The sequence below is a fragment of the Cetorhinus maximus genome, chromosome 6 (genome assembly GCF_964194155.1).
Source record: "Cetorhinus maximus chromosome 6, sCetMax3.hap1.1, whole genome shotgun sequence".
Taxonomy (NCBI): Eukaryota; Metazoa; Chordata; class Chondrichthyes; order Lamniformes; family Cetorhinidae; genus Cetorhinus; species Cetorhinus maximus.
The window spans coordinates 22507956-22579744 of record NC_135884.1 but is presented as its reverse complement, the minus strand read 5'-3'; the positions used below and the strand labels follow the sequence as shown (position 1 = coordinate 22579744).

The 71789-nt window shown below is 43.3% G+C and overlaps 1 protein-coding gene across 1 annotated transcript; it reads left to right on the top strand.

Annotated features, from left to right (window-relative positions):
• Positions 1-24844: 24844 nt before the first annotated feature.
• LOC144681633 (uncharacterized) lies at positions 24845-59220 on the top strand. Its single transcript, XM_078543407.1, has 5 exons — positions 24845-25047; positions 34959-35025; positions 45406-45521; positions 54500-54685; positions 55740-59220. The coding sequence occupies exons 1-5, from the start codon at positions 24990-24992 to the stop codon at positions 55832-55834; spliced, it is 522 nt and encodes a 173-aa protein (XP_078399533.1). The 5' UTR covers positions 24845-24989; the 3' UTR covers positions 55835-59220.
• Positions 59221-71789: the final 12569 nt, after the last annotated feature.

Below are 71789 nucleotides of genomic sequence, written 5' to 3'. Positions count from 1 at the left end.
AGTCTGAGGATGAGAACACACAGGGAAATGCTGAGGGGGTAGACGCTGACTCGGGCATACTCCAGGGAGGCAGGGACACCCAGGATGCTTTAATCCAATGAATCTTCAGCTAGCACACCACATATGGACCTCCAGGACAAGCCTGGGCTGCAGGCTCCATACTCAATACCAGAGTGCAAAATCTGCCTGGTTAGGAACATTAACTAAGGGCCTTGTCAATAAAGCTGAATGTCCCACAAATCACTCATAACATTATTGGAAACCATCCAATTGCAGAACAAAAGAGGCACCCTCAGCCATGGTGACAGGTCTGAATTTAATATTACAACCAAAGGAACTTAAGAAAACAAAATGACAAAGGTGTTAAAAATCACACCAACTCATAAAGACCTCATTGTGGTCCAACACAAAAGCGCCAGTGATAAGCCTGTGGTGTGCTTAAGGTGCCTTATGTTTACGTTTTCTGGTGCTACGTCTTGGTGCTGACCCCTCGCTGGGAATGGCATCTGAGACAGCCTGCTGACTCTGCTGTCCTGTTGGCATCGATGACCTTGGCGATCGTCTTCTGGCCCGTGGAGCCTGTGCTGGCCCCACCTGGGAAGGAGCTGCCAGTTCCACAGCTGGCATCTCCCCAGTCGTCGCAGCCTCACTGGATGCAATGGTCACTGGGAGAGGGGCGGAGGAGCTGCCATCCTCATCTGGAGCGCTCTGAGTGGAGCCCGCAGAGATGACAGGCAGCTGCTGTGAATGGATGGGCACCGAGCTGGGAAACTTGGTGCTCAGACCATCTCCCACACTGGCACTGACCAGCTGAGGTCAATGCCGATGTGAGGGCTTGCTGGTCCGAGCGCATCCCCAGGAAGCCCTGATTGGACTCTCCACGAGAGTCTCTCCATGGAGGACGCATGGTGCTTGGCCATGAGGCTTATTGCTTCGGCGATAGTCTGCGTGGACTCCTCCATCACGGACACCAAGCCAAGCATAGCCTCATGTATCTCCAACAGATGCTCTCGCACATCCGGCCGCATTTGCTGTGTTTGCTGCATCGTGGACGACTCCAGAGGCACATCATCAGGCACCGACTGAGCATGTGCCTGGTCCCCTGCAGTCCTCCGGCTGCTGGCGCCATGGGCACTCTCTGTCTCTGCCAGCTCCTCCAGCGACTGTGAAGTGCCCTCACTTCTGTGCCCCGGAACACTAGCTGATGTTCTAATTCACACCGAGGTGCTAGTTTCTGTGCTGGTGCCTGCCTGGCAGAGATGCTAGTGAGACTTCAGGGCCCTCAGGTGTGAGAGGGGGCCTCTGCTGCTCCCCCTCCTGGCCCTGCTCTGCTGATGCTGAAAGGAAGAACAAGGACATTGGATTAGTTAACGTGGAGACAATGTCCACGGCGCCTCTCCAAATCTGGGGCCTCCTGCTCGAAGCGGCTGAGAATCGCTAACTGTGCTGGCCCTCCGCCAGTCCTCACCCGCTCAGTGGCATTATGTGCATTCTTCTCCTGAAAAGGAGAGAAGAGCATTGATTAGTGCTACTTGTACCTGGACTCTCTTCACGGACGGTCCACCCCAACCAGAGTGGGACAACCAGTGCCTCCTCACCCTGCTGCTGCCCAACACTCACACAAAGATGCCAGGCCTGTCCCATCCGCAAACCCCTTTGGCAAAATGCTGCCTACATCACATTAGGCACCACATGGTCTAACCTTCCATAGTAAGGAGGTACAAGCACGTGGAGCGCAGAGGGCAGCAGAGCAATCGGTGCCATGCCACCTTGAAGCTCCCCTCCCAGCATGTCATCACCCTGACTTTGTCATCACCCTGACTTTGTCATCACCCTGACTTTGTCATCACCCTGACTTTGTCATCACCCTGACTTTGTCATCACCCTGACTTTGTCATCACCCTGACTTTGTCATCACCCTGACTTTGTCATCACCCTGACTTTGTCATCACCCTGACTTTGACATGTCCTGGAGTTCCAGCACTGCGCCTAGGTGCAGCTCCTCCAGGTTGCCCCCAAGACAGTAATGTTAGTCTCAGTGTACCACTTGCTGCAGGGACAGAACCCATCTCTTCACCACCCTCTCAGGGTGACCTCGGCATGGGCAATACCTGCTGGCCCACCCAGCGAAGGACACATGTTGTCAATGATTCAATGGAGTCGCTACACTCAGACTTGGGAGGGAGGGGAGTGGTGCCAGGGGGGAAAGCCTACCTGATCAATGCCAACCTGGTACTCACCCTTCCTGAGTGCAACAGGTCATAAACAGGTCATTGAAACGCTTGCGGCACTGGATCCAGGTGCGCCGCACCACGCCGCAGGAACTCACCACCTCCGCCACCTCCTCTCAGGCACGTTTGGTCATGTAGGGGTGTCTCCTCCTCCCATCCCTGGGAACGAGGGCCTCCCACCATGCTGCTACCTCCTCGAGGAGGGCAGCAAGGCAATCGTCGGAGAAATGAGGGGCACAGTGCCCCTCTGCCCTACCTCCTGCCTGGCCTGTCCACCAGCAGCGCTCTGGGGAGCCCTTCCATTGGCCATGATTCACAGCCTTTGAAAAGCTGCAGCAGCTTTTTAAAACAGGCTGCCGGGCCGCCATTGGACCCGGCAGTCATTGCAGTCCCGCCGCCGCCGCCGCCGCCCGCCCACTCTCGCTGTCCTTGGGAGCCGCGATTCATGCTGGGCAGGGCACATGTAAATTGGCCCTCACCCGCTCCCGCTCCACCCGCCCGCCCAACAGGCAGAAAATTCTGCCCAAGGTACAGATCAGCTATGATCTAATTAAATGGTGGGAGAATCTTAACGGTCTGAATGCCTGACTTCTGCTTCCAGTGTTCTTCAAGTACAAACTGATACCTGATGTTTGTGGCTGATGTCCAAAACCCCAGTGAAATGTTCAACTCCAGCGGAAGCAGCTCTCAGGCAGAGAGGACAGAGAGAAGATAGAGGGCACACCCTGACCCCTCTAGCTTTTCTCTCACCAATGCACCCCCACCCCCTACCTATGCACACACACACACACACACACACGCGTCCAGAGACCCAGGCTAATGCTCTGGGAACATGGGTTCAAATCCCACCACGGCAGCTGGGGCCCTTAACTGCCCTCTGAACCCGCATGACAAGTCATTCAGTTCAATGGCAATTCGGGATGGGCAAAAAATGCTGGCCTTGCCAGCGATGCCCACATCCCCTGAAAGAATAAATAAAAAAGCAAACTTGCATGTAACCAAAAGCTGGGTAGATGTCAAAGCCAACCCCATTGTTGCCATGGTGAGCTTACAATAAAAGTCTGTCAAATAGTGACAGTGAAATTGCCAACAGTATCTGCTGGCAATGAACCAGCAATAGCTGTATGAGGCCTTCAGTGTAGTGTAGGTATCTGCAACAGCCAGGCATTGTTACTCTGCATTGTACCATAACCTTGAAAAGACAATTTAAAGATAATAAAACAATTTGAAATAAAAAGCAGTGGAACAATTCCTTGACATAGCTTCACCTATGGAATGATGCATAAAACAGCAAATATAAATGAGACATAAAGTAGCAGATAGAGTCAACAATAAATTACACTTCAGTCACACATTTAAGTCTTTCTAAACTTCAGGAAACTAAACTGTTAAACCTGTTGATGCTGTCTATTTTTTGGGTTGCAGATTGTGTTTAAGTTAAAGTATTGTTAACCACTGGAGGGCTCCCTCATCACCCTTGTTATAAATTCCTTGGGCTTTCACTGTTGTTGCCAGCAGCTAAATTTCCTGTCAGGTCATGAATAGGATTCTAATATTTAGACGCCTGTGATGATAAGTTTGGTTATTGTTGGAATCGTATCTCTCAAGACTGAAGTTTTCTTTTACAAAATGGAAGGACGTGGCATGATCTGGACATGTGGATGCTAACCTTGTTTTTTTTTGAAAAGAAGGCCATAAGTTCATCTTGGAACTGTGAACAAGCAGGCCGCTTCCAAGAAATCACCTGACCTATATGGTACTTGAGAAGGAGTTGCTTGTTTGTTTTGAACTGCAAAGAACTTTAATTAATGAAAAGTTGGAAGACAAGAAGGTAATCACATGGCAGAGACAAACCTTAAGTTTGAACCTGTGGTGTTGTTTTCAATTTTGTTGGGGAACAAGCTGAGGAAAGAAGGCTACCCTAGCTGGCTCCCTCTCTCTACCTTGCCTAAAATTGTGTGTGGCTATCAACCTGTAGCCAGATAACCCTCATCTGAGTGTAACTAGTCTGCATTTGGTGAGAACTTCTAGATATCCACCAGGACCAGGTCGAGACCCTGCGAACTTTATCCTTCATTTTGTAATACCCATCCTCCAAAGCCCATTCTCTGCAGAGAGACTCTTTCTGTTTGTCCTTTGTTTGTCTGTATATGTGTCTGTGTGCGCGCTGGGGGGGCGCGGTGGGAGTTCTTTAGGAAGAGATGGATAGTTATACTTCCCGATTACAATTGTATGTTAACCAGTGCTTTCAACTTGTTAAAAGAAGTTTTGTTTAAAATAAATTAATCATTCTGAGTTTTTTGAAAGAAGCCTGGTCAGAATCTCTTTTCTTCTGAGTATTATAAGAATAGGTACACAATTGGCCATTTCAGTGAGAAAGTTAAACATTTAAATTAATGGTATAGCCTGTGGAGTAATGGTGCTTGATACTTTGAGGGTAATTTTAAATCCCCCACGATGATTGGGTGAAGGTTGTGTCAGAGACGGCAGTTGCTTTTGATAAAATGGAGAACCTGACTCCAGCCTTCCTCGAATGTGTCTAACTCCAGTTTAACCATTGCGGATTTAGAGGTCATCCGAGTAGCCCACACTGCAGAAATGGCGTTTAATGAGGCTGCGTGTTTCAGATTTTTGTCAGCAAATTGGATTTAATAGTTGCTGTTTGGCTTTCCCAGCACCCAAGAAACCCAGTAGCTGAAGGGAGCTGGGATTCAGTAGGTTAGTGCTTTTCCAGCACTGCTTGGGGGCCAGGAGGAGCAGGAGTGCTTCTCCCTGCTCCTCAAACAAACTGGCAGGGAACTCTCACCCCCTGTGATCGCTTGCCCCCTCTGTGGTCCGAGTCCCATAACAATCACTTCTGGCCCTGAGATCAGAGCCTACCCTGTGTTTCCAGTCCCTGCAATAATAACTTCCCACCCCTTGGTCTGAGCCCATCCCACACTCCAAGCCCATCCTGCGATCTGACCGCCTCTGATCTTTTTGATTGATGGGGACCAGCCCAGGATCCTTCAGCGGCTGCCTTCCTCCTTAGGCTTTTTAATCTGGCAGCTGGCCTCCGTCTCAATCCAACCAGCTGCTGGGCTGGAAATGCAGTAGAAAACTTATAGCGAGGTCCTGCCAAATTTAACATTCCTTGCATTCCTGGGTTTCCCGGCCGCTGTCAGCTATCCCACCTTCTAGTAAGTACTAGGGCTTTTGTATCTGTGGTGTTCCAGGAATAAGTAAAGTTCCTCCTGTGCTGGGAATTGGGAGATTTAGAATCATAGAAACACACAGTAAAGAAGGAGGCCATTCGACATGCAGTGACTGTGCCAGTTCTTTGAAAAAGCTGTTGAATTTGTCCCATTCCCCATTCTCTCCCCAGGACCCTGCAAAATTTCTCATTTCAAATATGTCATAGAAACACAGAAATCCAGGGCACAGAAGGAGACCATTTTCCCCATCATGTCAGTGCTAGCTGGAGAAGAACCTTGCAGGCTAATCCCACTTTCTGGTTCTTGGTCCATAACCCTGTAGGTTACAGCACTTCAAGGGCACATCCAAGATTTCTTTAAATGCGGTGAGGGTTTTTGCCTCCACCACCCTTTCAGGCAGTGAGTTCCGGATCCCCACCACCCTCTGGGTGAAAACTAGGTCAACTCCCTTCAAATCCTTCTCCCAGTTATTTTAAATCTATGTTCCCTGGTTATTGACCTCCCTGTTCAGGGAAATAGGTCCCCCCACTACCCATTCTATCTAGGCCATTCATAATTTTGTACACCTCAATTAAATCTCCCTTCAGTTTTCTCTGTTCCAAAGAAAATAACCCCAGCCTATCCAATTTTTCATCACAGCTAAAATTCTCCAGGTCTGGCAACATCCTGCGAAATCTCTTCTATGCAAACATACAAACATACAAAATAGGAGCAGAAGTAGACCATTCGGCCCATCGAGCCTGGTCTGCCATTCAATCAGATCATGGCTGATCTGTTTGCATTACATAAGAACATAAGAAATAGGAGCAGGAGTAGGCCATTTGGCCCTTTAAGCCTGCCCCGCCATTCAATAAGATTTTGGCTGATCTGCCCCAGACCTCAACCCCTCTTTCGTGCCAGGTCATAATAACCCCCAACTCCCCGATATTTCAAAAATCTATCTACCTCCTCTTTAAATACTTTCAGTGATCTAGCCTCCACATTCCAGGCATTCACTACCCTCTGAGAGAAGAAATTCCTTCGCATCTCAGTTTTAAATGAGTGCCCCCTTATTCTGTAACTATGTCCCCTAGTTCGAGATTCCCCCACTAGCAGAAACATCTTCTCAACATCTACCCTGTCAAGCCCCCTCAGAATCTTGTATATTTCAATAAGATCACCCCTCATTCTTCTAAATTCTAATGAAGAAAGGCATAACCTGTTTAGCCGTTCTTGATAAGTCAACCCCTTCATCCCAGGAATCAGTCTCGTGAATCTCTTTTGAACTGCCTCCAATGCCAGTATATCCTTTCTTAAATATGGGGACCAAAACTGTACACAGTACTCCAGGTACGGCCTCACCAACACCCTGTACAATTGTAACAAGACTTCCTTGTTTTTAAACTCCAATTCCCTAGCAACACAGACCAAAATTCCATTTGCCTTCTTAATTACTGGCTGCACCTGCATGCTAACTTATTGTGTTTCATGCAGAAAAACACTCAGTCCCCTCTGTGCTGCACTTTTTTGGAGTCTCTCTCCATTTAAATAATAGCCTGCCTTTTGATTCTTCCTACAAACGTGCATGAGCTCACACTTTCCTACATTAAACTCCATCTGCCAAGTTTTGGCCCATTCACTCAACCTATCTATATCCCCCTTGCAGATTCCTTATGTCCTCATCACAACATGTCCTCCCACCTATTTTGTATCATCAGCAAATTTGGATACATTACACTCTGCCCCCTCCTCCAAGTCATTAATATAGATAGTAAATAACTGAGGCCCTAGGACTGATCCTCATGACACTCCACTAGTTATGTCTTTCCAACCTGAAAAATACCCATTAATCCCAACTCTCTGTCTTGTGTGTGTTAGCCAATCCTCAACCATGCTAATACATTACCCCCAATACTGTGAGCTCCTATCTTGTGCAATAACCTTTAATGTGGTACCTTACCGAATGCCTTCTGGAAATCTAAATGCATTACATCTACACCTTTATCAACCCTGTTTCTTATATCCTCAAAGAACTCTAGCAAATTTGTCAAACATGATTTTCCTTTCATAAAACCATGTTGACTCTGTTTGATTGTGTTAAACTTTTCTAAATGTCCTGCTATTTCTTACTTAATAATGGACTCTTACATTTACCCAACAATAGATGTTAGGCTGACTGGCCTATAGTTTCCTGCTTTGTGTCTCCCTTCCTTTTTGAACAGGGGCATCACATTAATGGTTTTCCAATCCGCTGGGACCATCCTGGAATCCAATAAGTTCTGGAATATTTCGACCAATGCCTCCACTATCTCTGCAGTCACTTCCTTTAAAACCCTTAGATGCAGGCCATCAAGTCTTGGAGACTTGTCTGCCTTTAGTCCCATTAGTTTGTCAAATACTTTGCCCCTTGTGATAGAGACTGTCACAAGATCTTTCCTCCCATTAGCTCCTTGCTTATCTGATATCTTTGGGATGTTTATGGACACTATAAACGTGAAGACCGATACAAAATTGTGGTTTAAATTGTCTGCCATTTTCCTGTTCCCCGATATCAATTCTCCAGTCACATCTTGCAAGGGTTCCATGCTCACTTTAGCTGCTCTCTTTTTATATACCTGTAGAAGCTCTTGCTCTTTGTTTTTATATTTCTTGTCAATTTACTTTCATAATCAATTTTCTCCCTCTTTAGTAGCTTTTTAGTCATCCGCTGCTGGTCCCTAAAAAAATCCCAAAGTTTTCGCCACTTTGTATGCCTTAGTTTTTGATTGGATACTCTCCTTGACCACCTTTGTTAACCATGGGTGGTTCATCCTTCTCATTGAATCCTTCTTTTTGATCGGGATAAATTTTTGCTGAGCGTTATGAAATATCTGCTTAAATGTCTGCCACTGCTCATCCACTGACCTTCCCCTTAGTCTATTTTCCCAGACTGCTTTAGACTACTCTTTCTTCATACCTCTGTAATTGCCTTTATTTAAGTTGAGACCTGAGTTGCTCACCCTCAAGCTGAATTTAAAATTCTACCATGTTGTGATTGCTATCCCCTAAAGAATCCTTAACTACGAGATCTCTTATTGATCCTACCTCATTGCACATTACTAGATCTAAAATAGCCTGTTCTCAGGAAGGTTCTACAATGTATTGCTCTAAGAAACAATTCCTGATGCACTCTACAAATTTGTCTTCCATGTTACCCCTGCCAATCTGATTTGTCCAGTCAATATGCAGATTAAAATACCCAGGACAATTGTAGCACCCTTTTTACATGCCTCCATTATTTCCCGGTTTATACCTTGTCCTACAGTGAGGCAACTCTTTGGGGGCCTAGACACAACTTCTACCCATGACTCTTTTCCCTTGCTTTTCTTTATTTCCACCCAAACTGATTCCACATCACTATCTATTGTACCTATATCAATACTCACAACCACACTGATATCTTCCTTTATTAACAAAGCTCCCTCATCTCCTTTTCCTTCTTGCCTATTTTTCCAGAATGTCGAATACCCTTGAATATTGAGTTCCCAGTCTTGGTCACCCTGCAACAACATCTCTGTAATAGCAATCAAGTCATATTCATTTATTTCTATTTGTGCCGACGACTCGTCTATCTTGTTACAAATGCTACATGCATTCAGATAAAGAGCCTTAAGCTTTGACTTTTACCATTATTGCTCATTCTGGTTCTGATTTCTACTGAACTCTTCTGCTTATATTTACTGCCCCTTCCGGTCATGCTTTGATAATCGTTTGCCTCTTCACTACCCTGCGCATCTGCTCTCTCATTTTTTTTTTTGATTTTTTAAAACTTCTCTTCAATTGAACCCATTCCCCGACTGTCCATGCTAATATGTTACCCCCTACACCATTACTAATTCCACATTCCCATCTACCCCCGATAACCTTTGATTCCCTTGCCTAACAAGAATCTATCTACCTCCGTCTTAAAAATATTCAATGACCCCCACCTCCACTGTCTTCGGAGGCAGAGTTCCAAAGTCGCACAACCCTCTGAGAGAAAAAAATTCTCCTCATTTCTGTCCTAAAAGGGCACACCCTAATTTTAAAACAGTGCCCATTAGTTTGGGACACCCCCACAAGAGGAAACATCATTTCCACGTCCATCTTGTCAATACCATTCAGGATCTTATGTACCTCAATCAAGTCGCCCCCTCGCTCTTCTAAACTCCAGTGGGAAAAAGCCCACCTGTCCAACCTTTCCTCATAAGGCAACCTGCTCACTCCAGGTATCAATCTAGCAAACCTCTTCTGAACCTCCTCCAATGCAGTTACATCCTTCCTTAAATAAGGAGACCAAAACTGTACACAGTATTCGAGATGTGGTCTCATCAATGTTCTCTATAACTGTAGCATAACATCCTTACTTTTATGTTCAATTCCTCTCACAATAAAGGATAGCATTCCATTAGCCTTCTTAATTACTTGTTATACCTGCATATTAACTTTTTGTGACTCATGCACGAGAACACCTAGATCCCTCCGTACCTTGAAATTCTGAAGTTGTTCTCCATTTAAGTAATACTCTGCATTTTTATTCTTCCTGCCAAAATGAACAACTTCACATTTTCCCACATTGTACTCCATATGCCAGATTTTTGCCCACTCATTCAACCTATCTATATCTGTCTGCAACTTCCTTATGTCCTCTTCACAACATACTTTCCTACCTATCTTTGTGTCATCTGCAAATTTAACTACCATGTCTTCACCCCCCTCATCTAAGTCATTGATATAAATTGTAAAAAGTTGAGCGCCCCAGCACAGGCCCCTGCAGGACTCCACTCATCACATCCTGCCAATCAGAAAATAACCCATTTTTGCTACTTTCTGTTTTCTCCCAGCCAGCCCATCTTTTATCCATGCTAATATGTTACCCCCTACACCATGAGCTTTTATTTTCTGCAATAACCTTTGACGTGGCACCTTAGCGAATGCCGTCTGGAAATCCAAGTACAGACCATAAGACTGTAAAATGTAGGAGCAGAAGGAGGCCATTTGGCCCATCGACTCTGCCCCACCATTCAATGAGATCAAGGCTGATCTGATAATCCTCAACTTCACTTTCCTGCCTTTTCCCATAACCCTTCATTCCCTCACTGATTAAAAATCTGTCCATTTCAGCCTTGAATATACTTAACAACCCAGTCTCTACAGCCCTCTGCGATAAATAATTCCACAGATTCACCACCTCTGAGAGAAGAAATTCTTCCTCATCTCTGTCTTAAGTGGGCAACCCCTTACTCTGAGATTATGCCCTCTGGTCCTAGACTCTCCTACAAGGGGAAACAACCTCTCAGCATCTACCCTGTCAAGCCCCCTAAGAATCTTATATGTTCCAATAAGGTCGTCTCTCATTCTTCTAAATTCCAATGAGTAAAGGCCCAACCTACTCAACCTCTCCTCATAAGAAAACCCCTCCATACCCAGGGTCAACCTAGTGAACCTTCTCTGGACTGCCTCCAATGCCAGTATATCTTTCAAAAATAAAAATAGCTGGAAAATCTCAGCAGGTCTGACAGCATCTGCGGAGAGGAAGACAGTTAACGTTTCAAGTCCGTATGACTCTTCATCAGAACCGAGGAAAAATAGAAATGAGGTGAAATATAATATAAGTTGGTCTAATCATTTATATTTTTTAAATATATTTTTCTTTGCCCACCTATTTCCATTATTTTAAAATGTATTCCCATCCATTGTTTCATCTCCACCTTTTAGCCTATTTCGATCCCTTACCCCCACCCCATCCCCACTAGGGCTATCTGTCACTTGCTCATCCTGCTTTCTACCCTTAATGTCACCATTAGCACATTTCTTAGCTAATATCACCACCATCAACACCCCTTCGTCCTTTTGTCTATGACATCTTTGGCAATCTCTTCTTTGCCTCCACCTATCACTGGCCCTCTATTCAGCTCCAACTTTCCCACCCTCCTCAACCAGCTTATATTTCACCTCATTTCTAATTTTCCTCAGTCCTGATGAAGAGTCATACGGACTCGAAACGTTAACTGTATTCCTCTCCGCAGATGCTGTTAGACCTGCTGAGTTTTTCCAGCTATTTTTATTTTTGTTTCAGATTTCCAGCATCCGCAGTATTTTGCTTTTATCCCAGTATATCTTTCCTTAGATAAGGGGATCAAAATTGTTCACAGTAATCTAGGTGTGATCTAACTCGTGCCTTGTATAGTTTTAGCAAGACTTCCCTATTTTTATATTCCATTCCCTTTGAAATAAAGGCCAACATTCCATTTGCCTTCCCTATTACCTGCTGAACTACAGGCTCTCCTTTATCCATGGTGCAAGTTACTCCTTCAAAGAGCTCCAATAAACTGTTTAAAGATAATTTCCCTTTCACAAAACCATGCTGATTCTTCCCAATTACCTTGAGTTTTTCTAAGTGCTCAGCTATATCCTCCTTAATGATCAATTCTAGCACCTTCCCCATGACAGACGTCAGGCTAACTGGCCTATAGTTTCTTGTTTTCTGCCTCCCTTCCATCTTGAGTAGAGGAGTTATATTTGCTACTTTCCAGTCTGATGGAACCTTTCCAAAACCTAGCGATTTTTGGAAAATTAATTAACATCAATGCGCCTATGAACTCATTAGCCACCTTTTTAAAGATCCAAGGATGAAGTCTATCAGGACCCGGAGACTTGTCAGCCTGCAGCTCCAAACCTTTGGTCAGTAAGGCTTCGCTAGTAATTGTAATTTCATCAAGTTCCACTCTCCCTTCTACCTCTTAATTTACAGCTATTACTGGAATGTGTTTTGTATCCTCCGTCATAAAGACAGAAGCAAAATATTTGTTCATTTCATCTACCATTTCCTTAGTATCTACTATTAACTCCCCATTCTCACTCTCTAGAGGACTGACACTCTTTTCCTTTTTAAACACCCAAAAAAGATATTGCTATCCATTTTTACATTTCTAACTAGCTTCCTCTCACAATCTCATTTCTTTCTCCTGATTAACCTTTTAATCATTCTCTGCCGTTCTTTATGTTCTGACCAATCATCTGACCTGCCTCTCATCCTTAAGTTTGATGCTTTCCTTGACTTCTTCAGTTAACCAGGGATGGTGACTCCTCCCCTTAGAATATTTCTTTATAGAAGAAATATTCTTATTCTGAATATTCTGAAATGTCTCCTTAAATGTCTCCCACTGCTCCTCTATTGATCTATCCTCTAGCCTAGTATTTCAGTTCACTTCAGCTAGCTCAGCTCTCTAGCCCACAGAGTTGCCCTCATTTAAGTTTAAAATACTAGTCTTAGACCCATACTTTTCTCTTTCAAACTGGATGTAAAATTCAATCATATTGTGGTTGTTGCACCTAGATGTACCTGCACTCTGAGATCATTAATTGATCCTGTCACATTACACAATACCAAGTCTAATATAACCTGCTCTCTCATTGGTTCCAGAACGTGCTGCTCTAAGAAACTGTCTCGAAAACTTCTATGAACTCTTCATCCAGGCTACTACTGCCAATTTGGTTTTTCCAGTTTATATGTAGATTAAAATCACCCATTATTGCTGTCCCTTTATCACAAGAACTCAATATTTCTTCTTGTATACTTTGTCCTACATTGTGGTTACTGTTAGGGGGCCTGTAGACGACTCCCACTAGTGACTTCTTTTCCCTAATATTCCTCATCTCCAACCAAACCGATTCTACATCCTGATCTCCTGAACCAAGGTCAAATCTAATTATTGCACAAATGCCATCTTTGATTAACAGTGCTACCCCTCCACCTTTACCTAGCTTCCTATTCTTTTTGAATGTCATATACCCCTCAATATTCAAGACCCAATCCTTCTCATTCTGCAAGCACATCTCTGTAATGACTATTATATCATATTTATTCACTTCATTGTGCGCTATAATTCATTTACTTTATTATGAATGCTACGCGCATTTAGATACAGAGCCTTTAGTTTTGCCCTTTTGTTATCTTTGTAACATGTAGTCTTGACAGTTGGTGTATTCTTCGGTTTCTGTCTTTTCCTTCCTGCTATTCTCTGACCCTTATTTCCCATATTACTATTTTTCTCTCCTGCTTTGACTTTACCCCATGATTTGCAACATCTGCCCAAGCTTGATTCCCCACCCTGCCCCCCCTTGCTTAGTTTAAAGCCCTCTTTAGCTCCCTAGTTAAGTGTCTCACAAGAACGCTGGTCCCCGCAAGGTTCAGGTTTCTGCTGTCCTAACGGTACAGCCTCCCCCTTTCCCCAATAATGATAACAGTGCCCCATGAACTGAAACCCACTTCTCCCACTCCAGTCTTTGAGCCACGCATTCGTCTCTCTAATCTTATTTACCATATGCCAATTTGCACGTCGCTCAGGAAATAATCCAGAGATCATTATCTTTGAGGTCCTGCTTCTTAGTTTGATGCCTAACTCCTCATACTGGCAATGCAGGACCTCTTTCCTTGTTCTACCTATGTCATTGGTACCTTCATGGGCCACAATAACAGGATCATCCCCCTCCTACTCCAAGTTCCTCTCCAGCCTTGAGCAGATGTCCCGAACCCTGGTACCAGGCAGGCAACATGGCTGCCTGGATGTTCAATCTCTGCTGCAGAGAACAGTGTTAATCCCCCTCACTCCACTGTCCCCTACTATCACTACATTCCTATTTGCTCCCTCCACTTGAATGGCTTCCTGTACCATGGTGCCATGGCCAACCTGCTCATCCACCTTGCAGACATCACTTTTGTCCACACAAGTTTTGAGCACCTCAAACTTGATTGACAATTGAAACCTCTGAGGCTCTTCCACTCCTGGTCCCTTTACCTGCTTCAGTCATGGTCATATCCTCCTGTCCCTCACTCTGATCAAAACAGATGACCCTATTCTAAGAGGTATGACCAACTTCCGGAACAAAGTATCCAGGTATTCCTCCTCCTCCCTTATGTTGTGCAGTATCTGCAGTTCATCTTCCAGATCAATAATCCTGACCTGAAATTCCTCTAGCATATGTCCTGGTTCACCTTGGCGTCTAAGAGCTCCCACATCCCACAGCTGCAACATAACACCTGTCCTGCCATAATTGTGTATGTTATTTAGTTGCTTTCTTAATTAATGTAGAATAATTCCTATGTATGCTGTAAGTTACTGTCCTTACTCATTGCTAGTAACACCCACAAATAAAACTTAAGGTTTTATGATTCTTCATTGCACTGGTATGTGTTTTGGGTATTTGTTTTAATTATTTTATTTAACACTTAATTTAACTATCTTATTTTATATTTATTTTAATTTTATTTTAGCTTTAGTTCTTTTTATTTATAGAACTACCTTAACCCTCGTGTCCTAAGCTGGCAATTAACACCTTTACACCAAGCACTTGTGGGCCAATTAACTTACTAGCTTCCAGTGCTGTCACAGTTGGCTTTTTAAACTCAGTTTCTTCAGCAACCGAGATGCCGCTCCCGACACCCGACGGCCCCTGCTCAGCTTCCAGGTATGAAAGGCCACGTTCCAATACCCGGGCTCTATCTATGCCGTTCCTGACTCCCGACTGCCTCTGCTCAGCTCCCAGGAAGGAAAAGCCGTACTCCAATGCCTGGGCTTTATTTATGCCGCTCCAAACTCCTGACTACCTCTGTTCAGCTCCCAGGTAGGAAAGCAGTGATGGACTAGATGTGATTCTGCGATTGGACAACATTTGCTGAATAATCCTCAGTGTGCGAAGAATTATGTTGATAACCAATTTAAGATTGTCAGTCAGATCTCGAAGTGTGGTGCAGTTGCATGTACTGGAAGCTACATAGAATAATGCACAGGACCCTGTTCTTTGCAGACAGAAAGAACATGTACATACGTCGTGCCTGTTTCAGCTAAACAAAATAGGTGACAGTCATTCGCTGACTCATTCCTCAGGGTGGCGCATTGACCAGTCAGGGTCAATCTGCCTGGTTTAAATTTCAAACAATGCTTGGCAGTTAACTGTCAGCCACCATTTGTGGTGCATTCTCCATGGCAATGCCACTTGCCAACCAATGAACACTCTCTTCACATACAGTATAAATTGTTGTCTTCCCCTTATATTGGTATTCTTGTGAGTGTCCTGATGAGTGCAAGATGAAAAGCTTAGACATGTCTCTTTTTTCAGCAACATTCAAGTTCTGTACTACCAAAGGATCAACTATTCTTTTCAAGGTTATAAAGTTCTTTTGCATTCATTAGATTGGATGTGCCTATTAATGCAGGAATTCTTGCTACTATCAAACAAGAAGAATTTAGTTAAAATGTGGAAACTGCCATCATTTGCATGCAACCACAATAGACTATTAATATAATTTTGCAGTGTCATTCCATCAGAGGAAGCAAGAACAATTTGCAAAGTTTCAGGACAGCAGTCGGGAAAAACTTACTGGGAAAGCAAGTTCGTTACTGGAAAAGACCTGAGGGGGAGATATGGTTACAAAAGGGGCTAAAAGATCTGGAGGAAAATCAGTCATTCAACAGTCAGATAAACTAACGTGCCAGTTTATCAGCATTTCACAAGAGGAATTAATATTTTTTTAACCGAGATTAAGGATTATCAGCCAAGACAATCGTTTGGGGAGAAAGGATTAAAAGGCATTTGTTTGAAAAAGGTTAATAGCTCACTTCAAATAACCATTAATGCAATATGTTACTGGTAAAGTGCTTGAAGATTTTGAAATTACAAGTGAATCAACGTCTAACAGAGGAAAGGACAAGTTAATTCTTGTGTATGACTCAGCTGCAAGGCAACAAAAGCAGAAATTGCTGGGAATACTTAGTAGCCAGGCAGCATCTGTGGAGAGAGAGGGAGAAACAGTTAACATTTCAGGCCGATGACATCATCAGATCAGCTCTGAGATTTTGGGTTGAGAACATTGAGTGGAGGGGGAGGGGGAGGGAGTGGGGAGCTGTTCCAGATAAGGGTAGCTGCACCGATCAGACATTATGTGAATGTATATGCACTGGGGATTGTACTTGGTGGGTGATATATATGGTTTCAGTTCACAAATTGTCGTTCTGTGCCTGGGATCCCCGTAACTACTTTTAGTTTTAAAATCTATCGCATTGCAGATTATCTTAAAATTACAGCAAGTTCCAATATTTGAAAATGTGCCAGTTGGAATGTTAAAAATCAGGGGGGATGAGGTGTCTCCCCGACTCCTCTCCAGAAATTAATTCTTGTACCTTCATTAATCATATTCCCTGTTCTAAATAAGAAGCTCTCGATCCATCAATGTTTTAAACTGTGTTTTTGAGCATTTTTGGTTTTTCACTCTGCAAGAACCTGACAGGATTTTGTGGGGAATCCCATCAACTTACGCCTTGACAATCTTGCATCCCATTTTATTTTTCCAGACCACATCTTAGCTCAGAAATAGTACCTGTGCCACTAGACATGATGTTTAATAGCTCAGGTTGCTCCAGTAAAGATAACCTGCAGCAAATTGTGCAGTCCGGGTAAGTTCATTAAAAGGGGTGGGTAGCCACACCTTTTACAGCACTGCTGGGCACCTATGAACCAGAAACAATGGGGTATTCATCTGGGGTGAGAGAGTGTCATGTCAGTCTGGTCGTGGTGTTCCACGTGATCCCATTTGCCTTCTATCTGCTCTACCATTATTGTGATGCTTCTCCTAATGGCAGTCAAACTTTCTGAGACCAGATGCCATTGGGAAATGGCATTGTAGCTTCTACTTCTAGCCCTATGTACCGCAAGTATTCCTGCATCAATTCATGATGGAGGGAGGGCAGGTGGATAAAGTTCACCCCCATTGGAATTTTGAAAGATAACAAGTAGCAAAGAGGAGGAATCAGATTCCTTCCCAAATTCCTCCTGTCATCCCTTGCCCACACTGAATGTCCAAAATTGTCCAGAAATTCAAGGCTCAGGTCTTCATGCATCATAAGCACTAAAACCAGGGTTTTTTGCCATCTTTGGTTTGGGGATTGAATCAGCTTCTTTGAAGCTGTTGTTAGTTTTGCATGCATGAAACAGGAAAGGCAGGAGAGGAGGGATTTAACAGTCAGCATTATGCACCACAGTGCACATTTATATATGCTGAATAATTATTATTCTAAAGGTTGCACCACAATATAAATTATTACATAAAAAGTGGAAGAGGCATCATAGGATTGCTCGTGAAGAAGACGGACAAGTGTAGGATGAGTTTCTACTTGATCTGAAAATAGGCGAGTTTGAAGAGTGAAATGAACACCCGTGAATCTTAAAGCCTGTACCATTTATCATTGATTCGGAATCCAGAGAAGAAATGCATCATTGATGTCCATTGCTTCCATCATACTCCAGGGCTGAAAAAGGAAAGCCCAAAGCACTGCATCCAATAGTTATCGTAATGTTTGGATTTCTGCTATAATTTCAGACAACGTGATGCACATTGCCTTCCTCACACATCTGTAGCAACTCTGTGGCTGCTGGTGATGTCACCCCACTTCCCAGTGTTAATGCCCGCACATAAAAATGTAAGATGGCGGCAGGCAGAAGAAAAATATGGCCCATCGTAAAACAAAATCTCGGATTCTCTCTTTCAGTTGTTCTCGAGAGTAATGATGTGGAATTGCTATTGAAGTCTTCAGGTGTTTGTGATTGGTCCCTCTCTTCATTGTTCATTCACTGAAGACCATTTTTAATCATAAAACCCAAATAAAGGAAATCAGAAGATGGAGAAAGCAATTCAAATATACCAAACATTGGGTGATTCCCACCTTAATTTTAGGGGCCATTTTAACCGTAACCACATTTACCTGTACTGACATCATACTGTGACTGTTGCAAAACACCCCATATTTTTATATTGGCAAGTACCAAATTGTACAGATCAACATCTGCGAGCATGCAATTAGGCCAGAAGCTGCTAAGAACGCATGTTATTAGAATTACAATTAACACCATACACCATTATTAAATACTCAGAAATACAGGAATTTGGGGAGTTATTGAGATATGTCATGAGTTCCAATAACCTGCAAATTACTGGAGGATTTGTGCCACTCTGCCATTAGTCTCACCAAATCATTGGGCCCAGTAACTCTTTGGTTTCAAAAAGGAGCAAAATCTGTTTACACAGTTTCCCCAATCCCAAATTCCCTCATACCTTACCATCCCTTACCACGATTCCCCCATTGAGTCCTGAGTGACTCAATACACAATATTGTAATGGAGTGGGGTAGGGGTCAGTGACTGGTTATGGTAACTATGGTTTTATGCAATGTGTAGCATATCTTTAAGAAAGATGTTATAAAGGAAGATCACATGATCTTGTGTAATTAACAGAGGAGTAGTGCGGGCTACCTCTGTAGTCAGTAGTATGTTGTTAGTAGTCAGAAGTATGGAGATAGGGTTTGATGTGAAAGCACACAAGTGTAGCTGCTGAGTACCTTTGTGAATAAACAGAATGTGTTCCACCTAAGAAGTGTCTGCTGATCTACTCTATCTATACTACCAACGCGGCCTTCCCACAAAAAGTGTGCAATTGGGATTCACAAGTCCCAGCAAACTGGCGACGAGGATCAAGCAAGGAAAAAATGAGGACCAAGCAAGGAAAAAGCAAGGATAAAGGAAGAAAAAAGCCAGGATAAATCAAGGGTAAAGCAAAGTTACAGCAAACTGGCATCAAGAGAAAAATAGGTTAAGGAAAGAAACCAAGGAAAACAAAATCAGACTGCACCTCTCACAGTACTTGTAGGTAGAATTTCCGTCCAAATCGTTGAAACAATCCCCTCACAGAATGTCGCAATTCAGAAGAATTGATCCTTTCGATCCAGCCACGGATGACTGGTCTCATTATATCGAACCACTGTGTTCTATTTCCAAGCGAACGGCATTGTGGGGGAGGGAAGAGGCGGGTGATCCTCTTACCTACACGTGGGAATAAAGCCTGCAGCTTGATTCGACGTTTGATGGCACATAGTGCCCCAGATTCAAAAAAATTTGATGAATTGGTGCACCTCATGAAGGCTCATTACCAGCCAAAGCAGTCGGTAATGAAGCAATGGTTCAAGTTCAATTCAAGAAATGGAGCTCCGGGGGAGACAGTTGCTTGTTATGTGGAAAGTTTGAAATGGTTAACAGAACATTACGCGTTTGGTACATCTTTAAACAATGTGCTCAAATATCATTTAGTGTGCGGTGTGAATAAGGACACAATTCAGAAGAGATTGCTGTCCAAAACAAATTTGGATTTTAAGAAGGCGCTAGAGATAGCACCGGCCATGGAAAGTGCCATAAGGGATTCAAAAGCGACAAAGGAAGTGCAAAATGGCGCCATCCTCCATGTTGGGAGAGAAGCCCCAGCCAAAAAGGGTGCAAAAATGCATGACTCTGCGGAGAACTGGGAAACAGCCACCACTAGCAGAAAAATAAAAAGAAACGACAACAGCAAAAATAAGGAATAATTGCAGCAGAGGTGGAAACAAGCAACCTTATAACAATTGGCAGTTTAAAAAAATTGAATGTTTTTATTGTCATCCAAATGGACACGCAGGGAAAGAATCAGGCAGACTTTCAAACAAAAGAAAAAAACCCATGAGATCTACAATATAGAAGAGCCTGAAGCAACAAATTCAGATATTTATTCATTATTTAATTTGAAGATTGGAAAGACAGAACCAATATATGTAACAGTGAAGGTAAATGGCAGACCTATTAGAATGGAAGTGGACACAGGAGCTTCCACTACAGTAATTGGTGAACACACCTTCAAATATCTCAATTATGGTGAACATAAATTAAATTTGGAAGAAACTGATGCCAAATTAAAAACATACACCTGGGGAAGACATCTAAGTCAAAGGCATAAGCAGGGTAACTGTCCATCACGGAAGCCAATCAGTTAGACTACCGGTGTTGGTATTGAAAGGCGGTGGACCAAGCCTCCTAGGACGAAATTGGCTAAGGGAAATCAAACTTGATTGGCCACTGAGATTCCAAAAGGAAGCTGGAAACATTACCGTTTTGGAAAAGGAGTGTGTAAGGACTCAACAACCTGAAGAGAAGCAGGATGTTTCAAGTCAAAACATGGTAGAACAGCTAAAGGAACTCGAAAAGACCCTGCTCAATGACAGAGTTCGAGTCGAGGTGAGCAACCTTCGAAAGGGAAAAAGAAAACTTGCTGAAAGACCTACGCACATTACAAGATTCCCTCAGGTCTAAGTTTGTACCACTGGAAAAGTATGAAAAGAAACAGAAAGAATGCAACACTTCTCTGAGTAAACTGAAGGATGAGTTGTCTGGGAAGATACAATGATGTTCAATCATCCAGGAGGCAGCAAACAAATACAAAAAAGAGTTGGAAGAGCTAAAGAATCAGCTAAATGAAACCAGAAAGGCTTTAGAGGCAAAAGTCGCTGAATTTTCTAAGAAGCAGACAGGTGATGAAATTCTGGGAGACTCAACCACTGAGTTCACTCAAACCGAGCTTACATCTGAGAGTAGTCTAGCCAATACTGAAGTCGTAAAGAAGGTCAAGATCAAGGTCAGTGCTAAGAAGAAGAAGGCAAGTTCCAAGCGAGGGAGGTAATCTATTTGGGTCACTGGGTAGATTCACAGGGCCTGCACCCTGTTGAGGAAAAAGTAAGAGCCATACCAGAGGTACCTGCGCAAAAGAACACCTCCGAGCTCAAATCGTTCTTAGGAATGATCAATTATTATGGGCGGTTCTTACCCAATTTGTCTACAGAACTGGCGCCCCTGCATTATCTACTCAAGAAGAACCAACATTGGTCTTGGGAGGCACCCCAGGAAGAAGCTTTCATTAAGGTGAAACAATTGTTTCCCTTGTCCAATCTGTTAGTAAATTATGACCAGAGGAAAGAATTGGTGTTTACATGTGACGCATCCCCCTAAGGAGTGGGAGCAGTGCTCTCCCGTCAGATGGACGATGGCACAAAATGACCTATAGGATATGTGTCAAGAACGCTCACCACAGCAGAAAAAGGATACTCACAACTAGAAAAAGAAGGCCTGTCATTCATCTTTGGTGTCAAGAAATTTCACCAGTACGTACATGGCTGTCATTTTACTATTGTTTCTGACCACAAGCCATTGCTAGGATTGTTCAGCGAGGACAAGTCTATACCACTCATAGCCTCAACAAGAATACAACAATGGGCCCTGATCCTGGCAGCATATGAGAATACTTTTGTACATAGGCCTGGAAGTCAAATTGCAAACGTTGATGCACTGAGTCGTTTGCTTTTACAAGAAAATGATTAGGATTTCCCAGTTCAACAAGAACTTGTGTTATTGTTAAACATCTTAGATTAATTGCTAGTATGTGCTTGACAGATCAGAGACCAGGCAAGTCGGGACCCAGTCCTAAATCAAGTACGAGAGCCAAGTGCTTCATGGTTGGTCAATAAAGCCTGTATCTGACAAAATGAAACCGTGCTCCAACAGAGGACATGAAATAATCAGCCAGGATGGTATCTTATTGTGGGGAGCATGAGTGATAGTTCCTCAATAGGGAAGAAAGCTATTGTTAACTGAATTACACAGTGCACATCCAGGAATATCCTGAATGAAGACCATTGCACGCAGCTATCTATGGTGGCCTGGGATGGATGGAGAAATAGACAGCTTAGTGAAGAATTGTGTGCAGTGTGAGTAATTGCAAAAGTTACCTTAAACAGCTTCGTTACACCTATGGGAATGGCCTGGTAGACCTGGGATGCAGTTACACATTGACTACATTGGATCTTTCCTGGGAACAATGTTTCTGCTCATTGTCAATGCCCATTCAAAATGGTTGTATGTATATGAGGTGAAGTCACCAATATCGGCTGCTACAATGGAGAAACTACGGCAGAGTTTTGTCATTCAAGGACTGCCAGAAGTAGTCATTTCTGAAAATGGCACGGCATTTATGAGTGCTGAGATTCAATGGTTTATCAGCCTCAATGGTATCACTCATGTGAAAACTGTGCTGTATCACCCTTCCTCAAATGGACTGGCTGAAAGGGTGGATCAAACATTCAAGACAGGCATGAAAAAGCTAACTGGTGAATCCTTGGCAACCAACCTAGCACGCTTTCTTTTTCATTATAGGACTACCCCTCACATAACAACAGATGTTACACCTGTGGAATTATTGATGAAACTCAGGATGCGATTGAACTTAATAATGCCAAAGTTAGAGGGGAAAGCCAGACAACTAGACACAACTGGCATAGTCGTGAGAGGAAATTTATTATGGGAGAGCCGGTATACGTAAAGAACTTTGGGGAAGGTTCAAAGTGGTTACCGGGTGAAATAAATGAAGTGACTGAACCTCTATCTTACCATGTGAAGGTGGAAGACCAAGTCATACGGAGACACATGGATCATCTAAGGAAGAGAGAAACAAATCACCAAGAAATGATTACATTAGTGTTCACGACTGGGTCAACGTTTCCTGTCGAGAGAACTCAGCCTAGTACAGATGTGCCTGATGTGTCTGTTGTACCTGCAAGAGTTGAGGAAACAGACTTGCAGGTGCCTGCCAAATAGCCTGATGTTCATACAGCTCCAGAAAAGGAAGTTCCTGACAAAGTATCTGAAGTTGTAGAGCTGAGATGTTCTACACGCATTAAGGAAACCCCAGAAAGACAAAGTTTGTAAATTATTTAACTGCGTAAATAATTTGCTATTGTGAGAAAATTGTACTTGCAAATGTAAAATGTGTTTCTGAGTAAAGGGGGAAGGATGTGGTAATTATGGTTTATGTAATGTGTAATATATCTTTAAGAAGGATGTTATAAAGGAAGATCACACGATCCTGTGTAATCAATAGAGGAGTAGCGCGGGCTACTTCTGTAGTCAGTAGCCTGTGGTTAGTAGTCAGAAACATGGAGATAAGGTTTGATGTGAATGGGCATAAGTGTAGCTGCTGAGTACCTTTGTAAGTAAACAGAATGTGTTCCACCTACAAAGTGTCTGCTGATTTACTCTATCTATACTACCAACTCAGCCATCCCACAACAAGCGTACAATTGGGATTCACAAGTCCCAACACTGGAGTTCCCAATTTCTTACTTTTATACTTGCAGAACACTTGGAGTAAGTGAAAATTAAATGGCACAGCTGCTGCACAGATTAAGAAAATGAGAATTATAAGAACGTAGGAACATAAGAAATAGGAGCAAGTGTAGACCGTACGGCCCCTTGAGCCTGCTCCGCCATTCAATATGATCATGGCTGATCTTGGCTTCAACTCCACTTTCCTGCCTGCTCCCCAGCCCTTGATTCCCTGAGAAACTAAAAATCTGTCTATTTCAGCTTTAAATATTTTCAATGATGGAGCATTCACATCCTTCCTGGGTAGAGAATTCCAAAGATTCACAACCCTTATGAGTGAAGAAATGTCTCCTTATTTTAGTCCTAAATTATCGGCCCTGTATCCTGAAACTGTGTGCCCTTGTTCTGGACTCCTCAGCCAGGGGAAACAACCTTTCAGTATCTACTCCTGTCAAGCCCTTAATAATATTGAATATTTCAACAAGATCACCATTACAGCATAACTCTTTTGGCTTCAAAAGTGCTTAACAAAAGCAATGTTCGTTTGGTAATACAAAACTTGAGCATTGCTGAAAAAAGACACATTGTCAAAGCTTTTCATCTTGCATTCATCAGGACAATTTGCAAGTATACCAAATTACAAAGGGAACAACAATTTACACTGCATGAGAAGAGAGTGCTGATTGGTTGGCAAGTGGACTCTGATTGGTAGAGGCATTGCCATGGAGAATGCACCAGTTAACTGATAACTGACAGTTACCTGCCAAGCTTTGTTTAAATTCAAACCATGAAGGTTGGTTCTGATTGGTCAGTTATCAGTTGGAGTGAAAGGGATAACTCACTGCCCAAGCCATGAGGGACCCTTCTGTATGTTGTAGATTGTGTGTTGAATGTAATCATAATCGCTCTGCACTGCTAATCCAATAGCTTTGGCTTTGAACAATGCTGGTAAGGTGACCCTAGCAACTTCAGAGAAGAATAACAAGTGTACGATGACACTTAACACTCAGAGGACTCCCTGGGACTCTTGTAAGGGGCCTTAGAGTACAATTCATCACTAGGTTCTTCTGTTTTGAGCCCTGCTACTTGCTTTGATAATGACTTGGTAAACTGCTGTTATCACAATCACAAATTTTGTAAGAGTTCCCCAGAACTATTCATTTAATAGTGCTTCAATTAAAGCTTTACCAATTATTCCCGCTCTAGTCCTAGTGTCAGTTCAGACCCTGGGGTAAAAGAATCTCTACTCCCATTCCAGCAGAGGGAACAAAAGCTGTTTTATGATTGCTATTATCATCATTAAACATTGGAGGGCACTGCACTGGGTTTTCAACATAATTTTGTAGTAAGACTTCAAATTGTAACACTGCCAAGCTACTCAGAGCAGTGCACACTGCTCACAGTTACTTCCTCTTTCTACTCTTTTGTATAGAGTGCAGAGACACATTTAATTTGTGATCTGAAGCACATGTTTTACACAGAAAAAGGAGAGTGATTTGATCGGTCATTTAGGAATTAGATACAGTAAATCTTGGAAGAGAAAACATCTTGAATCGTGATGGAGAAGTTTGGCTTTGCATGTTTGCTGGTGGTTTGCACAACAATTCTGCCCGCTGGTAAGTTTGGAAATAAGTTTGATATATTTTTACATGTTAACCCTTAAGGGATTAGTTGGAGCATTTATGGATAGGAAAATGAATACAAATGGTGGAATCTTAAATAAAACCAGAAAGTATACAGCAAATTGATCAGCATATGTGATGAGAAAAAAATGTGTTAATATTTTGGGAGTAAATCTGTTGTAAAAGTCATAGCATTTCTTTTGCAAAGTGTACTGGATCTATGTTAAGAGTTCATACAAACCAGTCAGCAATTGCTCTGGAGCGAGTTCAATAAAGTTTACAAGAAAATGAAACCAATTTTACTGTAATTTTCTAAATAAATGTTGCAACTGAGAATCAAATTGGATGATACCAGGTCGTAACTTGACGCTACTTCAGTTACTGAATTCATCTGTAAATTCTGCATTGGTTTGTTGTCAAGAAGGTATAAATATTTTGCAAATAATGTTGCTTTTCATTTTCTGGAGTATTGGATTCCAAATGTTGTGCAAGGTAGTTGGCATTATTGGTTCACTGCTGGTCAAAATCTCTTCTGCTTTGCAAATGCCTGCTTTTTTGATATGCTTGCAGTTTGTACAGAAATCATTTAGCTTTGACCACATAAATTCTGCACTAAAGGGGAAGGGTTGAAAGCTTTAGCCTCATCACACTCAAACACAAAACGACCTTTTCAAGTACCAGTCTGCATATGTTACATCAAACTGATTTGCATTATCCACACTTGGTTAGAAGTAAAGCTACAGGAATGTTCCCACTTTTCTTAGCCCAGAATATGGATAGAATTGGCCATTTTACTTGCTCTTACTTCAGTTAAGTGTTAGTTATATAAATTAGAATATGTCTTAATTTTTTTTATTTGTTCATGGGATGTCAGTGTCACTGGCCATCACTTATTGCCTATCCCTAATTGCTCTTGTTCAGAGTGCATTTAAGAATCAACCACATTGCTCTGGGTCTGCTGTCACATGTAGGCCAGAACAGGTAAGGACAGCAGATTTCCTTCCCTAAAGAACATTAGTGAACCAGATGGGTTATTCATCTTTTAATTCCAGATTTTTATTGAATTCAAATTTCACCATCTGACATGGCAGGATTCAAACCCCAATCCCCAGAGCATTACCTTGAGGTCTCTGGATTACTAGTCCAGCAACAATACCGCTACGCTATTGCCCCAATCAGATCAAGCATTCAGTAATGTTCCATTCTCTTTAAACTCAAATTTCAATTTGGTAGCCTGGCACTTTTAAACATTAGTAAATTTAGTAAAATTTATATATTGCATCAAGCTACACTCCTGGGGCTAGAAATTTGGCTATGTAGCCCCCATTTCTCAGGCACTACATGGCCTGCTCAGTCCCCAGAGTGGCAGGCAGGAAGCATACCAGCCTATCTGACTGGAAGTGCGCCATATTGCATAAAAACTGGTTTTCCAAACCAGTGTGAGTCCCCTTGTATATGCAAATAAGGGCGCCTCCTGAGGTCCCTAGCTGCTGAAAGATTGGTTTTGCCGAAGGGAACCAGTACCATATTACGCTCGTGGAATGTCACACTATAGTATTCCTGCAATGAAAAAAAAGGTGGAGCTGGAAGGAACATGAGTGCTTCTTCTCCTGGTCCAGCTTAAACCACCCTATCTTTCACTGCTTCCAGCCTTCTCTGGCCCCAGGATTCTCTTCCCCTTGGCCCTCTGGCTGTGATCCCGGATCTCCTTCACCATCCTGTCCTAAGATCCCTTGATCCTCCATTCCCAAGATCACTGACCCAGACTCTCAATCTCTGTTAGCCATAAGATGCACTCACCCTCTACCTCCAAGCTCCCAGATCCTGACGCCCAATTTCCCTCCCTCCCAAGATGGTGATATAACATCCAAAAGGAAAATTGAGGCCCAAATTCCTTTTGTTTTTCTCTACTTGCTAAGATCAACTGCTTATCATACAGCCACAGACTTTGTAAATGCCAGTAAAGATTTTGGTTTCCTTTGTAATATGCACAACTAAAAGCTTGCACTTCAACTTTCCTGATGCGATCAGAAACACTTTGCATTCTAATTTTGGTTACTTGTATGCAGAGTCACATGCACACATAATCTTTGTTTCAAAAATGGTAGTAAAAACCGTGTAAGTACTTACCACAAGTTGCCTTTGGTATTTGAATCAGCTTTGTGGCTGGTAAACATTTCCAAAATGAATGACTAGCAATTCACTGGGGAAATCATGAAATCTCAAAACTAAACTTGTATTCAAAAGAGCTTCAGAATTTAACATCTGATTGCTGACTTATTTAATCCAATACCCTGAACTTGTAATTGTGTGAAACTCACTGGGATTTTCAATGGTAACCTTTAGAGCAAAAGAGTGGGCTACCTACAGGCAAGGTAGAAGTAACCCAACAATGTGTCTTAATTCAACCACTTATGCATCTTCCGCATCAGTTCTTTTATTTCCTCTTTTCATGGAATGTGGGCATCACTGGCATTTATTCCTAATCACCCTTGAACTGTGTGGTTTTGCTAGGCCTCATTTCAGAGGGCAGTTGAGAGTCAACCATATTACTGTGGGTCTGGAGTCACATGCAGGCCAGACAAGGATTGCAGCCATTAGTTTTTACCACAATCAATGATAGTTTCATAGTCACCATTACTGAGACTAGCTTTCAACCCCAGATTTATTCATTGAATTTAAATTCCACCAGCTGCCATGGTGGGATTTGAACCCACCATTAATCTGGGCCTCTAGGATTGCTAATCTAGTGATATTACCCCTATGCCAACATCTCCACACAGATCTACCAACACATCAGTTATACTCATGACTCCTGCATCAATTTTAAATGGTACCTTGGCCAACCCTGTGCTGTTCGGAATCGGGATCACAGCTGGTCAGGTGGCCTACGAACATTTTTTGCAGTCCGGTACATTCTTATGTTCCTACAGCTAACAGGAAGAGAAAGGTTTGTCATGTCTTGGGCTCATTTCAAATCCAATTCCCAGAAGAGAAAGAAGAATATGTTCAAACCTGCCCACCAAAATCCCCATAGCTATTTATTCCAAAAAGAACCATTGAATCACAATGCAGAGTATTGTGTTTCCAATCCGCCTGGAAAGTTATGCAGGTTGTAGGTGCTGTGTGATTAATGAATCAGATATGCTGTTATATATAAAAAGAGGAAGCTCAAGTGACACCTGGCAGTGTCATGAGCAGAATTACTTGTTACATGTTTTTTTGTTTTGTTAATGTTATTTCATTCTCCCCCCCTCCTTTCATGCAAATCTTCCCCATAACATGACAGCATTGCCCACCCAGGCAACCCACAAGTTCCCTAGCTCTACCAATGCAGTTCATGAGCTGACCACTCAGGTGACTGCTACAATGGGTGTATTTTTCACCTCTGTGCTGGGAAACATCTCCATTTGGCAAATCCTGTTGATAGGAAACTTATGCAGAGAGTCAGATCCTTTCCCTCCATTGCACAGACCATCGGAGCATGAAAACAATGTGTTTCCCAACTTAACCTCTCAAAGATTATTCTTTTTTTTTCAAATAATGCTTCACAGACGGGCTGAAGGATTCAGACCATAAGAATGACATCAATGAAATCTGGTACTCCCTATATTCACTATTTACAGTAATATCATAAAATGTTTCTAAAAGTTTCCATTGACTTCAGCCCCCATTGTATGCTCCGAACTTACTGCATCTCTCTCGCCACCACTGCCTGATGCTAAATCAGGTTAACCACAGCTTATGCACCTGTTTCCTATCTTTATTGCAGCATTTGTTTACTTTCACTTCTCATAAGTTGCCTGTCTGCAATTCTATCCCAGTCCATCCAACACTGAAACCCTCATGAAGGGCCACCTCCAAACTCTGTTACTCCAGTGTCCTCCTTGCTTTCTTCTCAACCTATGCCCTCTGTGGCCTAGAAATTACACTGGTCTAACTGTATTCAGGAAAACCATGTTGACTTGCAGTCTTAAAGGGACCATTACAGGCTGCAGCCAGCAAGTTACATGTTTACTATATACTTACCTGAACTTGGAGTCAGGAGGACAAGAATGCTCCACGTAACCCCACAATTGAACAAAGTGGGCTGCTGCTGCCCATCGCAGCCCCTGCCCTTGATCATGACCTTGATACCCCCAGATCTCCACAACAACCCCTGATCTCAACCATCAGCCTCTCTGATCACCACCATGTCCAGTCTCCCTGATAATTTTGACCCATCACGTCCCATTTCCTGATCTCCCTCTTTTCTGGCCCCCACTTCAGAACGTACCTGAGGGCCATCTCTGGAATTGCAGCAGCCTGATCTTTAATTCCTCTTCTCAAGCGAGCTGCCGGGAGTTGCTGATTGGGTGTCCTCAGCTCACCAGCTTGATGATAATGAGGCCCATGGTCCAACATTACATGTGCCTTGGACCTATTCATTCAGGCACAGGGATGATTTCCTGTGCTGCCTACCAGTCCGTATTGGGCACGCTCAATCTCAAATTTCCAGACCTATGTGTTTTTGTTCAGCTGAAACCCTGCTACCTATATCTTATCCCAATCCAAGTACAACTCATCCAGCTCCGCTGTCCTCACTTTAGATATATTGGCTCCAGATCCTCCAATGCTTCAAATTTAAAATTCTCATCCTTGTGTTTAATTGTATTCATGCTTTGGTCCTTACTATCTGTTACGAACATACGAAATAGGAGCAGAAGTAGGCCATTCGCTCCCTCCACCATTCAATAAGACCATGGCTGGAATTTTCTGTCCCCATTGGCATCGGGCAGCATGGCAGGCGTGAGCGGACGATATGGCGGGAAGGCCAAAAATCGGTTTCACGATGTCATGAAACCAGTTTGTGATCGTCCACTCCACCCGTCAATGGCGGGCTGTGCTTCTTGCCACCGGACGTCGGGAACATCATTTTAATACATCTGCATATAATTATAATACCTGCCCGCCAGAATCATCCCCCCCAAGCTGGATCATCTGGGGTTACGCCGACGTGTTTCACAACTGTACATAAGTGACGTGCACCTGGCAAGCTGTACTTTGCTTGGGCCTATGAGGATTGTTTTCCTACCTTGCTTCAGGCGGCACTCACAGTCATCAGCGCCAGGCTTCGCAGGCAGCACCACATCACTTTTACAGGGGCTCATGGGCAAGTCTCTACCTACCAGACCAGCTATAAGGCTTTTCAACAGCTACAGGGCTAGGGCTTGTTTGGGGAAGGGGGAGAAGTGGCCTCAGACAAGAGAAGAGGCTTCAGGGTGAGGGTTGTACTGCGAAAGGAGGGTATCCCAGGGTGTGTGTGGGTGCAAGTGGCCTCAAGATGGTGCAGGCTGAGGAAGCAGTCTCCAGAGGAGATGGAGGCCAGATGGAGAAGTGAGGGTGTGCGTGAGAGACTGAGTGGTGATCTCCCTTAAGCTGGCAGTGAGTGAGATGCCAATGAATGTATGATCGCCTTGTGAGTGTGTAAGTTTAGAGTGATGAGATGGCTGCCTTATCTTGGCAGCACAGATGAGATTGTTCATCCTCTTTCTGCACTAGATGGCCAACCTCTTCTGTGCAGCATTGGCACTGATCACCACTGCCACCACCCCCTAGGCCGAAGTGATGAGATAGCTGGACCTCCTGCGGCCAGAGCAGGAGCGGAGGACATCACGGCAGGCCTCCAAAGAACACTTCAGTGAGGGGTCACTGATCTTTTCTTGGCTTTCAGGGCCATGTCTTCACTGGGGCAGTCCTGGGCTGCAAACATTGAGAACTGTGTGTGTGGCTGCAGTTTAGATATGGCACCCGGAGTGAGGAAACGGTATGGTAATGGAGTGGTGGGCGATTCAGAGGCCACCCATCAGCAATGCAGCATGTCTCTTGTGGCTGCATAAATACATAAATGAGGTGGGAAGCGAATGATACGACGTGAAAAGCCACCATTGCGGCCGACGGGTAAAATGTCCTTTTTCCCGTCCGCTACTGCATTAATCGCAAATCTGGGACAAATCTGCCCCATGGCTGATCTACTTGTGTTTCAAATTTCACATTCCCATCTACCCCCGATAACCTTTGATTCCCTTGCCTAACAAGAATCTATCTACCTTTGCCTTAAAAATATTCAATGACCCCCAACTCTGCTGCCTCCTGAGGCAGAGTTCCAAAGTCTCACAACCCTCTAAGAGAAAACATTTCTCCTTATCTCTGTCCTAAAAGGACACCCCTTAATTTTAAAACAGTGCCCCCAAGTCCTGGACTCACCCACAACAGCGAACATCCTTTCCACGTCCACCTTGTCAAGGCCGTTCAGGATCTTATACACATCGATCAAGTCACCCGTCACTTTTCTAAACTCCAGCGGAAACAAGCCCAGCCTGTCGTCATGAGACAACCTGCTCATCCCTGATATGAATCTAGTAAACCTCCTCTGAACCGCCTCCAACACATTTACATCCTTCCTTAAATAAGGAGACCAAAACTGCACATAGTATTCAAGATGTGGTCTTAACAATGCCCTGTATAACTGTAGCATAACATCCTTACTTTTATGTTCAATTCCTCTGTCGTAAAGGATTAGCCTTCTTGATTATGTGCTCTACCTGCAGACTAACCTTTTGTGACTCATGCACCAGAACACCTAGATCCCCCTGCACCACGGAATTCTGCAGTCATTCTCGTTTAGGTGATACTCTGCTTTTTTATTCTTCCTGCCAAATTAAACAACTTCAAATTTTTCCACATCATACTCCATCTGCCAGGTTTTTGCCCACTCACTCAACCTATCTATATCCATCTGCAGACTCCATATGTCTTCTTCCCAATGTACTTTCCTACCTATCTTTGTGCCATCTGCCAATTTAGCAACCATGCCTTCGCTCCCCCCATCTAAGTCATTGATGTAAATTGTAGAAAGTTGAGGCCCCAGTACAGACCCTTGCAGGACTCCACTTGTCACATCCTGCCAGTCAGACAAAGACCCATTTATGCATACTCTCTGTTTTCTGCCAGGCAGCCAACCTTCTATCCAGGCTAATATGTTAGCTCCTAAACCATGAGCTTTTACTTTCCGCAATAACCTTTGATGTGGCACCTTATCAAATGTCATCTGGAAATCCAAGTGCAGCACATCTACAGACTCCCCTTTATCCACAGCACATGTTACTCCTTCAAAGAACTCTGATAAATTGGTTAAACATGATTTCCCTTTCACAGAACCATGCTGACTCTTCCTGATTACCGTGACCAGAATTTTATGTCCCATGGGCGGACGTGCGCCCGACCCAAGCGGGCGTGAGATCGTGTGTGTTGATGTTGGCCGAGTGTCCCAACGTCATCGCACACTCGCGCAATATTTCGCTTGGTGGGACCGCGCAAAACTTGGAAGAGCGCCCACCGACAATTAAGCGGGCGATTAAGCTCATTTACGGCCCAATTGTAAGCGATTTCTCGTGGCCTGTCCAACCTTATGGTTGGCAGACAATCGGCCAAGCGGAGTTTACATTCTTGATGAAACCTCATCCACGGGCAGGATGAAATCTCCGTTAAGATTTTTAATAAAAAGAAACATCTGAGGACTGTTTTTTTAATGAGTTCTGCTTTCACGTTCTTGATTGTGCTCCATGGACATTTTTTGCAGCGTTTTTGTGCTTCCTTTTATTATTTGGAATTCTGTAGCTCCCTGAGGCAGCTGTCTGCCTTCAGGGAGCTCAGTGGAAGCGCTCACCAACACCCGCGGTGACATCAGTGCCCACCCTCTTCCCGCCCCCACCCACAGTGCTGACCCTTTCTCAGGCCGTTAATTGGCCAGCCAGCGTGAAATTGTGGTCGGAGAGCTGTTTCCAGTCCACTCCTAGCTGCCAATCGCGCATGCCTGACGAGCGCAAAATTCAGGTCCTTGAGTTTTTCTAAGTGTCCAGATATAACCTCTCTATTACCTCCTGCAATGCTATAACCAATCCCCTGAATTGACCATTATTCTTCCTCTCGCCTCTTTTGTGGTCACCTCACTTTGGCCCATCATTGGCAGATATCTCTTTGATCAAGATTTTGGTCACCACTCCTCTCTATATTTTCCTTTGGTTCAACATCCCTTTATCTTCTCACTCACCTATAAAGGACCTCGGGGATATTTTTTACGTCAACAGCGTTCTCTACATGTGTGTTTTTGTTGCCAGCATCCTAACTTACAATGTCCAGTTCACCCATCTGTGCTTGCTGGCCATGTTAGCTCTCAGTCCCTCAAATTTAAAATTCTGACTCTTGTGTTCAAGCCCCCTCCCCCCATAGCCTTGCTCCACCCAATCCCTGTAAACTCCTCCCTTCTACAGCCCTCCTAGATATCCGCACTTCTCCATTTCTGGTCTTTTGTACCTCACTGACTTCCTTCTTGGTGGCAGTGCCTTCAGCTGCCTAGGCCCTAAGCCCTGGAATTACCTCCCTAATCCTCTCTACCTCTTATTCCTCATTTAAAAAACTCTCTTCATAGAACGATAGAATAGTACAGAATGAGGCCTTTCAGCCCATCTAGCCTGTGCCTTTAAACCAAGTTTTTGCTCAGGTCCATGTCTCCTTCTATGGCTTGGAATCAATTTTTGATTATACTCCAATGAAGTGCTTTGGGACATTTTACTACATTCAAGGTGCTATATAAATGTAAGTTGTTGATTTTGTTGCTGCTGTAGTTGTTGCTGTTGTGTTTACATAACACCTTGTCCTGTTTGCCAGGACCTCCTGAAGCAATTAACAACCAGTGCATTAGTGTTTTTTAAAATGCTGCCACTATTTTTTTTATGGGTATTACAATAAGAGCCAAGAAACAACATTAAGATGAATGACTGGTAAACCTGACTTTTAGTGTTTGCTGAGGTGTAAAGGTTGACCAGGAGAAGTAGGAATAGTAATGTCGGCAATGTGCAGCCAACTTGCACACAGCGAGGGCAGCACCTCCAATCATTCAGCATTCCCTCAGTGCTGCATCAACCTGTCTGCTGAAATTATGTGTTCATTCTAGATGATGTTCTCAAAATGAGGCCCAGGATATATTAACTCTGGGGCCTTAATTAAGTTCCCCCCAGCCGACTTCTCACCCACTCCGGACAGGAAGTGGTGGAAAATCGTGCGCCCGGAAGCTACACACTGACAGGAGGTTTGAAGTGCCAGAATTGGCTGCTGGATGTGTCCCACACGATTGGTGGAAGACGATTGTGGCAGGGGAGGTATAAACTTTCAAGGTGCGACCAGGAGGGACAGAAATGCTTTTCCCAGCCCACAAGGAAATAGAAAGAAAAATGCAAAAATTATTTTTGGGGGGGGCCTTTTATAACCCTGAGCCACTTTCTTGCTGGGTTGGCCTGATGAGAAATCATTTCTGCTTCCCACTTAGACCTCTAAGTAAAAACTTGCTGTCGGATCCCACTGAGGCCTGTTGGAGCCTGACGTGGAAATGATAAAAAGGGGACCCCGCTGGTTTAGGGCAGGTATCCTCCCTGCCGGCTGAGTTGAGTAGGTGAAAGGACGGAAGGGCAGACCCTGGCAGCTCAAGGCAGTTAGGTGACCTGAGCAATTCAATTGCTAATTTCCACTGGGAGCATAAGATTAAAATCACCCCCATAAACCAATGACAAAAAGAGAATCGAGGGTTCAAGTTTATCATTAGCTTCAGCCATTCAGCAAACGGGCTATAACTTGGCATTTTCTTGTGGTGATAAAAACCTACCTTCCTGTGCATCATTGCCCTATAATTACACCTACATAACAGATTTCCTCTATGAAATTTTGCTCGAAGTATCTGTAATGAGTAAGTTGCAGCTTGTATTCATTGTATTGTACCACTAAGAGGTGTTTGCATTATACTTGTGGCTGTCATTTGAGCACATTTGTTTATAATAAGATCTTTATTCAACATCATTTTTCTTTGTTAGTTGCAGCTTTAAACATAGAATGCGATTTTGGTCTAAGTGGAGTGTCCTGCAGAGAGAACAACACCACGTAAGTAATTAATAACAATTGCTTGTCAGGAAAGATTTAAATCATCTTTTGGCTGTTTGAATATTCCTCATGTTATTATGCCAGAGAATTGGATAAAATCTAAAAAAAAACTGAGGTAAGGAAATAGGTAATTAAATTAATGAGATAAAATTATTAACAAAAAATGCGTTTAATCAGCAAATCATATTAAATGAAGTTAATAAATTAGGACATGAAACTCATCGATTAATAAGTAGTAATAATTAATAAACATGCAGACTTCAGGAATGAAGAGTAACTTTGGAGAGATTGGAGCCTAACACCCATGTACACACAGGGCTGGATTTTACACCAGCCCCCAGCTTCACCAGGTGCGTTTTTGACAGGGGGGGTGGGAGTTATTTTTAAAAACGGCCTTCTGAATCTCACCTGCCTGCCCACACCAACCATTTATAGTGTTGGCAACATATTATTTGGGTCAATGTGGCTGTTAACAAGCTCAATTGCCTGTAAATTATTGTTTTAATAATGGTGGTTATTCAGAAACATACAGGGTTAAGTAAAGCAGAAAAAGAAAGCTTACGACAGTCACAAAAAGCTTAACACTGTAGAAAGCCTAGAAGAGTATAGTAAATACAGCGGTGAAATAGAAAAGGAAATTAGGAAAGCAAAGAGAGGGTACGAAAAAATATTGGCAGGTAAAATCAAAGAAAACCCAAAGATGAATGGCCTCTTTCTGTGCTGTATCTTTTCTAGGGTTCTATGGTCTATATTTCAAAGTCAAGATGGTGAGTGGTTTAGAGGGGAATTTCCAGATGGTCATGTTCCCATGCATCTGCTGTCCTTGTCATTCTAGATCAGGGGTGGGGAACTTTATTCTTATCATGGGTCATACACATGTAGACACATCAGTCACAGACAACACACCCATAAAAATCAACTTTATGTATTTTTTCAGAGAGAATACAGAAACGTTTAATTCACCCACCATTTTAATGCGATGGCTGCATTTGAACATTAAATTGTTAAATATTATTATAGTAATTTAGCTGACACTTTTATCCAAAGCAAATTCAGAACAATGATGATAAATGCTATTTTGAAGGCGCTACAGTCTTGGATTGTTTCTGAGGCTGCTGAAGGAATTCAGGGAGGAGATAGCAGATGTTCTGAGGATGATTTTTCAATCTTCACTAGATACAGGGGAGGTACCGGAGGACTGGGGAAATGCAAACATAGTTCCATTGTTTAAAAAGGGATCAAAGGAAATGCCAAACAATTATAGGCCAGTTAGTCTTACATCGGTGGTGAGCAAATTAGTAGAATCAATCCTGAGAGATAAGATTAACTGTCATGTGGAAAGGCATGGACTTTGAAAGGCATGAAAGGATGGTCAGCATGGATTTGTTAAAGGAAGTTCTTGCCTCACAAATTTGATTGAATTCTTTGAGGAAGTGACAAGAAGAGTTGATGAAGGTAGTGCAGTGGATGTTGTGTACATGGATTTTAGCAAGGCATTTGACAAGGTCCCACATGGAAGATTGGTCAGGAAAGTAAAAGCCCATGGGATTCAGGGTAATATGGCAAACTGGATAAAAGGTTGGCTTTGTAACAGGAAACAAAGGGTAATGGGCGATGGATGCCCTTGCGAATGGAAAGTTGTCTCAAGTGGTGTCCCACAGGGCTCGGTGTTGGGACCCTTGCTGTTTGTGTTACATATTAACAATTTGGACGTGAACATTGGGAGCACGATTGGGAAATTTGCAGATGACACAAAGATTGGCCGAGTAGTGGATAGTGTAAAGGGTAGCCATAATCTCCAAAATGATATAGATGGGTTGGTGGAGTGGGCGGTAAAGTGGCAGATGGATTTTAACATAGAGAAGTGTGAGGCCATACATTTAGGCAGGTCAAACAGTTACAGGGATTACAAAATAAATGGGAATATACTAAGAGGGGTAGATGAAGTGAGAGATCTTGGCATACAAGTACACAGGTCCCTGAAGGCAGCAGTTCAAGTAGACAAGGTTGTAAAGAAGGCATATGGAATGCTCTCCTTCATTGGCAGAGGTATAGAATATAAAAGTAAGGATAGAATGTTGGAATTGTATAAAACACTGGTGAGGCCACAACTGGAGTACTGTGTGCAGTTCTGGTCACCACATCACAGGAAGGACATAATAGCTCTGGAGAGAGTGCAGAGGAGGTTTACAAGAATGTTGCCAGGGTTAGAAAAGTGTAGCTACAAGGAGAGATTGGATAGGTTGGGGTTATTTTCCTTAGAACAAAGAAGTCTGAGAGATGACTTGATTGAGGTGTACAAAATTATGAGGGGAATAGATAGAGTGGACAGGATAAAATTGTTTCCCTTGGTGGAGAATTCTAGAACCAGGGGACATAGATTCAAGATAAGTGGCAGCAAGTGTAGGGGGGATCATGAGGGAGAACTTTTTTACGCAGAGGGTAGTGTGTGTCTGGAATTCGCTGCCGAAGCTGGTGGTAGGGGTAGAAACTCTAAACTCTTTTAAAATGTACCTGGATCTGCACCTTAAGTGCTGTAAGCTGCAGGGCTTTGGGCCGGGTGCAGGAAGGTGGGATTAGAAAGGGCACCTGGGTGTCCTCGGGCTGGCATGGACAAGATGGGCCGAATGGCCTCCTTCTGTGCTGTAACTTTTCTATGGTTCTATGGTTCTACAGTCATAGGTCTATATTTTTAGAAACCTTGCTGCAGGCCAGATGAAATTGAGCAATGGACCGGATCCAGCCCACGAGCCGTGAGTTCCCCATCCCTGTTCCAGATGGTAGTGGTCGTGGGTTTGGAAGGTGCTGCCTAAGGAGCTTTGGTGAATTCCTGCTATGCATCTTGTAGATGGTATACACTACTGTCACTGTGCGTCGGTGGTGAAGGGAGTAAATATTTGTGGATGGGGTCCCAAACAAGTGAGCTGCTTTGCCCTGGACAGTGTCGAGCTTCTTGAGTGTTGATGGAGCTGCACTCATCCAGGCAAATGGAGAGTATTCTATCACACTTGTGCCTTGCAGATGGTGAACAGGCTTTGGGGAGTCAGGAGGTGAGTTAGTCAATGCAGAATTCATCAAACCGTAGAACTATAGAAAAGTTATAACACAGAAAGCGGCCATCCAGCCCATCATGTCTGTGCCAGCCGAAAAATAAAAAATAAAAAAAACAGTTGTCCATTTTAATCCCACCTTCCAGCACCCGGTCCATAGCCTTGCAAGTTACACTGCTTTAGGTGCAGATCCAAGTACCTTTTAAATGAGTTCAGGGTTTCTGCCTCCACCACCAAACAAGGCAATGAAGTCCAAACATCCACCACCCTCTAGGTGAAGAAGTTTTTCCTCATGTCTCCTCTAATCCTTCTACCAATCACCTTAAATCTGTGCCCCCTGGTAATTGACTTCTCTGCTAGGGGAAACAGGGCATCCCTGTCAACTGTATCTATGCCCCTCATAATTTTGTACACCTCAACCAGATCACCCCTTAGCCTCTTCTGTTCCGAGGAAAACAACTCCAGCCTATCCAATCTTTCCTTATAGCTGCAATTTCAAGCCCTGGAAACATTCTTGTAAATCTCCTCTGTACTCTCTCTAGAGAAATTATGTCCTTCCCGTAATGTAGCAACCAGAACTGCACACAACATTCCAGCTGTGGCCTAACCAGCATTTTGTACAGTTCCATCATTACATCCCTGCTTTTGTATTCTAGTCTCTGACCTGCTCTTGTAGCCACAGTATTTATACGGCTAGTTCAGTTCAGGTTCTGGTCAATGGTAACCCCCCATGATAGTGGGGGATTCAGCAACGGTAATGCCATTGAATGCCAAGAGGCGATGGTTCGATTCTCTCTTGTTGGAGATGGTCATTGCCTGGCAATTGTGTGGCACGCATGTTACTTAGCACTTGTCAGCCCAAGCTTGGATATTGTCCAGGTCGTACTGCATTTGGACATGGACTTCTTCAGTATCTGAGGGGTCACAAATGGTGCTGAACATTGTGCAATCATCAGCAAACATCCCCACTTCTGATCTTATGATGGAAGGAAGGACATTGATGAAGCAGCTGAAGATGGTTGGGTCTAGGACTTTACCCTGAGGAACTCCTGCAGTGATGTCCTGGAGCTGGGATGATTTGCCTCCAACAGCCACAACTGTTTTCCTTTGTGCTGGATATGACTCCAATCAGTGGAGAGTTTTCCCCCGATTCACAATGACTCCAGTTTTGCTAGGGCTCCTTGATGCCACACTCGGTCAAATGTTGCCTTGATGTCAAGGTCGGTCACTCTGACCTCACCGGGGGTGCAGTATGTTGTAATCCGCAGGAGGTTTCCTTGCCCATATTTAACCTGATGGCATGAGACATTATGGAGTCCGGAGTTGATATTGAGAACTCCCAGGGCAACTCCATCCTGGCTGTATACCACTGTGCCGCCATCTCTGCTGGGTCTGTCCTGCTGGTGGGATAGGTCATACCCAGGGATGGTGATGGTGGTATCTGGAAGATATGATTCTGTGTAGATGACTATGTCAGGCTATTGCTTGACTAGTCTGTGAGACAGCTCTCCCAATTTTGGCACAAGCCCCCAGATGTTAGTAAGGAGGACTTTGCAGGTTCGACAGGGCTGTGTGTGCCGTTGTTGTTTCCGGTACCTAAGTTGATGCCGAGTGATCCTTCCGGTTTCATTCCTTATAGACTTTGTAGCGCTTTAATAGGCCATTTCAGAGAGCAGTTATGAGTTGTTGGTCTGGATTGACTCACATGTAGGCCAGACCAGGTAAGGACAGCAGATTTCCTTCCCTAAAGGACGTTAGTGAACCAGATGGGTCTTTCTGACAATCAACAATGTTTTCATGGTCATCATCAGACTTTTAATTCCACATTTTTTCCTATCGAGTTCAAATGCCACCATCTGCTGTGGTGGGATTCGAACTTTGGACCCCGGAACATTACCCTGGATTACTAGTCCAGTGACAATACCACCACACCATTACCACATGTTTGTCTGCCCATTTTTGATGACTATTCACAACTAAATTTCCTGCCAATCGTATTATCATGTGGTGGGATGTAAAACTGGGCATAAATGAATGTAAATCAGAACAAAACAATCAGAATATGAGGAAAGTGCCAAATTCGCATCATAGATTTGTTCAACTATAAAAATTAAAGTTTCAGCATTCATGCACATTAGGCACAAAATTAAGAACATGCAATCTAGCTTTCAATTTTTAATGTGACTTATACTGATGTTTACAAATACATTCAAAGAAACAGAAAATGCAAAGCAGGTTTCAGTCAAGATAAATGTTAAAAATGGATCAAAATAACAATAAAACCTGAGAAAAATAACTTTGATATCAACCATACCAAATTGTCTTTAATTTTACACCTGTTTGGAACCAGTATACTTGCAGGAAAATTGAGTGTAGTGCTTTCTAATGATGAGTAGTTTATGTGTTTCTGTGTGTGCATATGTGTCTATCTGTGAAAACTGGGTAAAATCAGCATTGACTCACCCATAACATCCAGAAGTGGGCTGACAAGTGGCAAGTGACATTCACACAGTGCAGACCATTCTCAACAAGAGAGAATCTAACCATCTTCCCTTGATATTCAATGGCTTTGCCATCACTAAATCCCTCACTGTCTACGCCCTGGTGGTTACCATTGGCCAGAAACTTAACTGGAGCAGCCGTAGGAAAATATGTTGTGAAAAGGACATAAGGGGGTTGCACACAGATATAGGAGAGACGATGGCGTAGTGGTACCCTTGCGGAACGAGTAATCTAGAGACCCAGGGTAATATTCTGGGCCCGGGTTTGAATCCCGCCACGGCAGATGGTGGAATTTCCATTCCATAAAAAAAAAATCTGGAATTAAAAGTCCAATGATGACTATGAAACCATTGTCAATTGTTGTAAAAACCCATCTGGTTCTCGAATGCCCTTTAGGGAAGGAAATCTGTCGTCCTTACCTGGTCTGGCCTACATGTGACTCCAGACCCACAGCAATGTGGTTGACTATGAAATGGCCTAGCAAACCACTCAGTTGTAACAAGCCGCTACAAAGACACAAAAAAAAAGGAATGAAACCGGACGGACGGACCACTTGGCATCGACCTAGGCACTGGAAGTGACAACAGCAACCGCAGCCCTGTTGACCCTGCAAAGTCCTCCTTACTAACTTCTAGGGGCTAGTGCCAAAATTGAGAGAGCTGTATCACAGACTACTCAAGCAACAGCCTGACATAGTCATCCTCACAGAATCATACCTTACAGATAATGTCCCAGACACCACCATCACCATCCCTGGGTATGTCCTGTCCCACTGGCAGGACACACCCAGCAGAGGTGGTGGCACAGTGGTATACAGTCAGGAGGGAGTCACCCTGGGAGTCCTCAACATCGACTCTGGACTCCATGAAGTCTCATGGCATCAGGTCAAACATAGGCAAGGAAACCTCCTGCTGATTACCACCTACTACCCTCCCTCAGCTGATGAATCAGTGCTCCTCCATGCTGAACATCACTTGGAGGAAGCACTGAGGGTGGCAATGGCACAGAATGTACGATGTACTCTGGGTGGGGGACTTCAATGTCCATCGCCAAGAGTGGCTCAGTAGCCCAACTACAGACCGAGCTGGCTGAGTCCCAAATGACATAGTTGCTAGACTGGGTCTGCAGCAGGTGGTGAGGGAACCAACAAGAGGGAAAAACATACTTGACCTCATCCTCACCAACCTGCCTGCCGCAGATGCATCTTTCTATGATAGTATTAGTAGGAGTGACCACTGCACAGTCGTTGTGGAGATGAAGTCCCACCTTCACATTGAGGATACCCTCCACTGTGTTGTGTGGCACTACCACCGTGCTAAATGGGATAGATGTCGAACAGATCTAGCCACTCAAGACTGGGCATCCATGAAGCTCTGTGGGCCATCAGCAGCAGTGGAATTGTACTCGAACACAATCTGTAACCTCATGGCCTGGCACATCCCCAACTCTACCATTACCACCAAGCCAGGGGATCAACCCTAATTCAATGAAGAGTGTAGAAGGGCATGCCAGAAGCAGCACCAGGCATACCTAAAAATGAGGTGTCAACCTGGTGAAGCTATAACACAGGACTACTTGCATGCCAAACAGCATAAGCAGCAAGTGATAGACAGAGCTAAGCGATCCCACAATCAATGGATCAGATCTAAGCTCTGTAGTCCCGCCGCATCCAGCCGTGAATGGTAGTGGACAATTAAACAACTCACTGGAGGACGAGGCTCTACAAATATCTTCTTTCATAGTATGTGAGTGTTGCTGGAAAGGCCAACATTTGTTGTCCATCCCTAACTGCCCTTGAGAAGGTGATGATGAGCCACTTTCTTGAATTGTTGCGGTCCATGTGGTGTAAATACACCCACAATGCTGTTAGTAAGGGAATTCCAGGATTTTGACCCAGCGACAGTGAAGGAATGGTGTTATAGTTCCAAGTCAGGGTATGTGTGGCTTGGAGGGAACTTGCAAGTGGTGATGTTCTCATGCATCTGCTGCCATTGTCCTCCTAGGAGACGGGTCACGGGTACGGAATATACAGTTGAGGGAGACATGCAAACTTGCTGCAGTGCATCTTGTATACTGTACACATTGCTGCAACTGTGTGTCGGTGGTAGAGGAAGTGAATGTTTAAAGTGGTGGATGGGGTGTCAATCAATCGGGCTAGATGGTGTCAAGTTTCTTGAATGTTGTTGGGGTGTATTGGGGCATTACAAATTCCTGTAGAATGACACATTGTCTGGAGGGAGGAATAATACTGACTACATAAACAAAATATAGACTGGAATTATCCCTGAATTACACCAAGTGCATTTGGTGGGGATGGACAAACCTTTTTCCCCGCCAGCCGCAAGGGTGGGTTTTTGCACCTTATTGTCCGCTTCCCACCTCATTAATTATGCAGCCACAGGAAACATGCCACATCGCTGGCGGGCAGCCTTGGAATCGCCCACCATGCCGTTTCCTCACTCTGAGTACCATATCTAAACTGCAGCCGCACACACAGTTCTCAATGCTTGCAGCCCAGGACTGCTCCCAGTGAAAGCCAAGAAGAGTCCAGTGACCCATCACTGGAATGCCTTTTGGAGGCCCCCTATGATGTCCTCCACTCCCGTTCTGGCTGCAGGAGGTCCAGTAACCTCACCACTCCGGCTTGGTGGGCGATGGCAGTGGTGAACAGTGCAAATGCTGCACAGAAGAGGTTGGTCACCCAGTGCAGAAAGAGGATGAACGATCTCATCCGTGCTGCCAGGATAATTCAACCATCTCAGCGCTAAACTCACACACTCACAAAGCCATCTCACATTCATTGGCATCTCACTCACTGCCAGCTCAAGGGACAACACCACTCACTCTCTCACACACACCTTCACACCTCCATCTGGTCTCATCTCCTCCGGAGACTGCCTCCTCAGCCCTCACCCTCTTGAGGCCAGATCAACGTGTGCCCCCACACACACCCTGGGATACCCTCCTTTCCCAGTACAGCCCTCACCCTGCAGCCTCTTCCCTTGCCTGTAGTCACTTCTCCCACATCCCCAAGCAAGCCCTCGCCCTGCAGCCGTTCAAAAGCCACCCCCGCCTTAAAGCTGGTCTGGTAGGTAGAGACCTGCCTGTGAGCCCCCCTAAAAGCGATGTGGTGCTGCCTGCGAAGCCTGGCGCTGATGACCGTGAGCGCTGCCCAAAGCAAGGTAGGGAAACAAACCTTGAAGTCCCAAGTGAAGTGCATCTCGCCAGGTGCATGTCGCTTTTGTCGCTTATGCACTGTTGTGTGCAATCATGCCAACGTGAGCTCATGATCCAGCTTGGGGGGGATGATTTTTTAAATTATTCTTTCATGGGATGTGAGCATTGCTGCAAAGGCCAGCATTTGTTACCCATCCCTAAATGCCCTTGAAATTAGGGCAGTTAAGAGTGAGCCACATTGCTGTGGGCCTGGAGACACATATAGGCCAAACCAGGTGAGGACAGCAGATTTCCTTCTCTAAAGGGCATTAGTGAACCCGAAGGGTTTTTTTTTTAACAACAATTGATGACAGTTTCATGGTCACCATTCCCGAGACTAACTTTCAATTCATTAATTGAATTTAAATTCCACCAGCAGCTGTGTTGGAATTTGAACCCATGTCCCCACAGCATTAGCCTGGGCCTCTGGATTACTAGTCCAGTAACGTTACCGCGACACTATAATCTCCCCCAGGACCTACAATGAGATTCTAATGTATTGCAATTAGCTTCCTGATGCCTAGCGGCGGGAAACACAACCAACCATTGATGGGTGGAGCGGAGAACCACAAACTGGTTTTACGACAACGTGAAACCAATTTTTGTGATCTCCCGATATTTTCTGATCTCGTCTGCTATGATGCCTGCCACAAACAGGAGGGGAAAATCCCGGCTATGGTCTTACAACCTGGATTCTGAGAGGGTAAAATTTTGAAGGGACTCTTTGAAATGGTTCCAAAACTGCCACAAAACCATGTTTCACAATGGATTACATTCTTGGCTCAGAACCATTTTTAATGATCATTTAGGTCATTCACTGAATTATTTACGAAGCCAAAAGCTGTTCCAAATAGACTAAAGAAAAACACTAGGTTTTTTTCATCAACTCCCAGTGAAATCTTTCAACTGCTGGAAAGGGTACTTTTTATAGTGAAGGAATATCTACCCATTGTCATCAGACTGAACTTACATGGTTCAGGTAGAGTCACAGAGGAACTGGGCTCTGCCCCATATTTCAATCCTCCCTGGTGGAAATCAGACCTGTACCCTCTCCAAAACGCACTTACAGGGGTGGGAATTTGTTCTGACCCATCTTCAGGCCTGTAATGAGTAGGCTGCTGCAAAACAGTCCCGGCTAATGACACCTTTCAGGAACCCTAACGCAGATGGGAAGATGAAGTACAATACCATATCTCCAGTCAAGTCTGGATGCAATGGACCGTAGACCATCTGAAGCAATATTTCCACCGCCAAGATACATCTGGAGGTTATATTGCTGTATAACATGAAAAGGTCTTGCCGATTGTTGATATCTACTATATGGTGCACAATTCAGTCCCAGATTCACGAGCCCTTCAACAGCAGCTCGATCAACAAAGCTTTGATTGAAAATTTAGTGTTTCTTTGCACCAACATCAGTCCCAATCCTCCCTTAGGTCTGCACTCAACCCAAAAACAAAAATAGAACTTTCTGTAACAAATATCTTCCTGATCCATAGGTATCTTATGAAAGTCTATTGAATGTGCAATATATTTTAGCCCCACTGTCTCCATGTGTTTCCATCAGTGTTAATTCACTTTTTAATACTTTTCTTGTCTTCTTTTTCATCAGTCAAAAGATATTAATTGGAGTTGGAGTGGTCCTTTTAGTCGTTGCGGTTGTTGGGATCCTGTCATGCTGCTGCTGTGGTTGTAGCACCTGTTGCAGATCAGAATCACGTAGTCCAGGTAAGTAACTGTTGGATTTCAAGAAGTATTTCTGTGAACAAGTCACACAAAATGCAATGAGAGCTGTTTTCATCTTCCCACCACCCCACTGACGCAGTCAGTAGACAAGAATTTAGGTCCAACGCTCAGACAGATGGTGCCTTATTTCAATATTTAAGTCCAGGTCTTGAGCCTGTTGTAGGACCTGCAATTTTCTCCATATACCAATGGGCAGAGTGTGTGCTCTTCGCAATGTTACTAGACACTGAGTGGCCTAACCTTAAATAGACTAATGCACACTTCTCAGAAAACATATGAATGCTCCTCCTGTTCCCATAAGAATCTGCGGGTTTTCACACCCTTTCCTTCACAATTTCCTTCCTCTTTAGCTCATCACTTCTGACTCAACTCCTTGTTCCCCCGGCTAGAGAGCTGCTTTTGACTTCTCTGTTTCACTGCTCAAGGTCATGAAAATTGGTTGCACCTTGGACCTATTTCATTGTCCAAGCAATGGGCAGACACTGTTGGTACCGCAATGGAATTGGTCACCTGAAACTTCCCCCCAATGCCTTAGTCCTGTTTGCTGTACTCCAGAAAGTCAGGCAGTGGGTTGAACTGCAATAAGCCAGTTAAAATCACTGTGAGCACTGGGCCACCATCAAGTTTGAATAGGTTAACCCCGTGTAAGACAATAAAAGGACTGATACACAGTAGAGACATCAAGACAAACTGCTCAGTTAAAAACCATGCATCTTCTACTCAAGGACTAGTAAAAGTTCAATTCTTCTTTCAATATGCAGTGTTTCCTGCATAATTGCAAAGACTACACTTCAAAATAATTCATATAAAATGCCAAAGGACAGTTTTAAGAATAGCATCCAGCTGGGAAGTCCTGGTGTTCCAGTTAGATTAATTCTCAACCTTTTGTTGAATCTCAGTCATTTTCACAATTTACGGAGGTGTCAGCTCTGAGTTCTTGTTCCCAGCACCACCCAAAAGTCTGAACTGTTGCCCGTGACCTTGGAGCAAACAGCAGAGTTATTCACCCTGTCAGTCCCTGACTTCACTGCCACCACCTGACATGACACGAATGAGAACATTATACTATTGGAACAAGCTTGCATGCAAGCATAGATTATTTCCAGCTGCGCCTGAAAATAAGTCAATCAGACACGAATGTAGAATTTAAAGTGCAGGAGGTAATGATCCAATAGGAAAGCAAACAGAGCACTTGGATCAATGGCACAATGGCTGATTGCTGAAATGTAACAGAAAGGAACAATTTAAACAGCACATCAGTTCATTGTCTCCAAACTGCAATCTGATTAATTCATGTTGTTGTAACATCCTTCATGCATAAAAATGGAGATTTGATAAATATTAGAGGAAAGTTCCTGTTATTTTATGCTTGAATGTCATATCTTAAATTTCTTCATCCAACATCAGATGAATGAGTGGTCACCCCCACTACACATCAGATACATAAATACTGAATGGACATAGGAAGTGTCACTTGCTGTTTCTTTGATCTCATTAAGCTTACAACAATGTGGACAGAAACAAGATGGAGAATTCTGTTAGCAACCAAGAGCAATAACAGGCTTATCTGAGTCATATACAAATTTCACACTGTTAGAAAAACTGTCACTGGAATAGATTACATTATGAGTTTAATCTTAACACAAAGCACCTTGTGCTCTTCATTATTTGCTTCAACTATTGTATATTATATTATATTCATACCCATGGATAGTGTCAATGATGGCACCCAGTTCAATCATCAAATTAAAATATTTGAGATGTACAGATAACACAGAAAAAAAGGATTTGCGCTTATATGGTGCCAAATAACGTTTCTCAGAAATGTTAAAGAGCTTCACGTTAATTACTTTGAAGTGCAGTCATTGCTGCAACATTGGCAAACTGTTCTATTTGGAAGCTCTGTTGAGTTATATAGCTGATTGATTGATTCAACAAAACTACAACATATATATGGATGACAATGTGATCAACTAGAGTTGATTTTCTGACAGCGATAGGTTCAGTGTTGACACATTTAATGTTCATCATAATACAGTAATAGTTTTTAAATCAACCACAATTCAAAGAAATGTATCAGTGAATTTTTTGTCTTGCTGCATACAATGGTTCAGCCATTGATATATTTGACTATTTAGACAAAAGTGCCCATGCTCTGTGTGCTTAGCACTTATCTTACTAGAGTTAACCGAGTGAAAGAAGAGCTTTCTACACAACAAAACTTTGAGAGGCCCAGTGTGCAGTGCATATTGAAAGTGCAACAAGTGATTTCATAACACTGAAGACCTAGTGATCAATATCCTGTTGGTTGTGCAAGTGCAGAAAGAGTGTTGGAAAACAGGATGTGCAGGCTTTAAACATGCCATCTTGCCTGTTATTCTGTGGCTAGCTGCATTTTGAGGGCACAGTTCTTGACATTGCTTTATTTAAAGCCTCAGAATTGAAGCAAAAATATATATTCATGAATATTTGATGCAATTTGCCAATTTATGCACTAGGATTATATTTTTGCTTTTAAACCCCATTTATAGGGAAGCTGTATGTGTGTTATGATGTGGCAGATGATGTGTGCCAGGCCGATCAAAATCCACGAGGGAAAGTTGATCAGGTGGTCACAACTGTTTTGCGATTTGTATTTTATTTCGAGATGCGTGCCTTGAATTCAGAAGTAATAAGACTACCATGACTTCAGAGGTTTTTTAGAAAACTAAATTAAACATTTATTAACAAAAGAAAAGATTCCAAGTACATACATAAGTCTATAAATTACTATTATAATAACTCCTAAGACCCCTAATTACTTTGACTCCCAGTTACACCTCTGTTAAGGCAACAGTAAAAAAAGCAAATAAATTTAAACCAACCCAGGCAAAGCAACATGATACCTTGGACAGTGATATTCTAAGTGAGTTTTCTTAGCTTCAGTTCCTGTGGACAACAACTTGATGCACAAAAGCTGAAGACTTTTCACACTCGTATTAGACCTTCGGATACCTTCTCCTCTTACACATAGCCCCATCTCCTTTATACATGTTTCGCCCTTTTTAATGCAAATTCCATTGTTCCAATATGTCTTTGGAACTTTACCTTTCTCATAATATAAATCTTTTCATAGTGCTAATTTTATCAGTAACCTGTGGGAAAAATAAACACACTGTTTGGCTTCACTTCTTGTGGCTAAGTGTAACATCTTACAATCTCTTTGAAATTCAAACTAACCTAATTTATCTACAAATGAAAATGTTCCTTACACCTTACATTCTAAAATTTCAGCCATGTTTATGTATTTAGCATTTCAAACCTAGCTTCTTGTTGATAACTCAAAGCCTCCAGACCAGCTGTCTCTAATTCAATTAAATCCCACACACACACACACACACACATACAGAGAAACTAATCCAAACCCCAGTATTAACCCACTTTTACAATAACTCACAATAATATTATGAAAATTATTATATTTTCATGTCACCCCCCTCCTCACAGGAAAATGAACAGTCATAATTTAATAAGACGACTTAATTTTCTTAACCTATCTTACATTACCTCCTATACGTATCTACATACTCACACTGTTATATTACCAGATGCATGCATTAACAGAACAATATATAAACAAATCGTTGGTATCAACAGAAATCATTCCAGTCCAGTGTCCAGGTTTTTAAATGTCCAATTTTCCCTTTGAGCTACAAACTCTTGACAATGCATCTGCAATCAGATTCTCTCATCCAGCAACATGTATAATCTGTGGATTAAATGGTGGCAATAATAAACTCCATCTGAATAGCCTTGGACTTCTGTCTCAAACTTTGTCCAGAAACTTTAAAGGGTTGTGGTCTGTATAAACAGTTGTTTCTGACCAATTGTTTGCAACATAAACCTCAAAATGCTGCAATGCAAACACCAGGCACAGAATCTCCTTTTCGATCATTGAATATCTTCTCTGTTGTACATTCAACTTCTGTGAAAAATATCCCATCAGTTTCTCAAATCTAGTTTCATCTTCTTGTAACAGGAAGGCCCCAATGCCTATATTGCTTGTGTCAATGGCCAACTTAAATTGCTTGGCATAATTGGGTACTGCCAAAACTGGTGTAGGAGTCAATACAGTTTTCAAACTGTCAAATGCCTCCTGACACTCCTGTGTCCATTGAAACTTCTTGATCTTTTTTAATAGTTCAGTCAATGGAACAACCACACTGCTAAAATTTGGCACCAATTTCCAGGAAAAACCCACTCATGCTTAGAAATCTCAAAACTTCTCGTTTTGTAGTAGGCACGGGGAAATCTACGATAACTTTGACATTCACATCTCTCAGAGCCACCTTACCATGTCCAATGGTATGGCCTAGATATGTAATTTGCATTTTTGCAAATACACTTTTAACCAAGTTCAACACAAAATTAGCTCCTTGTAATCGACAAAACAATTATTCCAGATGTTGGAAATGCTCCTCCCATATTTTACTGAACACTATCAAGTTGTCAATATAAACAGCATAATTTTACAATAAATCACAATATTATGAAAATTATTATATTTTCATGACAATGCGTAATTGCTTTCTTAAAGGAAAGAGGGTTTTGTGTGTTATGCCCTGCAATGTTTACAGTGCATTTTCAAACTGGGAAGAATCTTCAGGTCGGTGAGTGGGGGCAGGCCCTGCTCGCCTATGCGTAAAATGACGCATGGTGACGTCGGAGGGGGTGCAGAGGAGATTCACCAAGATGTTGCCTGGGATGAAACATTTAAGTTATGAAGAGAGGTTGGATAGACTTGGGTTATTTTCGTTGGAGAGAGTAGACTGAGGGGCGACCTGATCGAGGTGTACAAGATTATGAGGGACATGGACAGGGTGCATAGGGAGCAGCTGTTCCCCTTAGTTGAAGGATCAGTCACGAGGGGACATAAGTTCAAGGTGAGGGGCAGGAGGTTTAGGGGGGATGTGAGGAAAAACTTTTTTACCCAGAGGGTGGTGACGGTCTGGAATGCGCTGCCTGGGAGGGTGGTGGAGGCCGGTTGCCTCACATCCTTTAAAAAGTACCTGAATGAGCACTTGGCACATCATAACATTCAAGGCTATGGGCCAAGTGCTGGTAAATGGGATTAGGTAGGTAGGTCAGGTGTTTCTCACGTGTCGGTGCAGACTCGATGGGCCGAAGAGCCTCTTCTGCACTCTGTGATTCTGGGTGTGTGTCCCAACATCACCGCGGGTCATTCTTATCCTCAGTTCGGCAGGCACGCAGTGGAGCCAGCTGTGCGCTCGCTGAACTGTCAAAGGCCTATTAAGGCCGTTTAAACAGCAATTGAAGTAATTAACAGGGCCGCCCGTCCAACCTTAAGGTTGACGGGCAGGCGAAGAGCCCAGGCGGCCTTCGTATTTATCATGAAACCTCATCCACAGGTGGAAGGAGGTTTCATGAAGGGTTTATAAATTAAATAGATTTTTTAATTAAAGTTCATTGACATGTCCCAGCTCATGTGACACCGGGCAATCAGCTGTCTGCTCGCCGACTTGTCAATGGCCAATTGAGGCCACTGACGGGCTCATTAAGATAATTAAACACCCTGCCCGTCCAAGCTTAAGACTGGCGGGCAGGCCAGGAGCCCCAGCGGGCTCCAGATTATTACTGAAACTTCATCCACTGGCGGGATGAAGTTTCATGTCCGATTTTTAAACATTTAATGTATTTTATGTGTTTATTATTAACATGCCCCATCTCGTGTGACATTGTCACATGAGGGGGACATGTTAATAATTTCAATATTTATCTATTTTTTAGACTTTACTTGCCTGTCACAAATCTCCCAGAGACAGGACTTTGCCTCAGGGAGCAGTGCGCTCTTTCGCACGTGGGAAAGAGCGCACTTTGACAGCTGGGGATTCCCTCCACCCCCCGCACAGGAAGTGCATAGCGCTTCCCGTCGGGCAGGCCGCTGGGCGGGCCTTAATTGGCCCGCCCACTCAAAATGGCGGTGGGTCCCATTTCGGTGGCAGGGGCTGGCTGTCCGCCCGCCGCCGAGCCGGTGGGGCCCGCCCGCTATCCGAGGGCAAAATTCTGCCCACCGTCACACGAGGGGACATGTCTTAAAATTTTTTCTTTTCTATATTAAAATTTTTAAAAATCAAACTAATCTACCTGAGGCAGCTCTGTGCCCCGACTCTCCCTCCTCCGCCCACCCCCCCGTCCCCCCTCCCATGCATAGGGAGCGCTCAGCGCTTCCAGGTGCGCGTCACGCTGGGCCGGCCTTAATTGGCACCCGCTCACGCAAAATGGCTGCGCGCTTGCCCGCTCCCGCCCAACCCCCCCACCGCCGACGGGGAGAAAATTCTCCCCACCGTGTACCATTTAATTAGATTTTATCAAATATTTTTATTCTTGTGCATGTTTTTATTAATGTGAAAATTTGAAATAATTTGGGGGACTTTTCATTTCTAATGACAGAGATCCTGTTTTTAAAAAATGGCGGTTATTGCTTATTAAGTCATTGAAAAGTAGGTGGTAGGGGAAGCATTTTCAGGGCTTCAGCAGAGCAGGAATAGGTTAAAAAAGAGGGGGCACGTGAAAAGGAATTCTTCCAATACCAACATGCACTAAGGTGTCAAGATGTAAACTGCAGATTATCTTGACAGGTGACAAGTGAAAGAATAAGAAATGATGAGAGTTGTTTTTTTTGATGCATTGCAGTCCAGTATTTCGTATTTAAGTGGCAAAGATGATAGAAGGCGTGCGAGCAAGATCTGAAGGTACCTGAGCTAAAATGATGTGCCATTGTGCCACCAATCATCTCTCGCAGCCTTGCTGCATCCGTCTACCAGCAACCGAAGACAGTCACCTCCTCACGCAGAGAATCAGTTGCTGCCACCAAATTTCAACACAGGAATGCATTCATGGTGGCACACAAAGTCTTAATTGTTCTGCCTTATACTGATTCCAACCTAGTGAGTTGATTTGTTGGCCAAATGCCCGTCAAACAGATGTCTGAATCATCAGTCAACATGGCCAGCACTTTTATCTTTTATTTTGCTGAAGAGAAGCAGGATTCTGATATCTAAATGCCCAGTTTTAGTTGAGAAATTACAGGGGATCATTCATGACAGCAATGCGGCCATTGTCCATCAGCTTTCTCCTCCTCCTCTGCAAACTGAAGTTACTAAGGAGTGACCTAATACAAATGTACATGTTGGTATGGGCAAATATTTGGAAAATTAAATGATCCCATGACAGTGGGGGAAAAGGAACAAAGGCTCACTGATTAAAGACACAACAACAACTTGCATTTATATAGCACATATAGTACTGTACCATAGTAAAACCTCCAAGACAATTTTTTAGATTCTTCTACACACCACCCTATTCTAAAGATCTAGGCATGGGCAATAAGTGACAGTCTTGCCAGTGATGCTCACATCATAAATACAAAAACACTCAGAATGATCAATATATGTGATAGACTTCTGGGTGGAGTGGTGAAGGTGAAGATCCTCGAACCATTTAAGAAACAATTGAATGCAGTGATCAGGTTCTGTAGGGACCTTGTGAATGGAAGGCCTACTGTGGCTGACTGGATTTTCTCATCTGTATTAATTTGGTTATCAATATATCTTGCTCGGGCCATTGGGATGACTTCTGTGGTGGGCATTGAGACCCCAGGATCAGGAATAACTAGTGTAACCTTCCAGGAGGTAGCTGCCTAATTGTCTGTGTCCGTGTCCCCCATCCCATTCGAATGGTGGGAAATTACTATTGGTTTCAAAAGATGGTTCCTGAGTAGGGCCTTAAATGTCTCTGTGGAATGGGCTGCCAGCTTTGTTCCCAGCTGACCCCTGGGAAAGTCTCCCGGAGGTGGCAAGGCGTTCCAATAAAATTTCCCCCTATTTTCCTGGCCCATCCCTACCTCCAAGCCTGTTTCCAGGGGACTAGAAAAACTCATCCCATTTCCTCTTATTATGAGTGAAGGAATTTAACTTGTATTCCTGTACAGAATGTTTTAATTTTATGCTTCGCAATTTATGTCATACATGAGCCATTTGAGCTGGTGACAGCTGCTTTTAGCCTTGGTTCAGCAAAGATTGGATAAAGATTACTTCTATTGTGTGATTAACACGCCTTTTCTTGGAGCCATTTTATGTTATCTGGACTCATACTGCAGTCATTTTGATTTGGAAATATTTCTTTATTGGGGGAATGGTTTTCCAAATGGTTAAGATGAACTGACTTCCATTGTAGTGGGCTGAGTCAATGGGAACTTGCTCTGATAGAAAAGATCAATACAAACCAAGAGGGGAAAATTAATATGCTCCAAAAGACTGACGTGCAAGGGGTGCAAGGGATAAGAGCAGGAAGCACCTGCAAAGGGTAGTGGAAAGCTCAAACTCTCTTTCCCTGAAAAGGCTGGGGATGCTCATGGGCTGAATGGCTGACTTCAGTTTCCATGTACCATAAAATGTTTGTAATCCGGCAAGCTCCAGGAATGGATGGTCCCGGGCAATCTAAAGGTCAAGTGCCAGATGGCACAAAGCTTTCTGTAGAATCTGCATTCTTGAGAGAAAAATAATGATGGTACAGCAGGACTGCTCCATCAGCAACCACAGACATTTTTTGAGAGGCAGACAGCCTGTTCAAACCTTGCATTTATTCATGCTAACTAACATTAAGGAAAGACACCTTCCTTTTGAAGGTAACAGTTGTAGGCTGTGAAAAAAGATAGGGAATTCTGTCGTAACTTGTCCATTTCAGATGTGTTGAGAAACCAGTCAGTCAGCACCTTCAAGTTATTTTGCATACTGGGAGTGTTTGGGAAAAAATAAATTGCACTTGATCTCTTCCAGGATTTGGAGAGCAATCAAAATTACTCTGGTGTATTTTAAACAAAAGGATTACAAACCTTTATAGTAAGAATATTTGCATTTTATTTAATTCACGAGTTTTCTCTCCCCTTGTTTTTTTTCCAGCTGTTGTAACCGCGGTAACCTGTTCTCAACAAATGCCAGCTTATCTACCAGGCCAAGGGTACCAACCTGTGCCTCTTCAATTATCTCCTGCACAGCTAGTGATGCCCACAGCTCCATATCCTAATCAGTATCCTGCGGCATATCCAAATTATTGCCCACCACCCACCTACCAAGAAGCTGCCTCCAGTAAGTAAACTGAATGTTGCAGAATGCATTTTACATTGGTGATTTAAACCTTCCCAGTAAAGAAGTGCATTTACTGATAAAAGGTTGTGTTTTCACTGTGGGAAAATCTTGGCTCTCCTAGCTGTTAGTTTATAGATTTTTTGGCTACAAATGAAGAGCTGTGTTTCTTCCAAGCAACATTTTACTATGGCCTGTATCTAATATGAAATAACTGCTTTTCCTTGGATTGAGGTTTGTAGGGACTGTTGGGTAGGAAGTTATTTTCGACTTAGCAGGCCTCACTACGTTGATTAAAAGAAAACTGCAGTGAGGGAGGATAATCTGTTCTTCACTCATTTCCAATTTGAAATATAGATTTACACAGTAAAATGCAAAAGTTAATTCGATCCCTGAGAAGAATTCTGGCGGATAGCTGACAGCATGAGGTTGACCAGTAATCGTGGCTGGGGGCCTGGACCATTTTGGGGGTTGTGCCTCATCTGCTTTGGGACAGCGCAGGCTGTGGGTGTGGGCTACTGCAGTATTTGGCAGCCTTGCCAGCTGTCTTACCGAAGAGGGTAGTTAACTTCAGGTGGGAGGAGACAGGCCCAAAGACAGAATGAGCTAGAGCAGCAATGGATTTGTGGAGCTTAGAGGAACATTAGCTCCACCCAGGCCCAGTAAAAGGAGGAACTTGGCTGCAGGATCCTCACTGTGCAATGCAGGTTGTGAATTCTCGACCCATTTACTCAGTGAATAGCTATAATTATATTTTTTCAATTAAGAAAACTAAGCACAGAGTGTGTAGATGATAGTTTTGTGTCTTCGATAATTATTTTCCAAGTATTTCGTTAAGTGTCACGTAGTAACTTTGAAAACATGATTTAAAAAATCAGGATCTGATTTGTGCAGATTCCAAGAATTTCATCTCAGTTTACCACAGACAAATTGAGGAAATTAAAATGTGTTCATTTTCCTTTACTTGCAAAGTGCAGGCCTATAACGGCAACGCTGCGACTTTAAAGCCTAATTTGCCCAATGCTAACCATCACTTATTTTTCTTCTGTTGTTACAGTGGGACAACCTCAACGCTATCCTGCAACACAGTCTTTTGGCCCTCCTGCTGCCAACACTGGAGATAATCCAGCCTTTGTGGATGTACATACTTGAATACATGACCAGCTCTGTCCTCAAATGCTTATACCTGCTTTCACCATCCTCTCACTATCCTTCAATCCTTAACACAAAATCGCTTCAGTATTTAGAACAAGCAACTGCCCTTCTGAACCTTGGCTTTTAAAGTTACACAACAAGGAGAAATCTACTCTGGAGCACTTTTCAGAACAAATTTTCAATGTGGGCTTGTCTCTATCTGGCAATTGCAAATGGATGCTCGGTTATTTGAGTGCCAGCACAGGCTTGATGGGCCAAATCATCTCCTTCTGCACGGTATCATTGTGGGATTCTAATTCAGTCACATGACAGGGAGACCTGCTAATTTGCATAGAGGTCAGGTCCAAAATGAATCCCATCCAGTTTGTGTTCATTCACAAATGATCCAAGTTGATCTCTTCCCACAGCAAATCAGAGACTCTACATTACCTCTTTGCTGAAGTGAGCTCTTCTAATGCATAATTCCTCAGAAAGGTCCTCATAACATCTATGTTTCCTGCTGCACCTCCTTAGAGGGTACCTGATACTACTTAGCTTCACTCTGTGCTGTTCCTCTTCCTCCTCCTCCTCGATGAATTGGTAGGCCCACTGAGAATGTCATACCAGCTCCAGAAAAGCCTTTGGGTGAGGGCAGGGGTAAAAATCCAAATATATGCCCGTATGCTCATCCTGCCAGAAATTAGTCTGAGAAAAGTAAAACATTTTGTAGTCAGAAATAAAAAAAACTTTATAAATGTATTTCCCAGTTGTACAAACCTATGGGCGGAATTTTACGGCCCTGTCGTGGCGGGGGTTGGGCTGTAAAATGTGGTAAGCCGTTGAAAATTCCATTGACTTCGGCCAGGCCGTAAAATCCCGCTGGCATAAAATTCCACCCTATGTGTTCCTGATTTGTCACACTGCTTGTCCAGCATCCAGTACTGGATGAGTAGAAATCTCCTCCAACTAAATATTGGAAAGACCTTTCACTCCCTGCCACTAATTCTGTTGCCTAGCCACGGACACCATCCCTCTTCCTGGCAGCTGTCTGAAGCTGAATCAGACTGTTTTCAACCTTGGTCTTGACTTTGACCTTTCTGACCACATAACCATTACATCATCAAGGCCACCTAATTCCACCTCTGTAATGCTATCCATCTTTGCCCCTGCCTCAACTCACCTTCTATTGAAACCCTCATCCGTGATTTTGTTACTTCTAGACTTGACTATCCCAATGCAAACCTGGCTGGTGTCCATCTTTCATCCTTCAGAAACTTGATCTCATTCAATACTCTGCGCCTCACATGTCAACTCACACCATGTCCCATTCACCCATCACCCTTATGCTTGCTGATCTATACTGGCATTTAGTCCAACAATACCTGAATATTAAAATTCTCACTCTTGTTTTCAACACTTGGCTCACCACATCATATCTCTGTAGTGCTTCCTCCAGCGCTACAATCCTCTTGGATCCCTGCACTCCTCCAATTTTAGCTTCTTACAATTCCCACATTCTAATCACTTCACCAGTAACAGACATGTCTTCAGCTGCCTAGGCCCTAAATTCTGCAAACCCTTCCCTAAACCTTCTTTTTAATTCATTTACAGGAAGTGGGTATCGCTGACTAGGCCAGCAATTATGGCCCATCCCTAATTGCCGTCTCCACCTTCCTTCCTCCTTTAAACCTATCTCATTGACCAATCTATCCTAATATCTTCTTGTGTGGCTCAGTGTCAAGTTTTGTTTGCCAACACTCCTGCGAAGTGCATTGGGGCATTTTACTACATAAAAGGTGTTATGTAAACACAAGATATTATTTTTGTCTAACTCTTCAAACACATCATGCTCAAAATCATGCCTTGATCAGGTGAACTTGGTAGCTGCCATGATGCCAATATCTTGGTCTAATGCATCCACACTGCATTAGTAGGGCGAACCCAGGAAACTTGCTGATGCAAGCCCAGGAAACTTGCAGTTATTACATCATTAGCCCTTCCTCTGACAGGTACAAATCTGGCCAATACGACTTGACAGCTAACCATGGGAAGACTTGAAAATCACAAGGAAACTCGGGACAGAGCAGTGTTTTAATGGTTCAAAATGGATGGAAATAATTTCCTGCTGATATTCCTGCTATCACTCTAAAAAAAGGTTAGGAAATTTCCCCTCCTAAAATGTCTAATATTGGGCATACATTTCATATGAGCTTAATATTTCTGAAGGTTTTCATTTCAGTTTGAATCTTATTGTAATAACTTCCTAGCTTGATAATTTGATATCCAGAAAAATGTAGGGAATTCAGGTGTATTATGACACAGCAGTTGTTAAAAGCTGAGTCATTTAGAACTTTAAACAACTGTCATAACCTATATTTTCAAGTGATATGTTTTGAGTTGCCGCTCTAAATTCAGAAATAAGACCACTAGTTCTCGAGAGGTTTTATATCAAACTACATGAGACATTTATTAATTTACACAAGTTAAACATATACACATGGCTACAAATTACTACTATCATAACTTTTAACAAATTCCCAGACTAATCTCCACTAATGCAACAACAATCCAGACTTTAAGCAGACACCAAGCAAACCATTTTCACCTTACAAATTCAAAATGAGTTTCCTTTCACTTTGGTTCCTTTGCAGACACAGTGATAAGCTTACAGGCTTTGATCTTACATTGCCTCTGCTCTGCATGCACAAAACTGCCCTGTTATACCCAGCACTTCTCTTTGAATGTAAATTCTCATTGTATCACCAGCTCCTTTGAACTCCACCTCTTCTAACAATAAAACCCTTTTCATAGTATCAATTTTATTAGTAATATAAACATTGCTTGGTCTCTGCTAGCTAGGTGCCAGATTTCACCCCCTTCTTGAATGCTTTATTCAACAAAATGAAAATGCACTCTACCTCTCTTACATCTCAAAACTAGTACGCGTCAAAGCACCCAGACTAGCTGGTTTTAATCCAATTAAGACACATCCACAGACTAAATCTCTATTTAAAAAAAAAATAATTTCCAATAACATTATATGCTTTAATAGCTTCATGACAAGGTGCAGCAAACAAAGTATGCTGGAATTAATTATGATGGTGCAGTGATTCCATGTGCATTTTGTTTTAGACTGTGTGATTATATATATGTTCAGTAGTTAAAATTTAAAGAGTGTTATGGAAACAACATGCAAAGTGCATTTAAGATCTTTTCTTTTAGCAATTTGGTCATGTTATCTTTCTTTGGATTTTACATACTTCAGATTTTATAATGTTTTAGGAGATCCTTTGTTTGTGAATGAAGATAAAATCAATCACCAGTGCTTTTCGGAGTTCCAAATCATGATCTTAAGAGCTGTTCAAAACTTTGCAAACATAATAAACACATTTTATTTCTCAACATTTCTGTGTAATGTGTAGTTTGTTGACAGTAAGGTTACATAATATACCTGTTGTCCAAATAGGAAACAAAGAAAGACTTGCATTTATATATTGGCTTCAGTTTGTTCCAAAGAATTTCACAGCCAGCAAAGTACTTTGTGCGTGTTGTAATTTAGGGATCATAGCAACCAATGTGCACATGGCAAGGCACCACAAACAACAATGAGATAAATAACCATATAACCTGTTTTAGTGATGTTGGCTGCAGGATAAATATTGGTCAGGACACCAGAGAGAACTCCCCTCCACTTCTTCAAAATAGTGTCATGAGACGTTGTGGGGCTTTGGTTTAACATCTCATCCTAAAGACAGCATTTCTGACAGTGCAGGGCTCCCATGGTACTGCACAGGAGTGTTAGTCTGGATCTTGTGCAGACCTCTCTAGAGTTGGCCTTGAACCCATGATTTACAGAATGAGAGGTGAAAGTGCTAGCAATGAGCCATGGCAAACACTTAAGTACACATTGGAGACAGTGACAGCCTGGAAGATAGTGGTGACAGATGCCAGAGAACTTCTAAGAACATTAGTGGCTTCTGGGGTGATAGAATCATTAATCCTACAGAGGTTTACAGCAGAACACTGCCACAGGACTTGCAAGAGACTGGGACTATTCAGCTGTAATAATCAGTAGCACCTCTAAACCTGTATCCTGCACCACTGAATTGCACAGTCTAAGTGCAGAAATCACTGTCTCTCCAGAGTTAAAATGGGTTTCTTTAACTTAATGTCTTCACATGAAAGAATTTCAGTCATGTGCCTAGCACTCTTTCCACTGAAAAATGGAGGATGTTCAGTAGTTTATTCATAATTACTATTCTGAGACAAGAGTCATTTCTGGTCTCTAAGGCTCCAAAGGATATCACAGTCATGCTGAGCTCAATCACAGTTCACTCAGCGAGCATCACATAGGGGTGATGGATTAGGAGTTAGAACAACAAGTCAGCTGCCATAAAGGGTAGTCATGGTGTTAAGGAGTAGATTGGAAGAATTTTTTTTTTTAAATAAATGCACTTCCTAGTTAAGACTGTTATTTGAGGTAAATACCTCACATGGAATTTTGCATTAATTTCTATGTAAGCTTTCAAATGAAGATATCTGTCTTAGGAAGTCTTGGACAGTGAAGAATTTTGTGAGTGTTTTGTGTTGGTGGAGGGGGCAGAGGTTGGTTGAAAATGACTTTTCCTTTGTGAGTCAATTTTTATTTATTAAAACCACTATCAATTGTACTATCTTTACCCTGTCACTTTCTATTGCATTTCCTTTCCTTTCTGTGCACACTTCTCATTCTGTGGAGCTTCCTCCCCCATATCATCATCACCTTTAGATCCCAGAAACAGCAATTCTTTCTTCATAGCAATGTCTCTTCATATCAAGGTGTGTAAGTGCCTTTAAGGTATGAATCAGCCATGCTCTAATTAAATGGTGGATTAAGGTCTAGGGCTGAATGACTTACTCCTGTTCCTTGTTCCTATGTTCCTTATTCCTATGTTATGAAACACTCAACGTGCTAAAATGATCCTGGAAACTATGGCTGGGCTCTACCAGATATATTCTGGGTTCTCAGAGAGTTGATGATACATACTATGCTTATGTGGGCCTCATTATAATTGTTCTTCCCACGTGTCTGTGGAAGCCTTACATGAGCCATCAACCACGAGTAGAAGAAATAGCCCTAGTCACCAATTAACCATCCAATTGATAGCTTTGAGTCATAAACTCTGGAATGGTGGATTGTTGCAAAATGAAAGGTTCATGGCGGATTCCCTGGTAAAGTGAGATTGGCATGTAAAATCACGTGATTAGCACAGAACACTTTTTATTCAGCAAATGCTGGGTGGGAGTTTGTAGGGGTCTTTGAATCACACATGAGTGTTAAGGACAAACTGTTTGTCAACCTCCTACTTTCTCTGTTTCCCAAGAACACTCTTTAAGTAATCACAAGACATACTTGATGGTGGAGTAGAGGGAACAGACTTTATCGATATCCACTATGGGTGATTGGCCTAACTGTACACAGAGAGTAGCTAGCTATTGGCTTCACGTTCAATTGATCAAGCCCTCTGTAAAACTGTTGAAAACCATGTTCCTTTATACACCATATTTTGCTATTCAAAAGTACATGCCACAGAAAAGACCTCTGATTACCTGTTGCTGAACCATCTGGAAACAGTCTTCTCACATAAACAGTTGTAGTTATTTACTTCAAAAATACTTTTCTCAAACAAGTCTTCCTGACTTAACTGTTTCTGAATCCTTTAAAGAGCAGGCTTTGATGGAGATGACTGAAACGTTAACTGTATTTCTCTCTCCTGCTGCCTGACCTACTGCGTATTTCCAGCATTTTCTGTTTTTATTTCAGATTTTATTCATCATTGTCTTTATAGATCTCTCTGCCTATGTTTATTACCCTAGCCAATGTTGTGTTTTTCTTCTCCTTGTGCTTACTCAAGCCATGCATAAGGGATTGGTTAACACAAAAATACATAGGATCATTTATTAAGGATCTGAGAAGTTGGTAGCAGTATCACACAGTTGGAGAACTTGCACACATTTCTGAGTTGGTACTTCCTCAGAATAAATGGGCAGAATTTTTACTCCCAAGTCGGGAACGCAGAGTCAGGAAAATTCCCAACTCTGCAAACCTGACTCTGGAGGAAGTGACCCGGATCTTCGGATCTTTGTTCTCGGAGGGGGGTGCTGGGGTGGGGTGGGGGGGGGCAGATGTTAATGAGAGTCGGGCCCGCTGCCCCAGAAATATTGTGCAGGCAAGCCACAGGTTCTGCTGGACGCTGAGACGGGCTATATGAAATGCATGCCTTGATGCTTTGACACTTCATCCCAGTTGTAAAAAAAATGAAAGCGTAAATAGCCCTCTAGCCCTCACCATTCACATTCCCACACCCCTCATGCCCCAGCCATGCCAACTCCTGCTACCTCATGCCCCTCCACCTACCTATATGGCCCCTCATACCCTTCATGACAACCCATGTCCCTCTACCCACCCCCATGGTCCTTTATAGCCCCAATGCCAACTTAGTGCCAATTCATGCCAACCCATGACACCCCCACCCACAAACCTTTACCCTTACACTCTAGAATCTCAGTACCCACCACGGGCAGACCTCAGGAGTCATGGTGAGATGAAATAAAATAAAGCTCTAAATGTCTATTGCTGACTTCACTATTTAAGAAAAACTCTCATTCATAAAAACCCATTCAATAGAATTAAATTTCTGGAAGTACTTAATCCCTTATTAAAAAGCATTAATCTGTTATGAAAGCAAAAAATTCAACAGAGTACTTAACCCCTTTTGGAAACAAACATTTGTATTCATAGCCCCGCATCAAAGACTTTATACCCACTTAGGGCTGCCAATCAAACTGTGAACTCACGACCACTGCGCCCACCCCCTTCCACTATGATAACGATAGGTTGTGGAATCTGTCATGTGGCACCAGTCGTATAATGATAGCCCTCAGGATTATGTCAACAGACAGCTAGTGAAACTGCAAGCATTTTTTTCAAAATTTAAAGAGCTTGGGGATTTACTTGACAGCTTAACAGTTTCACTGAGTTTATTCACTTTTCACACACATTCTTGTCTTCTTTTAACAAACCTAAAGGGTACCTGACCTCTTCCAAAGGGAATTTTACCTCTCCCAAAGGGCATTTTACCTCTCCCAAAGGGGTACCTGGACCTCTCCAAGAGGGTACTCTACAACTCCAGGGAACTTTGGCAGCTTTAGACCTTTTGCTCAAATGCCTAAACTGCACCAGCCGTATTTTGGACATCCCTCCAACCAATATACCATCAGTTTGACAGCTAGTCAAGCATTTTTATATTCACAGCTGCTTCAATGAACCATAAATATGCAAACTACAACCCACCCCTGTACCCCATCCTTGGCAAAAATGGCAGGTGCCAGGTTAGGGGGCTAGACTTCTGGGCTCCAGCACCATTTTGGCTAAGGCACAAAGCCCTTCCATTGTTGTGAAAATTCGGGCCTTGAATCACATGTCATGTTGCATTATTTCCCCTCATTTTAACACTCATGCCATTACTGTCTTTTATGTCTTTGCATAAGTGCTTTTCCTATATAAGACTCAAAGGCAAAAAGCAGAAGACAATCCAGGTTTCCTCCTCATGACAGTTTAGAGACATCCTATTTATATTATAATGCCTGTTGTTCCAAAATACAAGGAAGTTTGAAAATAAATCCTTAACTCTCTCAGACGTTTGACATACGACCCTCCAGAATGTTCAACAATGAGTTCCATCGATGGTTTCCTGCAACTGCAGGAAGATCTCCAGCTTATAAAATTGTTTATTTGCGTTTTTGATTCCACTGGGAAGGAAATGAATTATGTGGACCTTGTGAAGCGCCTATTCGTGATCTTTTGTATGCAGCATTGAGCTGCAATGAGTTGCTGTCTGGCTAATATGACACAGCTTCCCTGATGTTGCCTGGAAAGTTACAGATGCAAAGAGGCAGGGGTAGGGATGGCCTAAGCTATTTACTGCTCTTCTGGTGGAAATGAACTCCAGATTTTCACCCACCAGTTAGCACGTTTCCCAGCATGTAAGTGTAGCACTGTGAAGCACACTTTCAGAAAATATTCCTCCCTAAGACGTGCTTGGTCTGTAGACCTTAGTGATTAAGCATCTAAATGTAGGGAAGAGATGCTTTTTATGCTGCCTGACTCTAAGAGCTTCTAATTTAAGGCCCAGATTTTCATCCCTGGCTCAGGTTCACTGTGTTGGGAGATTTCCTAGCTCAGCAAACCCGACCTTTAAAAATGGCTGCCCGCAGGTGGGACTTTCAGTCAGGGGGTGGGTGTGGGTTGAAAACCTAGTCAGAGAGGATGACCTTGGAATGAGTGCACAGGCTGCCGGGTGCAGAGATGGCTGGGCGCAAGGCCTGCCTCTGTGCTCTGGCACTATGTTTGAATAAGTAAAAAATAATAATGAAACAAATTACATCCTTCCAGCCCTCGCGCCTCACCCCCCATTCATCCCCCACACTCCCTATGCCCTATCCATGCCAACCTAAGTCAATCCATGTCCCTATCTACTCCTTATAGCCCTTCACACCCCCTATGCCAACTCATGCCACTCTACCCATCACTATTGCCCCATCCCCTATACCAACTTAGTGCCCCTTATCCATCCCCATTGCCCCCATACACTTATGCTAACTTAGCGCTAACATGCCAACCCATGTCCCCCCACCCACCAGCCTTTGCCATTATCCCCTCCATGCCAACTTACCTAGTGTCCTTGGACAGTTCCTTGACAGGTTAGACACTTCATCTACAGCTTTGACAGCTGCACTGCTCTTTTATAGTTCCTTGACAGCGGGACATTTCCTTGACAGTTGGACAGTTCATTCTCAGCAGGACAGCTCTCTTACATCTTGACAGTTCAATGAATTTGTGCCTAAAAAGTGCATAATAATGTTCACTCTTAGCAATCCAAAGGATGTCTTACCTCTCCCAAAGGTGTCCTGGGACCCTATCCGAAGGAGTACCTTATCTCTCCAAAGAGGTACCTTGGCTACCTAAAGGAATCCACCAAGTTCAGACCTCCTCCTACCTGTTCTAATCTGCAAACTCTGGATTCCACACTTCTGTGGAGGCAGCTGGTGATTTAAATGGCCAGCTGCCTCTGTGAATTGGGCATGTGCAAACCCCGGCCCGACTCCACTCCTGCCCTATGAAGATGGGAAATGCCAGTTTCGGGGGCCTGGCTTAGAAATTTCGGCTATTTCCAGAACTTTCACCATGATGGAGAGGCTCTCTGTTGTGGCGAAAATCCAGGCCTAAGTTTCTTGAAATGTCCTCTTCTTCTCCTTTACAACATCTCGAAACAAAAAATATAATAATGAATAGCCAGCATGGATTCCAAAAGGGAAAATCTTGCTTGACTAACCTTATTGAATTTTTTGAGTAGGTAACAGAGAGAGCGGACAATTGTAATGTAGTAGATGTAATTTACCTGCATTTTCAAAAAGGCCTTCGATGAAATACCCCATTATAGATTAATGAATAAGGTCAGAGAATGTGAAGTCAACGGACAAAAAGTAACAGAATGAATTGCTAGCTAGCCTCAAGACAGAAAGCAGAGAGTGGGAGTAAAGGGTAGCTATTCAGATTGCCAGAAAGTGGGAAGTAATGTTCCACAGGAATCAGGGCTGGCAGGGTGTGGTGCTGCTGGAGCACACTGGAGCGCTGCTCCGGCTCTTCCAGCCAGGGCCCGGGAGAGAGGGGTGTAGATGGTTCCAAACACTGAGGCCCAGGGGCTAGATGGGCTCGGCCCCGGTGTGTTAGATGGAGTTCTCGTCATCCACGTTGAGCAGCCAGAGCTCAGGACCTGACAGACCGGCTTAAAAAAAAATCGGAACTTTCAAGCTGAGGTCCGTCTGTCTGGTAAATTTCACTCGTTGCTGGGCTGCTGGTGGGGAGGTTTTGGGGGTTGTGGAATGGGGAGGGCTGTTGGGGGTTGGGGGGGGGGAAGGGGATGTTGGCGGAGGGGATTGGGGTGTTGGGGAGGTTGGGGGAAGGGTGGGGAGGAGGGTGGAGGGAATTGGGATGGAGGGGGAGCTTGGGGGGGGAGGATGGGGGTGTGGAGGGTGGGTGGAGGGTTTGGGAGGGTGAGGAGTTGGGGTGGGGGCTGAGGAGGGTGGAGGGAGTTGGGGTGGAAGGGGAGCTTGGGGGAAAAGGTGCGGGGTTTGGGAGGGTGAGGGGGCTGGGGTTGGGAGTGGGTGTTGGAGAGGGGGTGAGAAAGAGGTTGGTGGCAGTGGGGGCACTAGTATTTTTCACTTAAAAAGCAGAGTTTTAAAGATGCATGGGGACTCAAATGATTAATATACAAGAAAACAACATAATAGACTTAGAAATGATATGGCCAACACATTTTCTTAGAGCTCCAGCACCTCAAAATTTGGCACTACACCCCTGAGTGTTAGGACAACTGATGTTTGGTATTTGCATTAACAATTTAGACTTCGGAATCAAAAACATAATTTCTAAATTTGCAGATGACACCAAAATGGCAGGGGGGTGGGTTGGGGGATAATCAGTACTGAGGACTACATAAAATCACAGGAGGACAGTAGTAAACTTGCACAAGAGACAAATAATTGTCAAATTAAGGTTAACACAGATAAATGTGAAGTAGTACTTTGGGCATGAAGAATAGGGAGATCACTTATTACTTGGGAGATGCAAGTCTAAGTGGGGTAGAGGAACAAAGGGAATGTAGTACAAATACACCAATCAATACATGCTGTGCCTGTGGTTAGCAAAGCCATAAAAAAAGCAAACCAAACACTCAGCATTACTTGTAGAGGGATGGAATATAGAGATGTTATGCTAAACCTATATTGGACCTTGGTTCAACCATAATTAGAGAACTGCGTGCAGTTCTGCTTGCCATATTAAACAATGAAATAGAGAAACTGTTGCATGACCTGTGCTCAAGCTTCCCTGCTCCACTATCTTAGGTCACAAAAATACTACAAATAAAATAATGAGAATCCAAAACAGCTCCTAGTGGATGGATGGGTGAAAATGATTCATGTTTTTAGCAGTATCGCCAGCTTCCGTTGTCTCACCTCCTTCCACGAAATGTTGAGGTCATGAAGAAGCCAGTGTCCACTATTCATTGACGTGGTAGTTGTCATGAGGATATGACATGTGCATGTGAATCTTTAATTTCAGTGGCTGCTCAAATATACACTGAACTTCTTTAAAAAGGACTTTTGTCAAGCAAAGACACTGACCTTAAAACAGCTGCTAATTTGCATTTGCGAAAGCCAGATTCCCGTCATGAAGTCAACAGCTGTGATTTTCTGTTTCCGCCCAAAGGCAATGACCCTGCAGAGAGGACCACAGTGCATTGACGGGCAGAGGGATCTGGGTGTACAGGTCCACAGGTCACTGAAAGTGGCAACGCAGGTGGATAAGGTAGTCAGGAAGGCATATGGCATGCTTGCCTTCATTGGCAGGGCTATTGAGTATAAAAGCTGGGAAGTCATGCTGCAGCTGTATAGAACCTTGGTTAGGCCACACTTGGAATATTGCGTGCAATTCTGGTCGCCACATTACCAGAAGGATATGGAGGCATTGGAGAGGGTGCAGAGGAGGTTTACCAGGATGCTGCCTGGGCTGGAGGTTATTAGCTATGAGGAGAGGTTGGAGAAACTCGGATTGTTCTCACTACATCGACGGAGATTGAGGGGTGACTTGATAGAAGTTTACAAAATTATGAGTGTCATGGACAGAGTAGATAGTCAGGAGCTTTTTCCCAAGGTGGAAGAGTCAATTACTAGGGGACATAGACTTAAGGTGAGAAGATAAAACTATAGGGATGTGCGGGGCAAGTTTTTTACGCAGAGGGTAGTGAGTGTTTGAAATTCGCTGCCAGAGGAGGTGGTGGAAGCAGGTACGATAGTGGTGTTCAAGAGGGAGCTTGACAAATACATGAATAGGATGGGAATAGAGGGATACGGACCCCAGAAGTGCAAAATGTTTTAGTTGACGGGCAATATGATCGGTGCAGGCTTGGAGGGCCGAAGGACCTGTTCCTGTGCTGTACTTTAGATAAAAGCAAGAAACTGCAGGTGCTGGCAATCCAAAACAAAAACAAAAATAAAAATACCTGGAAAAACTCAGCAGGTCTGACAGCATCTGCGGAGAGGAACACAGTTAACGTTTTGAGTCCGCATGAACTCTGTTGAAGAGTCATACAGACTCGAAACATTAACTGTGTTCCTCTCCGCAGATGCTGTCAGACCTGCTGAGTTTTTCCAGGTATTTTTATTTTTGTTTTTGTTTTGTCGATGAACCTTTGGCTGGTCTGTCAAATTTTCCACCCTGCCCGTGACAAATCCTGCTGCAAACAGGACTGGAAAATCCCGGCCAATAAGCCTGTGGAACCCTCAGACAGACAATAGAATTCCCCAAGGAGGTGTAAAGGTCCCCTTCTACATTATCAAGGGGGAAATGGACCATTCAAGGAGTTAATAGCTGATCCATTAATATTCAATCACCTTTGGCTATCACAATGGCTCACAGGGTGCAAGAAATTAATCATCTGACCTGTTGGAGGTCACCACTGATCTATAGAACTTCTAACAACTGGTGAGAGAGAGTCTCACTGCCAGAGGGGACAATGACTGTGCACTGAAGGCCAATCACATGACACAGCAGCCATCTTGCCTGCTGCCAGAGATATAGAAAAAGCAGAGAGTTTGCAAGGTAATCTGAAGAAGAAGTTTGAAAATGGACTAGTAACACCATCTCTCTACCTGCTGTTCTCAAGTTCGAAGCCCTATCTCTTTTACAATTTGGAATACATCACAGAGCTAAAGAATTTCAAACAAAAGGTAATCTGCCTGCTTATATCATACTGGGGTTAACAGATCAAGTAGTTTGAAGGACACTTCAAAATCCCAAAGCAGCATTTCAGAGGCACCCTAGTGCCTCAGCCATGAACAACAAGGAAGGGATCATAAACAATGAACTCTATATTTTTATCATTGAATCTTCATTTGGCCAAAATTAACCTCCTTTACTGTATAACTTGTAATTTTGCTTGCTTGTGTGCGTGCATGCATGTGTGCTTGTGTGCGTGCATGCATGTGTGCTTTTGTGAGTGCATGCATGTGTGCTTTTGTGAGTGTGCATGCATGTGTGCTTGTGAGTGTGCATGCATGTGTGCTTGTGTGCGTGCATGCATGTGTGCTTGTGTGCGTGCATGCTTGTGTGTGTGCATGCATGTGTGCTTGTGTGCGTGCATGCATGTGTGCTTGTGTGCGTGCATGCATGTGTGCGTGCGTGCATGTGTGCTTGTGTGTGTGCATGCATGTGTGCTTGTGTGCGTGCATGCGTGTGTGCATGCATGTGTGCTTGCGTGCGTGTGTGTGCTGCGAAGGTTGGGACGTGTGTTTATCTTTTTAAATATTTATATTTAGCTGGGTGGGTTTTTAGCACAATAAAAACTAACCCCTTTGTGGTTAAACTCAAGAAAACCTGCCGACTGAGTTCTTTGCAATTAGCCTGTAAATGGATAAATACAGATGCTGATTTAATAGCTTCATCCTTATAAATGACAAAAAAGCTGTTGCAATCAATCGAGAAGTGGGAAAGAAAGGGTCAGTCCTGACATCTGCCCTCACCCAGTTGCAACATAGTAGTAAATTTAGATCCATAGGCGAGATTGTTACATGCCAACATAGCAAACAGTTTCAAAAATACACGTGTAGGGAAAGCAGCTCCCACCTTTGGCTGGCTCACGAAACACACTTGGAATCACATCAAGCTGACCCTTAGGACCAATATTCTACTTTATGAGGCCTATGTTCTCAGCACCTTGTGGTATGGCTGTGAAACATGGGTGACCTTTAACAGCACATTCTGGGCATTTCATGGAAAGACAAAATCACAAATGAGGCAGTCCTCTCAAAGGCAAAACTGCCAAGTATGTTGGCACTCATCAAGCATAGGTGACTTTGTTGGCTTGAACACATTTGCAGGATGAAAAATGGATGTATACCCAAGAAATTTCTATATGGCAAGATAACTAGAGCCAGAAGACCAGTAGGACGCCCATATCTCCACTTCAAGAGCACTTACAAGTATGACATGATGGCCCTAAACATCAACTTTCACATCCAGGAGACACTAGCCGACAACAGAAGGAAATAGCAACATCACTCATGGGCTGACTTGCGCCACCATGACAATCAGTGGTTACAGCGGCTTCATAACAGGCGCCAACACCATAAACAACAATATCTGATAACACATATGCAGCACTTGTGGCAGAACCTGCCTCTCACGATTGGTCTCTTCAGCCAATAGCAAAAGTGCACCATATGAAGATACCCCATTCCCAACAGATTTGATTTGCAGCATGCCCATCATCTTTTGTAGATGGAGGGATGCCGATGACGTTCGAGGCACTGACGAGGGTGCAGAGAAGATTTACTAGAGTGATACCAGAAATGCATGTGTTTACATATCGAGAAATGATGGACAGGCTGGGTCTCTTGAAATAAAGGCTTAGGTGCAGCCTAATAGAGATCTTTAAAATTACAAAACGTTTTGATAGATTGGATGCAGGTTGAATATTGCCCTTGTGGGAAAGAGCATAACTAGATGGCGTCAATGTTAAACAGACACCAAGAAATCCGTGGAGAATTTAGAAAAAAGCTTCTCTACCCAAAGAGTGGTGGGACTATGCATCCTGCTACCACAGGTTATGGTTGACAGAAATAGTATAGAAGCATTTAAAGGGAAACTAGACAAGCGTATGAGGAAGAAGGGACTAGAGGGTTACAATGATAGATTTGGATTATGGAAGTTGGGAGGAAGCTGGAGTGGAACATGAATGCAAGCTCAGATTCTCTGGGTTGAATGCCTTGTTTCTGTGCAGTATATCCATGTAAAAAGACACAAAAGTAAAAGTATCCCCATGGAGAAATCCATTTCTAGAGAGTGAAGCATCATTTTGTGTGTAGCTGAGTAAAGCAGCTGCAGTCTTGACTCACCTCCCACATTATTTGAAAGAACATTGGGCAAGCAAGTAGATACCAACCTTCAGAATGAGCAGACAAAATATTTGCTTTGAGCTGTATACACCTCTGGGATAGCTTCTGCATTCTCTACTGCCACATTTATAGTGCTCTTAATTAACTAGGCCAAGTTAATGATGAAAATAGAGGAGAGCTAAATTCAGTGAATTAAAAAGGAATTTGGGCCAGATTGAAATCAAAAATTGGAGGCAGATCTGCAATTGAGCAATGAGAGGCCTTCCTAAAGGACATAGTTCAGCTGCAGAATGCAGACATTCCACAAGAGAGAAAGGGAAGGCATCAAAAGTTAGTGTTCCTTGGATGACTAAAGATTGATGAGGAAAAAATTTAATAAGACCTGTTTTTGGGCAGAGATTGAGATGCATGTCTCGATGATGCAGGCACCATGCAAACGATACACTCATCCTGCTATGTGGCATGAAGTGCAAGCTGCAGATGGTGTGACTATGGACCTTTTGATCTCCATCCCTCCCTCACTCCAATCCTCCCCTTCTGCATTACTGCTTTCAGATATCCAAGATTTGCCACATGTCCAGTGGTGGCAGCATGGTTCTCATTGTAGGCGCACTGTCCACATTGAGTCATGGGATGATGCAGGGGAGTCATAAGCCATGTGTAGAGCAGATGGCCCTTGTCATCAAATAGCCAGCATCTACTTTGACATGATGGCCCATAGATAGAGGGAACAGCTGACTCATGGGGCAGAATTTTCCCCCCGTTGGGGGGGAAGTTGAAGAGCGGGCGCGCGGAGGTGCGCCTCCAATCGGCGCCCCCGATCGGGGGTGCACCGCCATTTTATGTGAGCTGGCCAATTAATGCCCGCCCAGCGTGACATTCACATGGAAGCGCTATGCGCTCCCTGTGCGGGCGAGGGGAATTCCTAAACCTAAGAGTGCGCTCTTTCGCGCATGCACACAAAAGAGTACATTCA

Bases quoted from the DNA above. Each gene is read 5' to 3' on its own strand.
- LOC144681633 (XM_078543407.1), top strand. From the start codon at position 24,990: ATGGAGAAGTTTGGCTTTGCATGTTTGCTGGTGGTTTGCACAACAATT. The intron at 35,026-45,405 runs GTAAGTAATTAA...CTTTTTCATCAG, and splicing joins TGCAGAGAGAACAACACCAC to TCAAAAGATATTAATTGGAG. The intron at 45,522-54,499 runs GTAAGTAACTGT...TTTTTTTTCCAG, and splicing joins ATCAGAATCACGTAGTCCAG to CTGTTGTAACCGCGGTAACC.